This window comes from Marmota monax, unplaced genomic scaffold (assembly GCF_021218885.2).
Source record: "Marmota monax isolate L192 unplaced genomic scaffold, Marmota_monax_Labrador192_F-V1.1 WCK01_AAM20220418_F8-fsc00105, whole genome shotgun sequence".
Classification (NCBI taxonomy): domain Eukaryota; kingdom Metazoa; phylum Chordata; class Mammalia; order Rodentia; family Sciuridae; genus Marmota; species Marmota monax.
Window position 1 is genome coordinate 553252 of NW_026692947.1, and position 66612 is coordinate 619863.

General features: G+C 48.2%; 2 protein-coding genes across 6 annotated transcripts; both read right to left on the reverse strand.

Moving 5' to 3' along the window:
* Positions 1–264: 264 nt before the first annotated feature.
* Nuak2 (NUAK family kinase 2) lies at positions 265–18901 on the reverse strand. The gene is made up of 7 exons (XM_046452214.2): positions 18497–18901; positions 8977–9097; positions 5528–5679; positions 5129–5194; positions 3543–3662; positions 3016–3148; positions 265–2360 (listed from the first exon to the last, which is right to left on the reverse strand). Exons 1-7 carry the CDS (start codon positions 18740–18742, stop codon positions 1288–1290), a joined length of 1911 nt encoding a protein of 636 aa, XP_046308170.1. The 5' UTR covers positions 18743–18901; the 3' UTR covers positions 265–1287.
* Positions 18902–32534: 13633 nt separating this feature from the next.
* On the reverse strand, positions 32535–59780 carry Klhdc8a (kelch domain containing 8A). 5 transcript variants are annotated; one of them, XM_046452216.2, is made up of 8 exons: positions 59606–59780; positions 51439–51471; positions 49020–49162; positions 38756–39335; positions 35992–36156; positions 35557–35772; positions 34616–34717; positions 32535–33568 (listed from the first exon to the last, which is right to left on the reverse strand). In XM_046452216.2, exons 4-8 carry the CDS (start codon positions 39129–39131, stop codon positions 33375–33377), a joined length of 1053 nt encoding a protein of 350 aa, XP_046308172.1. In that variant the 5' UTR covers positions 39132–39335; positions 49020–49162; positions 51439–51471; positions 59606–59780; the 3' UTR covers positions 32535–33374. The 5 variants fall into 5 exon arrangements, with proteins under 5 accessions (XP_046308172.1, XP_046308171.1, XP_058437893.1 ...); XM_046452215.2 differs by lacking the exon at positions 49020–49162; XM_058581910.1 differs by lacking the exons at positions 49020–49162; positions 59606–59780 and having other exon boundaries at positions 51439–51764.
* Between the last annotated feature and the right edge of the window lie 6832 nt (positions 59781–66612).

Sequence of the window (66612 nt, forward strand, 5' to 3'; positions counted from 1 at the left end):
TGAGCTGCTGGGATTATAGGCATGTGTGTCACCACACCCAGCTATTCTGTTTATTATTATCATTATTTTGTGGTGCTGAGGATCTTGTGTGCATGCTAAGGCAAGTACTGGGACACTGAGTCAAACCCCCAGCCCTTTGGTTCTATTTGGATCAAGCAGTTTCTCTATGTCCTACCCCTCGCAACCCAGGGAGTATTTGTATTAAGAGAAGGCTGGGAGACCTGTTCCTCATCCCCATGTCTCCAAAAAGAACAACAGGGGCTGTTTTCCATTCATCATCTTGGTTTTAATGGAGTGTTTTTTTCTGGCCACAGAGGAGGGGAGACAGCATGGGGTGTGGAGTGAAGGGACTCATCTCCAGACAGTGCAAGCAACAGAACATGTGGGTGTATCAAAGGACCCCCTCCCCTGATCTGTGGGGCATCATTGCAAACACACCTCTCAGTACCGGAAGTTTAGATGGCATGATGGATTTCCCCAGAACATGGCATTCACATTATTGTAAAAAGCAAAATTCACTTAAAAAAAATACAGAGTTGAGAACAGAAAAATAAATAAGGACATTCTAGGTCCCGAAAGTCCAGAGAAACAGAGGCATCCATAACCTAGACTTCCAGAGCAGCTTGGAGGCAGAAGTTCCAGTCTGTGAGGTCTCAGGTGGGGTCCAGAGGAGTCTGGGCCCCTTGAGATGAAGTTAAGCAGTGGCCTGAGCCTTTTCAAGTCTTTTAAGATTCATAGCAGCGACTCTGGGAGGCTCAGGCCAGGTTTGGAGGATGGAAAAGGGAAGAGAACCTTTGAGGAACCATTTAGGAAACAGAGGCTGTGTTCTCTTACTCCTAGATAAATAAGGGAGGGTTACTCCAGATCACTCCCAGGATGCCCCGGGTACTTTAGAGGTACCACATTCTAGCCCCAGAGGTCGATGGGGATTCAAATTTGTGTGAGGATGGTCCATCCCCACCTTGACAGGTGAAAGGCACCACACCTCAAGCTTCCTCATGGCAACGAAGAGGACAGAAGCTGTTGAAGGATTCTTTCCAGGTCTCTGCAGCCCCATCATGGGCACAAGATGCAGGTAACCCAGACTCGGACTCAGTCCTTCCCTCTCTGCTTCTCTACTCTTCCCCGGCTATTATGTGCCCACTTCTCCCATCTAGCCCTCCCAACCACCTCAGTCTTCTGAGCTGGGGTGCTGGCCCTGGGAGGCAGGGAGAAGGCGCTCCCTGCTCAGGGTGCAGCCAGCTGTATCTTAGCGCCTGCCCGGGCTGGGGCAATGCACACTGCCCCTCAGCTGAGCTTTGAGCAGACCCCCAGTGACTGTGGGTAGGTCTGTGTCACCTCCTGGCAGTCTGACAGGGAAAAGCAGCTATCGCCCAAGGAGTCCTGCCGCCAGCGCCTCAGGCAGCTGCCAGGCCCCTCTGAGCGAGACTCAAGTCCCATGAGGTTGTCCACAGACACACATCCCCGCAGCGGGGGCTCGGGGAGTCGATCAGGCAGGTCTAGTTGGTCAAAAGACTCAGAGGACAGGATGCTGTCTTCACTCACAGCACCCAAGGGGCGGCTGGCCCGGGCTGGCGGTGGAGGGGCGGCCAGTTCATCCAGAGAGCCAAAGGCAGTGGGGGGCTTAAGTTCTGAGGCCATGCGGGAGAACTTTCCGTTGAGTTTGAGGATGCCCTTGCGATGGAGGAGCAGCCCTGAGGCTTCAGAGGACTTTTGCTCCACGGGGTCCCCACTCATGAACACATCACCTGCATCCAAGAGCTCTCCAGACTCACTGGGCTCTGGGGAGGAGTAGTAGCCAGACTCACGCTGCCGAGGCTTCTTGAGGATGCCCCTCCTGGGCAGTAGGGGTGCCGCGTGCCCTGGGCCATCCGCGTGCCCTGGGCCATCCGCCACTGAGCTGAACTCCTGAGGGTCCTCCCTGGCCCCCTCTGAGGCCGACGCCTTCTTCTTGAGAATGCCCTTGGGCAGCTTGAGGTTACTCTTGCCAGGGCGAGGGGAAGTGTCATCGGCAGGGTCCCCCTGGAGAGACTGGGCCATGTCATTCTCCTTGCGGGACTTCTTGAGTGAATGCTGGCGCTCCAGGTTTGGTGTGGCGCTGCCGCCAGGAGCGTGCTGCTTGAAGAAGCTGCACACCTTGGCCCCATTCTCCAGGAAGGGGCGGGAGGATCGGCGGAGCCAGTCAGCCATGGAGGCCCGGGCGGAGTCGCTGCTTGTGTGCCCACCTTCACGCAGTGCCTCCTGCTCCCCCACACGGGTGGCATAGCCCCAGTTGACCCACCAGTGACTGGCCACATCCTCCAGGGTAGCTCGGCGGAGAGGGTTCACCATTAACAGCCACCTGATCAGGCCGCAGGCATCTGGGGGACAAAAGACAGAGGTTTGGGTTTAGCAGCTGAGATAGCCACCCCACAGCCCCCCTCTGCTTGCCCCCATTGGTGCTCAGACATAGCTTATACCCAGGCCAGATCCGCACATTCTCACCGAGGACCCCATACACACCCTAGGCCATGATGCTCCCTAGGCCAGCTTCCCCGGATGGGTTCTGCCTGTTGCCCCTCCCCTATGACCCCTCACCAGCCCTTGTTTGTATTAGTGTGTCTTTTTCTTCTTTCCTCTGAAATTCAACTGTCTGAGCTTAAGGACTGTGTTCAAGGGTAAGCTAGGGCTCTCAGATACTTCTTCCTGCCTCTACACCCTATGCACAAGGACAGATTTCTGAAGATGAGGACAAAAGCAACAAGATATGAGACAACTGTAGTAAAGAGGATTGAAGTTGGACCTGAGGAAGGACTTCCCAAGTTATGATCAATCATTCGACAAGGAAGGAAAAACTATCCCTCCCTTCCTCAGAGGCCTTAGACACTGCAGAGAGACAACACAGGTCACCAAAATCTACCATGGGTCATGATGGATGTTTGGCCTCTTTACATCAGTGCCGATGTTTAATCCCTGCATTAGGACTGGGTGATGCACACCCAAGTCTGTGTTAGAACACCTATGGCTTTCACTCACCAGAGGGCTGAGGTGGCTCCCGATAGGCCCCGTTGCTGATCTGCTTCACCAGCGTCTTGTGATCCTGCCCATCAAAGGGCATGGTGCCATGCACCAGGATATAGAGGAGGACACCCAGGGACCAGCTGTCCACCTGAGAGAGGGGGGAATCAGGAAGGATGTAGGCATGCCACTGTCCAGAGGACCATAAGCCTCACTCCCAGTACCAGAGAGGAAAAGGGTACATGCTAGAGAACTTGGATGACCTGAGGATGACCTCTTAGACCTGGGAGGATACTGAAGAAGGGGTTGAGGCTCATAGGGACAGTGGTGACACCACTCTTGGGAGCAGTATTCAGACCATCCCTTCTGGGTCAGGATGGGGCACCAGATCACTCCAGGGAGGCTGGATTGGGTGCCAGAAGGTAACAAAATAACAGAAATGAGGAAGGTGAGGGGGCACAGAAATAGAACACTAGCCCATCTATCCCACAGGATTGAAAGTCAGTGTAAATGACAGGAGGGTGGGCGGAGGAGGCGTCACTTACCTCTGGGCCCATGTAGGGCTTCCCGTTGACTATCTCAGGTGAGGCATAAAGGGGGCTCCCACAGAATGTCTGCAGGAACTTGCCTTGGTGATAGAGGTTGGACAGGCCAAAGTCAGCGATCTGCAAGGTTAGGTCAAACATTGGACATGGGTCGTGCCAAGGCCTATGTTGCTCTACAGCTCTCAGCTGGCATCTGTCCAGGCCCTGAGAAAACCCGGGCCACAGCAGAAGGAAAGGGTCCCTTGATTCTTGCCTCACACTGGGCACAGTCAACACAGCTCAGGCCCTGAGCATCTGTGTCCATAAAGAGCACCTAGGCAGAGGTATGTGGGGCTCCAGGACACTCAGTGTTCCCCAGGTGGCTTTGCTTGGGCTGTGTTCCAGCCAGGGATGCCCTCTTCTGCCTGGGCATCCTCCTGATTCTGGACCCCTCTCCGGGGAAGGTTTCCGTGGCCTCGGATCCTCCCCTAGGAAGCCCCACAGTTTCCAATGGGCTCCCTGCAAACCTTGTTCATCCGTTCTCCCACCAAGTCAGATGGAAGACCCCCATGCTGATCTCCTTATCTCTACCTGTGGCTCCTAGTACAAGTGAGACCCTCGTGATGCTCAATGAGCACTTACTGACCATGAGGAGGGTCAGCCAGATGGAGAGGGAGGCCTAGCTTCTTACGCCATTGCAGAGCCCTCTGAGGCAAGCAAGGCCCCTTACCCATTAATCATGGAAGACCTGAGTTGCTCTTCCCATCAAGGGCTGGCCTCTCTGCCCATACCTGGGCAGGAATCTGAGGTCAGCTCAAGATAACTAGAGGTCAATGGTAAGAGTAGAGCAAAGATCAGGGCTGTGGTATTATTCCAGGAGAAAGAATCTTCTTGTAAGACTTCCTGAGCCAACCAACCCCGAGGCTGGAGAGGACCCAAACTCATCCTCTCACTCTCTAGAAACCCTCTCCCAGATAACATCAGCTAGGGGCAGAGGTCAATGCCCTGCTGTTCCTAACTCTTCACCCCATCAGAGGGTCATGTGTGCCCAGGGTGGAGAGGGGCTGTTTATGAAACCCTGGCTCCTTTGTTTATGGTTTTATTGGCCTCTTATCAAACAGTTACCAGGTGAAGCCCATAACGAGGCATATTATTGGTACAGATAGGAAAGTATGTGCCTGTCCAGATTATGTGAATTTACTGCCTCTGGCTTCCCTCCCTCTGGTCAGCATCAAAGAAAGCCCCACCTTCTCCAGGAATTGGCTGGTTAAGGGGAATGGACTCAGCACCAGGGCACTTCAGGGCACAGGTCAGGAATTCCTGGAGGAGACTAAGCCCTGGGTCAGGAAGTACTGCAGAGGTCACTCTCCTGGAGCCTATAGGGCTGGTCTCCCTGCCTCAGTCTCCCCTTTCCAGTCCTGAGGTCTGAGTTTATCCTATCAATATGAACTTCTCCTGACTCACCTAAATTTAACTACTTTGGCATAGAGATCTAGCAGCTGCTGGAAACAGGAAGTTGGCACTGAGGTGCTTGGTTGACGGGGAAAGGTGCCAAAGAGCTAGCTAATTGCAGGTTGAATTGTGTGGAAACAAGAAGTGAGGCTCACCTTGATATTTCCATTGGCATCTAACAGAATATTCTCCAGCTTGAGATCCCGGTGGACGATCCCATTCTGAAGGAGGAAGGAGCTGAGTTAGGGCAAGGTCACCAAGGAAGGGAAAGGGACAGGGGCCTAATCTGGAATGCACAGTAAACACAAAGGAAGCCAAGTATGGGGTAGGCGGGGTGCTCCTTTTGATTGCCATATGGTACAAGATATCACAGACCCTTCCCTCCATCCCTGACCAAGAGGACTCAAAGCCAGATACCAACATTCCCTCATCTGAGAGTCCAGAGTCCCTGCTGTTAAACCCATGTGATCCTGGACGTGCCATGGAAATCTCTCTGGTCCGTTCAGATCCAGGGACCACCCCTTTGGGGCATGGTCAGGGCAGGTGGCGCTCACCTGGTGGCAGTAGTGCACGGCAGACACAATCTGCCGGAAGAAATGCCGGGCATCCCGCTCATTCAGCCGCTGCCGCTCACTAATGTAGTCATACAGGTCACCTCGGCTGGCGTATTCCATGACAATCACGATCTTACTGCTATTCTCAAACACTGGGCAGAACAAGGTGGAGATGTCAGGCCCTCCCAGAGTGCACTGCGTCCCACCAGGGGCCACAATCCCTCCCTGGCCCTGAACCAGATGGGGCCTTCTTTTAGGGTATCTACTGATGGGGGCCCAGGGCTGCAGGCAAAGGCAGCAAAAGGCCTTTGAAGCACTCAGCATCTTCCTGGTACAGCAAGTGAAGAAGGGAAAGGGGCTTACCCTAAATTCAGGCTTTTGAGGATTCTGAAAAGCACCCCAGGAAGGCAGAACCCTTGCTGGATGAGAATGAAGGGCCAAGTTTATTGGCTCCAAATCTGATATTTTCTACCTTGTGAGTTTGGTCAAAGCTCTTCTGGATAGTTCAATAAGAATGCAGTTGGGGGCTGGGGATGTGGCTCAAGCGGTAGCGCGCTCGCCTGGCATGCGTGCTGCCCGGGTTCAATCCTCAGCACCACATACAAACAAAGATGTTGTGTCCACCGAAAACTAAAAAATAAATATTAAAAAATTCTCTCTCTCTTCTCTCTCTCTCTCTCTCTCTCTTTAAAAAAAAAAGAATGCAGTTGGATGGATTATCTCAGACAAGTCAACCAACCATTGTTCCTCAGTTTCCTCATATGAAAAGTGGGATAATAATGGTGATCTCACAGGACCAAGAAACATAAACATCACTGACTCTCCAAGTCTGACTGAGCCGGCTGGCAGAGAGTCTAACACCAAAGCATGTACTACAGAAATGGTACCTACTCTTATTATATTTATACTCAGTGTCCTCATGCATAATTTTGTTATTTTGTTTTTGGGTTGTTGTTTTGTTTTGTTTGTTTAATGTGGTGCTGGGGATTGAACCCAGGGCCTCATGCCTATAGGCACTCTACCACTGAGCCACAACCCCAGCTCTCCTCATGCCTAATTTTAATTTTTAAATTTTATTTTATTTTATTTTTGCAGTGATGGGGACTGAAACCAGGACCCTGTGCATGCAGGGTAAGTGCTCTACCACAGGGTTATATCACCAGCCCCTCATGCATAAATTTGAAAAATAATGCCAATAACAATGCCACGTTGAGGATCAGAAGAGGGATGAAAGTATATGAAACTATACAATATGGTGGAGAATGAAGACATTCATCCCTCCCACCACCTTTGACTTCTCATCCAGAATATTAAGGCCAGGCTTCCATGCATAATGCCTCATACAGAGAAGCAATCAATAAATATGTGGTAATTAATTGACTGGCTGGCCTCCTGGCAGTCAGCCTACCCCAGCTGGCCCATCTCCATGTATATATAGCAGGAATCATCTTGCCATCAATTGGGCCTTGTCCTGACATTTTTTTTTTTTTTTTTTTAAAGACAGGTGACTAAACCCTGAGGTTCTCTATTTCTGAGCCATATACTCGGTCTTTTTCATTTTTTATTTTGAGACAGGGTCTTGCTAGGTTGCTGAGCCTCAAGCTTGAGATCCTCCTGCCTGATCCTCCTCAGTAGCTGGATTTCACACAGGCACCACCACACATGGACGTAAGGTTGACATTGCATCTTTGTGTCAAATGGGTCTTATGAGTTTGGCTTGCGTGGCCAGCCCCAGAACTATTATTGCTGTCTAGCCTCTGAGAAGGAGCTGAGGGACGAGGCTTCTCCTAAGGAGTCCCAGCTCCCAGGCCACTGGATACAAGGCCAGGAAGACTATGCTTTTTTTCCAGGGGAACATGGTGGCTCAGCTTCTTGGAAGGTACCTGGCTGGGACTATACTCCTGGGGTTTTCCTTATCTTGGCAGGTGTAAGCTTTGTGCCATGAAATCAGAGATCAAGAGCCAGCCAGGAGCTGGGCATGGTGGTGTGCGCCTGTCATCCCAGCAGCTCGGGAGGCTGAGGCAGGAGGATCATGAGTTCCAAGCCAGCCTCAGCAACTTAGTGAGGCCCTAGGCAACTTAGCAAGATCCTACCTCGAAATACAAATTAAAAAGGTCTGGGGATGTGGCTCAGTGGTTAAATGCCTCTGGGTTCAACTCCTGGTACCAAAAAAAAAAAAAAAAAAAATATATATATATATATATATATATATATATATATATATATATATGTCAGAGCACATTTTGGAGAGTAGCTAGGTTAGAGGTCAGGTTCCCAAACTGGAGCTTCCTTCCAACCCTGAGGCCTGAAGCCGGGTGGAATGAATCGGAATCTGGAGGAGCCCTTCTGTCACTCAGCAACTGCGATGCCCTTGTGTCTGCTGCATCTGCAGATGCAGGAGAGGCCACACCCTGAGCTTTAGAGCTCAGTTCCCAGACCCAGCTGGAGATATGGATAGTGGGGAGAACACACATGCAAGTGTGCTTACACACACACACACACACACACAGTGCCCAATCACCAAGCTCAGTCTAGCTTAACCAATGCTTTGTAGTCTGCCCACTCTTCCCTTGGGGAAGTACACCAAGATACAATTAGCCCTCTCTACCACTTGCCCGGACTCTTCATGGAACAGGCTCAGGCCCCAGTCCCATGTCTTCCTATGAACCTGAGAATGGAGACTTCTCTATTTTTTCCCACCAGGAATCTTCAGACAGAGGGCGGAACATGGGCTCCCTTTCCTCCCACCTGCTACTGCTGTTACCCCTGGTTTCCCATCTAACTGATATTATATAAAGGCTCGAAGCAGACAGGCATGTGTGGGAGGGTGCTCCCCCTCTTTCCTCTTTTCTTGGTCACTTTGTTGTCTGGGTCACAGGGAGGAGGGCAGCACTGATGTCAGAGGAGAGGAGGCTGAGAGAGACAAGGAGAGGTAGGAGCCAGCCCCATGGCAGGGGTGATTCAGCAGCACAGGTCAGACTCTAGGAGGCCTGGCTCTTGAGACACCTGAAGAACAGTACCCACGCTCCTGGACAGGTGCAGGTCTAGGTATGTTTCAGCCTCCCCCGGATTGCTAAGGATCTGGCTGGGCTGGGTAGGTAGTGTTCAAGCAGGGAGAACCTTACAGCAACACCGACAGACCTGCAATTCCTTGAGTACCTCTCAAGAGCAGAGCACTTGCTGACATTATCCAGTTGGATCTTTACACTCTATAATGCAGATGGAATATCCCATCTTATAGGGAGGAACTGAGGCCCAGACACTAGGCGAAATGAATTGCCCTAAATCATACATTTGGGTTTCAAATCCAGCTTTTGCCTGGCTCTAGAGCCCATACCATTTTTACTTCTTTGCATCATAAGTTCTGACTCCTCCTACACACACACACACACACACACACACACACTCACACACACCCGACTCCCAGCTCCAAGTGCCCTGCACTATACCTTCATGGATGGCAATGATGTGGGGGTGGTTGAGGGATGACATGATCTCAATCTCCCGGCGTATGTGCATCAGATCTTGCTCATCTTTAATTTTGTCTTTCCGGATTGACTTGATGGCCACCTGGGAACAGTGAAGGCAGGAGATTGAAGAGAAAGGTCCGGCAGGTAGAGGCATCCCTGAGGATGCTCCAGTGGCCCTGGGGGTCTGCCTGCAGCTGTTACACAGGCCTCGGGGTATAGGCAGGGAAGCCACGCCACCCTGGAGCAGGGTAGGTGGCAGAGAGACTGAACAGTACCTTCCCTAGAAAAGGTCCTTATCTGGGTGTGGTGTAAGCAGATGCGGGTCCATGCAGCAGGAAGGAGCATAGATCAATGGTCTCCTTATTCAGACTACAGGTGAACAAGGAAGGTCAAAATCTGCATCTCTATATCTGGTGCTTTATGATTTACAGAGCAAATTCACTACACTGAACCCAGATGGGGACTCTTGCTCACCATTGGATCGTTGATGCCAAGAACTGTGCCTGGCACACAGGAAGCACCGAATAATTATTCATCATATTAGAAAACGAATTGGCCCCCACAACTACCCTGGGAAATAGGTCCAGAAAGCATTGTCCTTCCCACTCACAGGGAAGGAAACTGGAACACAGAGAGGCTAAATGATTTGCTCAAAGTCGAACAGTCACTAACCAGCACAAACTAGGGTAAGACTATTGGCCATCTGACTCCAAGTTAATTCCTGTCTGCCCCAGCACTTTAACTTGCTATAAACAGCAAAAGGTAGAAACAACCCAAATGTCCATCAGTAGATGAATGGATAAACAAAATGTGGTATATATAATGAATACTATTCAGCCATAAAAAGGAATGCAATGAAAACACAAGCTGAACCTTGAGAATATTACACTAAGTAAAATAAGTCAGTCATAGAGGAGTAGTGTATGATTCTACTTCTGCGAGGTGTTTGGAGTAGGCAAACATATAAAGACAAAGTAGAGCAGAGGTTGCCAGGGACATGGGGGTGGAGGGTGGAATGGGGAATTATTATTTAATAGGTACAGAGCTTCTGTTTGGGATGATGAAAATGTTTTAGAGATGGATAGTGATGATGATTTATAATATTGTGAATGTACTTAATATGCCATTGAACCGTACATTTAAAATGGAAAGTGCATGCCTGTAATCCCAGCCTCTCAGGAGGCTGCGGTAGAGGATCGCAAGTTGGAGGTCAGCCTCAGAAACTTGGGGAGACTCTAAGAAAATTAGCAAGACCCTGTCTCAAAGTAAAAAATAAAAAAGGGCTGGGGATATGGCTCAGTGTTTAAGTGTCCCTGGGTTCAGTCCCCAGTATCAAAAAAATAAAATAAATAAAATGGTAAAAAATGGCAAATTTTATATATTTACCACATTAAAACAAAAACAAAAACAAAAAACTATGAAAAAAGCCTCCAAACACCAGTCTCTTTAGGTAAAGAATGTCCCCTCCCTAGCAACAAGTAAACAAACAACCAGACAAAGTCCTTCAAGACTTCTATCTTGTCCATAAAGGTGAAAATACCATATAGGTATTTTCCCCTGTGGCTGGTGTGTGGTGGTTCAGGAAGGGTGGAGGGAGGTGAGAAGAAATGAGAAAGTTGCCAAGATGCATCTGAGTAGAGCCCGGGAGTCAGTGTCTCCCTCTGCACCATCCCAGTCAGCACAGGTTCCTGGACCATGCGCTCCCCCCCCCTCCCCTGCCATTGTGACTGACTGCAAAGTTGGCTGGGAGCACATGGTGTGTGAGAGACATGCTGCCTAGAGACCCAGGGGACCCAGGGTTCTCCAGGTTCTGTTCCTGTCCCTGTGGGAAGGTCCCACTCCCTTTCCAAGCCTTGGTTTTCTTTTCTGAGATAAACAGGTTGAACTTAGCTGTGTGTGTGTGTGTGTGTGTGTGTGTGTGTGTGTGGAGGGGGGCTTTCCCTCTCTGGTTCTATGGAGTGAGCTGTCCAGAAGCCACAGGTCCTCTGAGGCTCCATCTGGGGCTGGGTGGGGGTGGGGTGCGGTGGGGTGGGGTGTTCCAGGGCCGTCAGTTCCTGGCAAGTCCTGTCCAGGGACACAGTGGTAAATACAGAGACTTCCTCTTCATGGCAGGTTAGGAGAGATCTGAAGGCGCAGACTGAGGTAAACAGCTCCTCATTCAATTTCCCAGGAGGGTTTGCCCCCGCCTCAAGATTCAAAAGGAGACAGAGAAAAGGAAACTCTGGCTGGAGGGGAGGGGCCTCTAATCCACCCTTTCACAGGCTCTGGTGGCAGACAATGGCTTCTGCTCACAGGGACAGTGGGTCCTGTTGGCCTGTGTCCCCCCCATCGGACAAGAATGCAGAACGGCCCTAATCCAGTAAGAGGAGTTGCTCACAAAGCCCATGGCCCGGTCACCCCAGCAACGGGCCAGGGATGGCGTGCCCCCCGCCCCGCTCCTCCCCTGAAGCTGCATGGGTGAAAGAGGGCCCTCCCTGCCCTGTGCAGGGAGGACAATGGCAGGCGGGATGGATGGTCACCATGGAGCCTCCTCCCCAAGATGCTAGAGAGGCCCAGGCTGCAGCTGCAGGGGTAGGGCTGCCCCGCCTTAGTTCCAACCCCCCACCTCTTCCCAGGGAACCAACAGAAAAATCCCTGGGCTTGGAAATCGGGGAGGGGGTTGGGGATAGGAGGCACCTCTCCTGAATTTGACCCATTATTTCCACACACTTCTCTTTCCACACCCCTTTTCTCTCCCTTCAGGAAAGATTTTATGGGCTAGTTCGTTTCTAAGTCTTTGTGTCTAAAATCAGTTAATGGGTGAAGTGCAGTGAACTCTTCAGAAACAGAAGCCCAGGGAAATATATAAATAGATTGTAAAAACAATCACATAGAGACACAAATCACTAGCTAGATGAAAATATTTGAGAGCTCAAGACGTACACATATGCAAAGATTATGCCCATTTCTGATGTTCGACTGTTTATACACACAAATGTATGATAAACCATCCTAGGCTTAGGGGCAGAGCTCTAAAGATAACAAGGCTTAAAAGCGAGATTCTAAAAAAAAAAAAAAAAAGGGGGGGGTGGATTTTGGGTACTAGAAGGAGTTTCTGTGTAACTACTACACAGTAGAACTCTGAGATCCTTCTCTTTCAACTTTGGAAGCCTGGAATTCTAAATCAGATTTTTTTTGGGGGGGGCGGGTACTAGGAATTGAACCCAGGGGCACTTAACCACTGAGCCACATGCCCAGCCCTTTTTATTTTTTTTATTTTGAGACAGGGTCTTTCTGACTTGCTTAGGGCCTCGCTAAATTGCTGAGGCTGCTTTGAACTAGCGATCCTCCTGCCTCAGCCTCCCGGGTTGCTGGGATTACAGGCACGCCATGGCCAGAATTATTATTATTTTTCCTGGTGCTGGGAATTGTAGCCATGCTAGGCGAGTGCCTATCACTGCACCATACTTCCAGCCCTTTAAATTAAATTTATTAATCTTCAATGAACAGTTCCACCCTCCTCCAAGCTCAGGTTCTGGCTTCAGAGAGTAGGTTGAGGACCCTCCAGTTATCCCCATTAGGTCCCAGAAGATCACAGAAGATGAGACGAAGGAAACAAGTATGTCATCAGGCCTCCGTTAGTCCCCATGTAAGTAACACAGATAAGAAGAGCTATATGTCACTGCCCTGGGCCAGTTCCCCAAGGAGAGGCCTCCAGCTATCTACTGGTCAGCCTGTCAAAATAAATTAGACACAGCACCAGCTCAAACCTAGACAGAGTTCAGCATACAGAGAACATTCAACAATTATTTACTAGTGAACCCAAATCATAATAATAAATATTTATTGGTTAAGTCACCAGATTGAGCTTTGACTGATAGGACCAGTGCCCAGATAAGATTTTCTCCTCTTCTTCTCAGGCCTGGTTGGAGTCAATTTTTAGAGACCTTTGTTCTCACCTGCAAGATAGTTGGTCGACTATGTTCTAGAATAAAAACAAGCTGACGGAAGCCAAGGAAAGGTTGTTAACTGGATCACCCAGAGATCAGAAGGCTACGTGCCTCAAGACATTCCTGGTTTACCCTGGTATAACTCTTAATATTGCCCCCTTTACTCTCCAAAGCATCCAAGTTCAGATAATATAGTACATGGCCACCATACTGCGAGGGGGAAGGAAAACCAGCCCCAATGACGACAACGTAAATGTAAATATCTGACCAGTGGACTTTAAAAGCCCGGTGTCTAATTCTTATTTGTCCCATTGAGCTATGCAACTCAATGGGACTTGCCTTAAGTCACTTGGATGATCTGGTTAACTGGTCTGGCTAGTTTTCATGTCATGTCATACAAAAAAATGAAAGGATTAATTTTCTTTCTTTCTTTTTTTTAATTATGGTACTGGAGATTGAACTCAGGGGCACTCAACCACTGAGCCAGATCCCCAGCCTTATTTTGTAACTCTCACTGAGTTGCTAAGCACCTTGCCATTGCTGAGGCTGGCTTTGAACTCACGATCTTTCTGTTTCAGACTCCAGAGCCACTGGGATTACAGGCGTGTGCCACTGTGCCCAGATAAAGGATTAATTTTTCTAAATAGCTGCTGGATGCCTACTATGTGCTTGGTATATTGTGCTAGGTGTTGGGGAGTCAGACAATAATTAGACATCCTCACCCCCCTACCCCAAATAAATTAGACAGTCCCTGTGTCAAGGTCTCTGTACTCCAGTGGAAGGACTGGCAATTAAATTAACTTCAGTCTAGTGTGATGAATGTGGCAGCGGAGGTCCCGGCCTGCCGGGGACTCCAGGAAACACTGCAGAGAGCTTCCTTTTCCCTGGAGGATCAGGGAAAACCACCCCTGGGAGAAAACTGTTTTAGATCATGAGGAACAGGTGAGGTTTGCTAGGCCATGGGAGGTAGACTAGAGAGGACAGCAAGGGCCTTCCAGGTAGAAAGAAGGGAGCTAGTCATGAGTGTGCACATCTGAATGAATCTTGAAGCTCCCTTCCACATTCTAGCACTTGAGCAGAGCTTTGGAAAGGGGCCATCCGCGTTACTAGGCCAGGAAGAAGCCGACCAAGGACTGCTGCAGGCCTCCCTGCCGTGGCACATTAACCTGCCTGAGCATCGTTCCTGCTGATCTCATCCCAGAGCTTTTCTTGCCCCCTCAGCCTTGCACGTTAGAAAGGTGGCAGGGCACATTTTTTATCCAGTTTTGCAAAAAGAGAACAGTGAAGTCCAGAAGGCTGCATTGCCTTTTCCAAAGTTCCTTAGTGCATCAAGACAAAATCAGGATCCAAGATGGAGGGTTGCCTGGCTAACACTTCAGTAGATACAAGTTCCTTGGAGATGGCCAGCTCTGCCTCCCATTCTAGGAAGGGAATGCCCCACATCTTGCTGTGGGCCAGGCTGGATAGCGAGTGCCCCTATTCCACTTACAGATATTCAAACATGCCTGCTCCTTTGCCAGTACCCTGGGGACATGATGCTGGGCTCAATTGGTAAACATTGCCTCGCTCCCAGGAACTCAGATCAGGAATAATATGTACTCAGGATAAGATTGTAGAAAGTTCTTAGGAAAAAAAGAAGAAGAAAGATAAGGAGGAGGAGGAGGAAAAGAAGGAAGAGGAGGAGGAGGAGGAAGAAGAGGAGGAGGAGGAGATGATTTAGAGATGCTGTTCCAGGTGCTAGAGAGAGGGTACAAGCTGGGCATTTCTGGTCACAGTTATCGCCTGGAACTGGAACCAAGATCCTTGATTCCTTGTTGGCCTTTCACAGAGTAGCAGCTGTCTGAGAGGCGGGCAAGGAACTGAAGGATGATAGCAGAGGAGAAGTTGGGCTAGGCCAGTCTAGGCTCAGAAGAGGGGATGGACCTGGGGGTGGTTCACTATCCTACCCAAGAACCAGGCAGAAGCTGGCCTAAGAATCAGGCAAGGAGCAGGAATGGGATCTAAGGGGAGTCTGCGCCACCTCCCCTAAGTCCCATACTATGCTACTCCCCTGCCACCTTCTCGCCCACTCTGCCAGGTTCCTGGGCGAGGAGCTTCCCTGCCCAGCCCTCCTGTGTGGTTTGGCTGGGGCCCAAGAACAAGAGTTGCCTGCAGCTTCCCTCCGTGCTGCTGAGCAGGCAGGTGCAGGAGGAGCTAGTAGGGCAGTGTCTCGCTGAACAAGCCTTTGGCAGCTGGCCAGGCAGAGTCCTTTTCTGAAGCTGGTGCTGAAGGAGACACTCCGGCTTTGAACAAAGCAGACAACACAGTGGTGTGTCTCAAGGAAGGCTGAGCACAATCCACAATCTTTCTTGGGGCAGGACTGTCCCAGGATAGAGGGGTCTCCAGGAAAGGGAAGGTAGGGACCAGCCTTGCTGGAACAATCACACTGTGTTAGACTGTGCTAAGCACTTTACATATACATTCTCATTTAATCCTAGAATCCCATGAGGCTGGATTATAATTCCACTTCACAGATTAGGAAACTGAGGTAGAGAGGTCCCACAGCTGATAAGCAATGTAACCACAATACGAACCCTTATAGCCTTGACTCTGAGCTAGGCAGCCTCCTGGATGAGGTTTAAAAATCAGGAATGTAACATAGCTTCCCCACCCAAGATCCCTCAACATAGTCAAGTAGGCTAAGGGGGGTTGGTTCCCAGTGACTTTCTACCCTAAGCACTCACTTCCTGGAGCACTGGGGAAGACATGAAAAGCTAGCTGCTGGGGTGACAAAGCACAGAGACAAGCCTGGGCTCATTGTGAGGCCAACTTCCAGACCAAGACTCAGTACTGGGTCATCTAGGGCCTGGGGTACACCATCCTAGAGCCCGTTGCAGGCCTTCAACTCACCAGCCAGAGGACAAGTCACTTTCCTCTCTGGGCCTTAGTTTTCCCATCTTTCAATGAAAGAATCAGATTATCTTCATTTTCAAACACTTTGAAGGTTTGCTTGGAAATTTAATATATAATGGAGACAGAAGCACCCCCACCCCACAGCGCTACCCATTTGGACGCTCCTCACAGTAACTTTGGAGGGTATGACTTCTTATTGATAATCTCAAAGGCTTTGGTGGCCTCCACTATTCCAAAGACCCCAGCAAATGTTTTTTCTCTTTAAGGGAAGGAATCGACAGGGGAGCTAAGAGACTCACAGGAGGAAATGTCATTTGGATACCAGGAATGTGTCCAAGATCCAGAGCAAATATTTGTTTTTCCTCTCATGCCCTCCTGGAGCAGCCATTAGTCCCACCCACCTGCCCCTCCCTCTGGACAATCCCATCTGGCCCCCCACTAATTCCATCTAGGCAGGTTGAGAATGGAAAGTGTGCTAGAAAGAAAAATTAGGGATGGGAGTCACCACCCAGCAGGCTTTCCTCGGAATCTAGGCCCCATCAACAATCTCAGTTCACTTGGGGGAAGGTTTTAGAGCAGCTCCATGCTCTTCTCCTCCACTGCAGGATCCTGAGACATCAGGTCCTTCTCTCTTCAGGGAGGACAAAGTGCAAGGGATGAGTGTGGGGGGGAGACAGCAATGCTCCAGAATGGAGAAATCACCAGCACAGCAGAAAGCTGCTCCCCAAGAAAGAGGGGGATCCTGAGCAAGTTCCCAGCAACTGTACTGGGTGGTCTATGGATCAGGGAGGTTCAGAACAGGTCCCAGCTACGGATCTTGGCTCCCTATATAGAGAAAGAGGGAAGAGGCCGAAGAGTTTCTTCTGAATTCTCTGTGCTGATGCAATAAGAGCTGGAATCCCTGCCCAGAATCACTGAGGTTTGAAAACTGAAAACTCGTTTATCTCACTCTGCAATCAAATGAGATTCCTCTCTGTGTGAGTCTGTCTCTGTCTGTCTGTCTCTTTCTCTGGCGCACACACACACCCACAGTGATTCCAGTCCAAAGCCTGATGGGATCTCAATCTCAATCTCAGTTTCTCAATTTCTGGACCTGCCCACTATCAGAGACCCAGTCTTCCCCCCAACAAGAGGCAGGGGGCACAAGCCACGAGCAACTGTTTTTCAGCTAAGCCCCTGACAAAGCCTGGGCCCAGCAGTCTCAAGCCTGGAGCCTCACCAGGCCCTCACTCTGTATAGAAAGAGAAAGAAAAGGAAAGCCAGAAAGTACATGATTGCCCAATAGCTGTAACCTGGCAGCGGGAACCAGGGACTGTGCCAGGCGTTAACAGGAAAAACATACTTGGACCTACTGATGGGGCCATAATCCACCCCTTTCTTCAATATCTATTCTCCTTCACCAATGAAATGACTTCTTGAATTTCAAGCCAGTTACTGGCTGCAAAAGCAAACACAATCATAGCCAATAAGGCAAACCATGGCCACACATACGCACACACAACTCACAAGCAGCACCACTAAATTCAGCAAACCATAATTCCTAAACCATGTACTCTGAAAGGCTTATTAAAACACAAATTATAGAGCATCACGAGAAATTCCCCTCAATATGGAAGCAGAGAATAAGTATTTTAAAGAAGCACTTCAGCTGATTCTCATGCATGCTAAACTCAAGTTTGAGAACCATTGTTAGCTAATTTTGGACACATTTGCCATCTTGACAGGGCTAGCCTTTCTGGATACAACTATCAGTTCTTACTGTATTTTTTCCTATGCATTAGGAAGAAAATTATCATTTGTTATCTTATTCAATCTTCCTACAAGTTTGTGAGGCAGCCTGTTTTCTCCATTTTTGCAGAAGGGGAAACTGAGAATACAGATAAAGGAAATTGCTCAAGGTCACAAATTACTATGACTACCAACACACAGCCCAAATCAACAGTACGAGTTCCTGAAAATGCCACAAACACAAAACTACCTTCTTGGGACATTGTGAACTTGCACCAGAGTCTGGTGTTATATTTCCCAACATCAAAAACACATCATAATTAAATTTTGACTCAATTGCAGAGCTTGAAAGGGCCTAAGTGTCAACCCCAACCTGTGCAGATCTCCAGACTATCAGAGTGGAGAATCTCCACACTTCAATGATCACCTCAACCACACACCTACCTACTTCTCAAACCCCTGCTAAGATCAGTTGCCTTCTTCTTCCTCTTCCCAATTCCACTCTGTTGAACAGTCTGTTTCTTTCTTCTTCTTTTTTTTTTTTTTGAGAGAGAATTTTTTAATATTTATTTTTTAGTTGGCGGACACAACATCTTTGTTTTGTATGTGGTGCTGAGGATCGAACCCGGGCTGCACGCATGCCAGGTGAGCGCGCTACCGCTTGAGCCACATCCCCAGCCCGAACAGTCTGTTTCAAGCAAAATTTAACTTAAGTCCCATCTTCTCTAAGGACATGCAGGCTAGTGTGGTTGAGGTTCTCAGGTCCACAAACTTAGTCCCTACAATCGCGGACAGCCATCTACAAACCTCAGCGTAAGTAGACTGCATGCTGCCAACTCCACCGAGCAAGGCACTAGTCCCTGGATCCATCCTCCACTCCCCGCGGGCGGCCCAGCCCCATGCCCGCCCTCCCGCCTACCCACACGGCCAGCGCAGCGAGAGGCACTTACCAGGCGCCCTGAGTTCTCCCGCGCCTTCTTCACCTTCCCGTAGGTGCCTTTACCTAGGGTCTCCAGGAACTCGTAGCGGTGCCGCAGGTTGTGCTTGTGGTGATGCCGCTTCACCGCCTGCTTCTTCATCAGGGGCTTGGGAGACTTGATGAGCCCGTCTGCCAGTGGCCGGGCGAGCTCCGCCGTCAGGGTGGCGGTGGCAGAGGCAGCCGGGCCCGGGCGCCGAGGGAAAGCCAACGACTCCATGGCGGGTTAGAGGTAAGCGAGAGCGGAGCGTCAATCGTCTGGCTGTGCGGGACAGCTAGGTTCTCTGGCACATGACCCGCACCGGGACAGCGAAGTCACTGCCGCAGCCGAGCGCGCTCCAAAGAGCCGCATTCCAAGTTATTATAATGGCCCGATGCCAGAGGCTCTGGTCACGCCCCCCAAAGTTCATTGGTCTGCTTGCCGACAGCGCGTGACCAGGGCCTCTCCCATTGGCTCTCCCAGGCCCCCGACACCGCCTTCTCCCTTCTGCGCAGCCAGGAAAGGTGTCAATGGAGCCCCGCCCACCTGGGCCCGGAGGGACAGGAATGGAACTAGGGAATGCCTGCGGAGGCTGCTTGACCAGTTGGTACTACTGAAATCTGGAACTCGACTTTGAAGGCCCTCGAAACGGCCCTTGCCTCTGAGCAGTGCTTGGTTTTGGTTATAACCACCTGTTCTATTATGCTGTGTTCCCAGTTGGCGAGGCGGCAATCTGAGGGCGCTAGAGGTCACCAAAGTATTTCTTTATCCTGAGTAATTTGCTTCTCCCAAGCCAAAGTCGCTTGACCACTTATGTCCAAAAGAAGAAAGGGGGATGGGATGGAAGGGTAGAGGACTCTAGCCAAGTGGGAGGACTGGTGGAGGGCTTATCTTCAGTTAGGTCAGCCTTAATTAGATCCTGGAATCCAACCCTCCTGGAAAGTTCTTACCTCTTCATCAAAGAGAACGCGTAGTGTTGCGTGGATCCCTCAAGATACGGTGGAATTTATGGAGACCTGGCAGGAGGTGGAGAAAACCAAAAGGGAAACATTCATGAAAACTATATTACACTCCTATTTCTTATTTAACCTGTATCCCTAAGTCTATGAAGCTGCCTCATCCAAGGTTTTCTTTCTTTTCTTTTCCTTCCTTGCTTCCTTTCTTTTTTCTTTTCCTTCCTTCCTTCCTTTCTTAATTTCTTTCTTTCTATTTTTTACCCCTTCCTTTCTTTCTTTTCGTTTTCCTTTTGATACCAGGAATTGAACTTAGGGGCACTTAACCACTGAGCCACATCTCCAGCCCTTTTTATATTTTATTTTGAGAGAGAGTCATGACAAGTTGCTCAGGACATCATTAAGTTGCTAAGGCTGGCTTTGAACTGTGATTGTCCTGCCTCAGCCTTCCCAACTATTAGGATTACAGGTGTGTGCCAACAAGACTAGGCTCATTTATTTTCTGTGATTTTAAAATTAGGAGGACTGTCAGGTGTGGTGGCACATGCCTGTAATCCCAATGGCTCTGGAGGCTGAGGCAGGAGGATCAAGAGTTCAAAAGTCAGCCTCAGCAACTTAGAGAGGCCCTAAGCAACTCAGTGAAACCCTGTCTCTAAATAAAATACAAAATAGGGATGGGGATATGGCTCAGTGGTTGAATGCCCTTGAGTTCAATTCCCAGTACCAAAAAATAAACAAATAAATAAATAAATAAGTAAAATAAATCAGGGGGCTGGGGTTGTGGCTCAGTGGTAGAGCTCTTGCCTAGCACGTGTGAGGCCCTGGGTTCAGTCCTCAGTGCCACATAAAAATAAATTAAAAAGAAGGTATTGTGTCCAACTACAACTAAAAAAAATATTTTAAAAAAATCAGGAGGTCGAGGCTTAGCTTCTTTTGTGTGTGTGTGTGTGTGGTGTGGTGCTGGGGATTGAACCTAGGGCCTTGTGCATGCTAGGCAAGCACTTTACCAACTGAGCTATATCCCCAGCCTCATCTTTTTGAGGCCTGGAGGGCTAGCTAACTCCAGCTTCTCCAATTTACCTCTTTTTTTTTTCCTCCCCGGTGTTGGGCTTTGAACCCAGTCCCTCATGCATGCCAGGCAATCACTCTACCACCAAGCTACAACCCAGCCTTCAGCATCTCCATTTATAGTGAAATGAGAACATCCACAGGCTTTCCTCCTCCTTCTCTAAGTGAGGGATAAGGGAGGCTTCTTGATAACCCAGTTCTGTAAAGTATTATTATGTCAAAGGCCATACAACTGGTGAGAAAGCAGCAGAACTGGGATTTGGACCCTGGACTGTGGGAGAAGAAAGGAGGCCAAGGGGTCCTTGGTCCCCTTCTCTGCAAGCAGTCAGAAGCCTGACCGGATTCCAACTGTGCTGAGAAGATAGCATACCCCTCATTTCTCCAGGAGGGTGATGTCTCCAGCTGCATATTCAGGGCACCAAGGACCAAGAGGAACTAAATCCCCAGTTGCTGAATTTTGTATTTACTGTCTGCCCACTTTCTTGCTTCCACTGACGTTTTGTAGTGCAAGTTATGATCGTCTCTATTCCTTCCTGGAGTTCATGGTCTCTCTCTGTGGCTGGACAAAATCCACCTTATGCAAACAACCTCCTTCCCCTAAACCTGAAGAGTCACAGGAGGTGGTAGCTGACTTGGCACCTTCCCTCTACAAGCATCTGGTTTGCTCTGGATTATCTGTGAAAATAGAATGAGTCTAAAAGAGTTTCTCTAGCCTGCTGTTTCCTTTCCCCAGTGAGGTCTGTGTGCATTCCTGGGGACCCATCTGGACAAATTAGGACTCTGAAGATCCAGCATAGGTAACATAAGAGCAAGCACAGGGCTGAGTGCTGGGCGACCTGAGTTCTAGTTCTGACCAACATGAGCCAGTTCTGTGACCTTCTACCACTCATTTCGCTCATTCTATGAACTTTGGGCCCACTAGGTGCTGACCTGGGATATCATGGTGACAAGATACATACAGCTTCTTCCTTCAGAGAATTTTCAGTCCAGTGAGAGATAAGCACATCCTTTACAGAGGGAGACATGTCCATAATGGGGGAAGAGCAGAATGACCTTGGAATGTATAACAGGAGTCCCTAGCCCAGATGGGAGGAGACTAGTCAGGAGGTACTTCCTGAAAACAGAGCTTTTCAAGCAGAGGCATTAAGGACATGTAGTAATTGGCCAACTGCATCAACATTTCCTCATTAAAAAAATTTTTTTTTGTTTTCTTCCTCATAAGAAAAATAAAGAATCATGCAAATAACCCAAGATTCTCTTTCAGACTTAAAGTATCCCAACATCTCATGCATGGCTGAGCATACAAAAGATACTCAATCATAGACGCTTATGGACCAAAGGAATGGATGAGCAATGGAATCAAAAGACTAAAGTGAGAATACCTACAAATAGCGGATCTCCTGTACCAGCTAAACTGGTGATAGCAGAGGGGACATATCATTTGCTACCTCTCCAACCCTCCCCACCCCTACTTTAGTTTCCTTTGCTACAATCTGAATCCCCATTTAGGAGGCAAACCAGGGATGACCAAAGACCCCAGAGAAAAGAGATCTCCCTGGCTCAAGCCAAGGTGCAGCTTGGTGGCCCACAGGAGCCAACAGACTAGGCTTTAGATGAGTCTTGGCTGCAGACTGTTCACAGCAGGTAGCAAGGGAAGCAAACAAACAGATGCAGTTCCGGAACAGCGTGCAGCTCGGAAATGATCCTAGCTGCTGGAATTCGGCTCTCACATTCCTTATGGGGAGACCTGTTTGATGGCAGAGTAAGAATGCCAGACAGGGACGGCTACTGGCAAGGCTTTCCGGGAATTCCTGCGTCATGTGCTGGGATGTCTGGGCTGAGCTGAGCCCCTCTCAATCCTGTCTGCCTCATTGGGCTTACTATGCACACACTGGGAAGATAATCAAGAACAAGCCTCTGTCTTGTCCTTACACACTTCACAACTTGTATGTGTGTGCTGTATGTGTGTGTGTTGGGGGTGTGTGTGTCCAGGGTTGTAAAAGGGGATCTAAAAGCAGCTCAGAGTGAAAACTGCTATCATGTGTCCTGCTGGGTGCAGAGTATAGGCAGGAGCACAGATGAGGAGCGCAAGGACACGCCAGGGTGAGGCAGGTCTCAGACACATCTAAGATGAATCCTGAGGTACGATTAAGAATGCACTTCCTGCTTCCAGGAAGTTTACAGCTTAATTAGAGAAATAATATGATAAATATACAATTTAACGGTATAATCACAGGCAGAAAGTGGGAGGACCTTAAAAGAGACATAAATGACTACATGGGTTTGAAACACCTACTACTTTGGCTCAGGAGTAGGAGGCCCAGTGGACCTTGAAAGGTTGGTGGGATTTGAATTATCCTTCAGGGATGAAATGGGGAGGTGGGGGTGAGGGAGAAGGAAGGGCTGACAAAGAGCATGCTCTGTATGCAGTGGCTGTAGGGGGTCACCAGGACCCTGGAGTATCCTCTCCCTTGGAGTTATGTTAATAAGATGTCCTCACTTCTCTCCCCTTTTCTCTGGGAAAAGAGCAGGCCAGAGGGTTCAGTTCATCACCCACGTCCAGCCTGAGACCTCACTGTCGTTGTCAAATCACCTTTCCCCAGAGCTGGAGGATGTTACAGCCCTCAGTCACCACCCCCCACCTCTGTGGTGGGCAATATGGCGCGCAAGATGTCGAACTTCCCCTGGAAGTTGGAACGGCCTGGATAAGAACCAACCTATTAAAACTGGCCTTCCAAGACAGGGAGGTATAAATTCAAAGAGGTCTGTAATTCCAGATAGCTTTTAGTAAATTGAGATGCCTGGTTCAAAGCCGCCCTCTTCTGACAGAACTAAGCCTAGCAAGTTTCATGGGATGCCCAAATCTGTCACTATGCAGGTAGTCTGCTTAGGCAATCTGATGGACTACTCACTTGTTCATTTATTCAAATATGTACAAAGCAACTGCAATAATAGTCTAATTATATCTAATTAGATCTTATATCTGTTTCTAAGCATCTTAGATATAGTGTCCCATCTACCAAGCTAGGTAGTATCAGAGCCAGGAGGTAAATCACATCAGTCCAATATCCTATCTTGTGTGCCTAACTATGTATTTCCTTATGGACTCTGGAAATCCAAGACGGAGCTAGTCAGGGCTGGGAGAGGATGTAATGAAAGAAGTCAACCAGAGAGCTATCCCTATTTCTGGCCTGGAAAGGTGGGGATGGCACACAGAGAGGGGTAGGGGCCAGCAGCGCTGGGATCAAGCTCAATTTCTACCCCCATCCCACAAAGAGGCCATGGTCAAGGATTTTCTCTTTTGCATGTGGTTGCTTATTGATAAAAAGGGATTTGGGTAAATGAACTCTGGTTTCCATTTCAATCTGCCTTATCTAAACAGGGACAAATTAGAAATCTCAGTCACTCTTCTTTTGCCCACTTAGGACTTGGACATGCAGGAATCTCACCCTTCTCCTACCCATGGGTTGACATGACATTTTGGCTCAAAAGTCTGGCAACCTGGACTGCAAATTCTGCTCTGCTTCTGATTGACTATGACTCCATCTCATCTCTCTGCAGCTCTATGAAAAAGAATGATGCACTTTCATATAACAGTGTGCCAGTCACTTTCCTTAGATGACTTCCATTACTGAATTCAATCCTCACCATGACTTTGTAAAAAGCAGGTTATAGCATATGATTATCCCCATTGCACAGATGAGGAAATTGAGACACAAGAGAAATCAACTACCTGCCCTTGTGGGGTCACAAAGCTTACAAGTGATTCCAGAAATGGAGCTCTTCACCATCATGCTTTGGCTTGGAGAGGATTCCTGGTTTGCACAGAGTCTTCAGTAGACTCAACTGCTCTGTGTCTTAGTTTACTCATCTGAAGTGTCTCATGAATCCCTCGTAGGGTTTGCTGTGAGATAGAGTGAGATGTCAAGTTGCCAGACAGATGGTTTCCTAGCAGTCTGCATGGGGCTTTGCTGGGCTCAGTTCCTCCCAAGTTCCCTCCCTGGATTCTGCCAGAGAACCCGTGTGTGTGTGTGTGTGTGTGTGTGTGTGTGTGTGGTGTGTCTGTGTGTGTGTGTGTCCAACAGTAATGGGTTTCTCAGATACCTGAGCTTCAGCTGATCTGACCCAGGAATGAGAACAGTGAAGACAAAGTTCTGAGCTATCAAATAGTCATTGAAACTGTCAAACTCAGCTGGGTGCAGTGGCGCACATCTGTAATCTAGAAGCTCAGGAGGCTGAGGCAGAAGGATTGTAAGTTCAAAGTCAGCTTTAGCAATTTAGCAAGGCCCTAAGCAACTTATTGAGACCCTGTCTCAAAATAAAATATAAAAAGAGCTTGAGGGGCTGGGAATGTGGCTTAAGCGGTAGCGTGCTCGCCTGGCATGCGTGCGGCCTGGCTTCGATCCTCAGCACCACATACAAACAAAGATGTTGTGTCCGCCGAAAACTAAAAAATAAATATTAAAAAAATTCTCTCTCTCTCAAAAAAAAAAAAAAGAGCTTGGGATGTGGCTCAGTAGTTAATTGCCCCTGGGTTCCATTCCTGGTACCCCCCCCCCACAAAAAAAGTTCTTCCTTCTTGGTCCCTCATCCTGTGTCCTTTTTCTGATCTCTGAGGTTTGTAACTCCCACTGCTATGTCATTGGGAAATGTGTGGGTGGGAGTCTATGCTTATGATTGGGCCTTGACCCACGAGTCTCCATGTACTTTCCACTAATTATCCTTGTGGTATCATTACCACAAATATATTAAAATATCCCCATCTCTTTAGTTGTCAACATTCTCATTTCCATAGTTTTGTTGATCCTTCGCTGTCCCTGTGACATCATGGCTTGGATTAGGTTGTAGTTCAAGGGTTGTTGATGGAGGTGTGGCAAGAGTACAATGACCCTAAGTACAGAAGCCAGGCTTGGGGTTCTGCTACACCTAGCTCTGCCACTTGCTGGCATTTGACCTGGGGCAGGTGACTCAGTGTCCCTAGGCCTTGGTTCCTGATTAATCAAAGGGGCACCTGAACTTAGAGGAGCTTTGCAGACAGAGGGATTCGCGGCCGAGGCTGGTGTGGCTTACAGTCTGGTGGCTTCTCACTCTGTGTAGATGCTGCTCCTCATGAAGAGTCGGTGTCTTCTTCCTGCTGGCCTTGCCTCCTTTCAGGGAGGCCCAGGAGTGACTGGGCAGGGCTGAGCAGGGCAGGACAGGACAGAGGAATTGTGCCCAGAAGGGAGGAAGGAGGAAGGCCTGCCCAGTGCCGCCTCCTTGCCCCGTGCCTGGCTCTCGCTGGCAACCCGAGCCCTTGGCCTCCCAGGCTGATCCTGGAATGTAAACCCCAAGCAAAGCACATTCTTCAGCAGGGTCACCAGCTCCTGGCCCTTGGTAAGGGAAGGAGGGAGCCAGCATTTCTCTTGGCCCTGAATGACACCTGCGTGGTCTGCTGCTGAGGGCCGTGATTACAAGGCTGGCTTGCTTGGTTGTCATCCACAGCTCATAAAAAGCCCAATTCTGACCTGTCACTCCTATTAGAGCCCATGGGAAAGGGAAGAGGAAATCCCATCCCTAAATGGGGGCATTTGAAATACTGCTTATTTCCCGGATTCTGTCCCTTGCATTAGCCACAGGCTGGAGAGGAGCTTAGAGGCAAAGGGGGCATTGTAAAGACTCCTGTCACAGCTGGCACTGTCTCTGGGCTCTTTGATTTCTGACTTTCATTCAACTCAGGGGCCTGCTATGCACTTAGTGCTGCCCACCAGGCACTCTGTGTTGCTCTGGGCCTTGAGGCTTAGTGATAGCATCGCACTCCTGAGGAGCACCTCAAAGGCTGTGTGTGTCTGGGGGGAGGTGGGCTGAGGAGACAGTGGGTCCTATTCACCAGGTACACAATGGAGGGGGCATTCAGGGCCGAGGGGACAGGCCACACAGGGAGGGTGTTGAGGAGGGGCCAGGTGCACTCAGGGAACACAGCCGAGTATGAAGGGGAGGCTGGGAAGGTAAAGAGCCTTAGAGGCCACGCTGAGGCATGGAATCGCCCACAGGGCCAAGGGAAGCCGAGGAAGGATGTCTAAGCTTCATAAGGATTAGTCAGATCTACAGATGAGAAGGGTTTCTGAAAGGGCAGAGGGAATCCAGTAAGGAAGCTGCTGAAGGTCACCTTGTGTGAGGCCACGAGGGTCAGGATGAAACTCAGGGCTGTGTGAGGGAGAAAAGAGGTGAGGCCACTTTCCAGCCAGAAAGCAGAAGTCTGAGTGGAGTAAGACCAGGCTGGAAGGGCAGCGCCCATTTAGCTCCATTCTACAAAGGAGAACACTGTCTCCAGAGCAGAGGACCCTGGGAAAGGGATTTGCGCCTCACTGTTCACTTATAAATTTTGCTTTTGAGACTTAGATTGCTGAGATTAGGACCGGGGTCCATTTTCTGATGAGTGGCAGGCAGGGTACCCCAAAGTCCTTGTTTCAGCCAGTTGGGAGGGCGGGATGAGCCACCAGCTGCCAGGCTGAAGTGCCTTCACTCCCTCAGCTCTCCATAGTGCAGGCAGATTGCAGGAAGGACTGATTTCTCTTTGAACTTCCCAGAAAATCTAACAACTCTGACGTGGTGCCCAGGCCCCAAGTATTTAGGCAATTCTTTGGCCTCCAGCCCTTTACCTCACAGAGCCTCTGAGACTGTGGATGTGTGAGCGTGAGAACAAAAATGTGTGCACAAATCGGTGCGTATAACGGGGTGCGAATGTGTAGGTGCATTTGTAAAAATGAGGCATGTGTGCAGTATGTGAGAGTGTGAGCGTGAGACATGAGTGTGAGGTGTGTGAATGGTCACATGCACGGAGGTATGAGCGTGCATGTGGGTGTGTAAGAATGAGGGATAGGCGGGTGTATGAGTGTGACAGAGAGGGAGAGTACAGGGTGTGAGCATGTGGGTGCCAGGGCACCTGATGGAGTTGTCCCTGCCCCTTGGGCTGCAGATGGGGGGTTCTTGGCACTCTGCTCACGGATGTAGGAATAAGGGCTCTGGGGCTTCTTTGAACCAGGTACACAACTGCCTGCAGAGCTCAAATGAGTCAGAGTGCTTGGAAAAGTGGCTCACAGTTTAAACCTTAAAACAAAGGGAGTCATAGCCCATGTGGAGTTAATATGGGACACTAAAGACATTTTGTCCTTACAGCTAGCTGGCTGTTCCCATCTTCCCAGGGACCTTTTCTCCCCGTCACTAGTTTCTCTGTGGATGGGGAGATTTGGGGGTTGAGCAGCATTGCCAAAACAACCTAATGACACCTAGGTTGGTCTGTCCCTATGAAGCTTCTGCTGTCATTCAAGACCAACCCAGAGTCCAGCAAGCCTTCTGATCTCTCTTCTCCCCTTACTGGGTTTAGGCTCCCTGTCTCCCTTCCCCTGAGGCCCAGTTGTAACCCCAAGCCCCTCCTGGGAGCTCAGTCCTTCTGGACTCTTTCTCTTACCAAGGGTGGTTTGGGTTTATTGCATCCTTCAAAAATGACATGTGAGGTCCTGACCTCTGGTCCCTATGACTGACTTTATTTGGAAACAGGATCCCTGCAGAACAACTGGCCTAAAATGAGATCATACTGGATTAGGGTGGGCCTCAATCCAAAGATTAATGTTCTGGCCAGCCTTGGTGGAACATGTCTGTAATCTCAGTGACTTGGGAGGCTGAGGCAGGAGGATCACATGTTCAAAGCCAGCCTCAGGCTTTAAGCAACTTGGCAAGACCCTGTCTCAAAATAAAAAAAATAAAAAGGGCTGGGGAAGTGGCTCAGTGGTCAAGCGCTCCTGGGTTCAATCCCTGATACTCAAAATAAAACAAACTAGTATCCTTATAAGATGAAGAAAACCTGGGGCTGGGGATGTGGCTCAAGCGGTAGCGCGCTCGCCTGGCATGCGTGCGGCCCGGGTTTGATCCTCAGCACCACATACAAACAAAGATGTTGTGTCTGCCGGAAACTAAAAAATAAATATTAAAAAAAAAAAAGATGAAGAAAACCTGAACACAGACACACGGGGACAAGCCCAGAAACACCAAGAATTGCCAGCCTCTGCCAGGAGCTAGGGAGAGGCAAGGAGAGATGTGTCCCTCTCTAGCTCTACCCCACCTTCCCCAAAGAGCCTTTAGAGGGAACTTGGTCCTTCTGACACCTTGACTTCAGACTTCTAGATTCTAGAAGTGTGACACAATAAGTTTCTGGGTTTTTTTGTTTTGTGTTTTTTAAGCAGAAAACTTATTTCTGTGGTATTGTGGTATTTTGTTAGGGAAGCCCCAGGAAATGAATATCTCTGGTACAGTTATCTGCCCAAAGTGCCAGAGTCCTTCCGTGTGCTCCCCACTTTGATTCTTGCCTGAGACTTGCCTTGTGCCATCAGTCTCTTCTGCCCATGCTAATGTTTGGGCTCACTGAGGTCACAGCTCAAGTCCTCTGAGCCTTTGGCTCAGGCCTTGGCCTGTTCTGCAGTCACATGTGTGGACACATACACTGACCTCCTTTGCTGTTCTCCATACAGCAGAGCTCAGAGAAAGCAGTGTTCTGGTGCTGGAGGAGGTGATTGGGGAGTTTCTCACTGAGCTGGGTTGGATTTTCATTCCTAGTACTTATTAGCTGTGTCATCTAGCTTAGGTATTCAGTGTTCCTAGTTCTCTTTCTTCTTCTGTAAAGTGGGGGTTGGGAAAGACCAGCCATACCCCACTTCCTGTGCAGGAGCTCTGGGGGCCAATGCCAATGCAAAACATTGTTAGAAAGAAAACCTTGGAGGAAATAAAGGGCTGGAGGGCATGGGCTAGTCTACTCCCTCACGGGACTCTCTGATTGCTCAGTGGAATGGACCTTGCTCAGGAGAAGGCCTGGAGGGCTGGCCTGCATATTGTACCAGGACTATAACCAAGTGGGGCTCCTTCTGACCCTAGATGGTGTCTTAGTGATGTCACCTACTTCATTTTGCTCAGAAGAGGAGTTCGGAATACCCCATGCTACATGGTACAAATCTGATGGTGCTGCCTCTCACTTAAACCTTAATTTTGGACTGGGGATGTGGTTCAAGCGGTAGCACGCTCGCCTGGCATGTGTGCGGCCCGGGTTCGATCCTCAGCACCACATACAAACAAAGATGTTGTGTCCGCCGAAAACTAAAAAAAAAAAAAAATATTAAATTCTCTCTCTCTCTCTAAAAAAATAAAGGCATTGTGTTGTGTCCATCTACATCTAAAAAAATAAATATTAAAAAAATAGCAAGGTACTAAAATTAGAATTCAAATTCATATCTGTATAATTTAAAAAAAAAAAAAAACCTTAATTTGCCCTTAACTTTCCCTATGTATAAAGTCCAGTGGCCTCAGCAAGGCACAAAGTAAGGCCTTTCTTGATTTTCTTACCTGTGCTTGCACCCCCATCTCCCCACAGCCTCTCTACATTGTCCACTGTGTACTGTCACCAAGATAAGGCAAGCTCTTTCCCTTGTTGGTCTTGATTTCTTTTACCTATTTTTATTTTTGAGATGTTGCCCAGGTGGGCATTAAATGCCTGGGCTCAAGTGATCCTCCTGCCTCAGCCTCCGAAGTAGCTGGGAATATTAGTGCATGCCACCCCACGGGGACTTGGTGGCCTTGAGAAAACCTCTACCTGTCCTTCAACAACAAAATAACAATGCAACGCTCACCTAACAGAGCAAATCATTATATGTGTGTGTGTGTGTGTGTGTGTGTGTGAGCGTGAGCTCTTAGCCTCGTAACAAGGTCTTATTTGGCCCAATTTACAAATAAGGAAAAAGACTCAGGTTAAACAAGGTACCTGAGGCCAATTTGTGCATCATAATCATACCGTGAACCTTGCTCTTGCTACAAAGCCTATGATCTGCCTCTTCTACCTGGCTGGCCTCCCTCTTCTTTCAAAGGTTATTGTCCAGTAACTGGCCCTGGCTCTCTGCAGCTGCTCAGGGTGCCTCTAGTTACACTAGCAAAGGTTGACACCAGCAAATAGTCTCTGCAGCCTTGGTTCCCTGTCTCCCTCCCAAGACTAGGTTTGAGATCTCAAACCTAGCACCATGCCAAGCTGGAAACAGGTATTACTGGTCAATGATGGTTTGGAACAGCCAATGGAACAAAAAAGGTAGACAGGAACTTTCCCAGGGATAAAAATTTAGGAATATTCTATGGTCTTTTCACATTACAGAGCCCTTTCCAACCTTTCCTAGCTAACCCTCACCCTCATTCCTTCCTGGTTGACTGGAGCTCCTTACCAAGGTACAGCATGATCTTGTCTTCCCAAGGATTAGTGCTCATCTGAAGCAATCAGTGCGTTGGCCACAAGGTTTGGAATCAGACCTAGTTCAGACACTTACTAGCTTGTGACCCTGGACAATTTAAATAATCTCTTTAATTCCTGGTTTTCTCATCTGTGAAATGGGAGGATTCTATCTGCCTCCGAGCTAATCTGAGGATCGAGACAGGTGCCTTACCTCGTTGTGGGACAGCATCACCATTGCTCTTGTTTTATAGACTGGTAACTAAAGACAAGAAAGCTGAATGACCTTTCCATAGTGTGGAGGTGCTGGGAAAGCCTGCAGGGGTTGGGCAAATTAGACCTGGACAAAGCCATCAGCCCCAGATCCCGTGCTGCCTCTGTGGTGCCCCCAGGTACAGACCCACCTGGCCGAACACTGATGTTCTGTATTTCCCTCACTCTTCAGTGAGGTATCCTCACAGTCTCCCCACAATGGACTTCTGAGAGGTGAGTCCTTAGCAGGTAACATCTCTGACTTTCAGCTGCCCTTTCAAGTTTCAGTGGCTAATTCAATCTTTTCGAGCTGGCTGTAGCCCTGAGTTTCTAACTATTCTAAAACACTTCTGCCCCATCCACGGACATGGGGTCATTTTGTACACTAGGAAAGAGCTTTTCATATAAGGCTTGGCCTCCTCTTGAAAAGGGTGGAAGCACCCATTTGAGAACACCTTTCCTGGGTAGGGGATTGGGGAGGGTGTGAGGCACAAGGCAGAAACGGAAAGGGAATGGAGAGGCTGTATCAGGGCTGGCCTTTGGGGCAGCTTCTCCTTAGGTACTGTCCCTTCCTTTGTAGTATCTGCAGCTTCTCCAGGACCTTTTGCTAATGGTTAATTCAGGGGAAATATGGGAGTCAGAGCAACCAGAGAAGGCCTCTCTGCAGTCTGCTCACTAGGGGGCACCCACAGCCACAGGATGCCGCCCATCCTGGGTGGGAAGGAAATGCTGGGCCAGCAGGTGGCAGTACCCTTAAATCCTGGTAAGAATCCCTATCCCTCAAAGACCCGGGTTCACTAACCCTATCCAGTTGAAGTTGTTACCCTGACACAAGGAGGCTGCCTCTGACCTCTCAGATCCATATAGATGAAACTCCTCTGTCCTTGCCTCCAAGAGATGATTATTTCATCAGGGGAGGAGTGTTACCTGACTCTTCCACAGCCCTTAGGGATTCATATTCATTTTTGCATCCCCAGTGCCAGCTCAGGCCTTCCTCACCCCACCCCCATCCCCGGATGGAACCCAGGACATTGCACATGCTAGGCAAGCACCTTACCACTGAGCTACATCTCAAATCAGCACAGCTTTTTAAAAAGAATTGGGAATCACAAAGAGGTGCTATGCAAGCTAAAAGGAGGCATGCTCTTCAAGTCTTTCTCCTTCCTTCCTTCCTTCCTTCAAATCAGTAAGCAGTTCCCTCTCTACACTGGATAAGACCAAAAAAATAGAGCTTCAGCTAAATAAAGTGAAGTGAGACCCAAGAAGGAGAAACCTGACAAACAGAACTTTTGCCCAACACATGCATGACGTTTCAGTACAAGAAGAGAACAATCTGCTGTTTTTCTGGGAGTGGGGCAGCTGGTGGCGCTTATGGGAAGGTGGAATTCTTCAGAGGGAAAAGTCAAGAATAGGTGGCCCCTTGGGACCCTATTCAGCCCGAGAACACCAGTGGATTGGTCTCATGGGATCTTCTCCACCCATCAGGATTCCCTTTCCCCAAACTCTGTAGCAGGGTACCAAAGAAGATAGGAATATAGATTTTAATCATTGTGCTGCTGTGATTAATCAGAGTGCAAGAAATCCATCTTTTGTGGATTTTGATGCCACAGTGTAAATGAGAAAGTTTCACACAGAAACACTCTGGGGGCATCAGGGAGAAAAGAGCCAGGCCTCTGGAGGGAGGAGGGCAGAAGGAAAAATGCAGAGAGGAGATGGGGGCTCAGAGCAGACACAGGGCTCAGTGTTTTCTCCTTCCCCATCATCACACCTGCAGCAAGGATCCTGAGAGGAAGGATCCTTCCTGCAGGGGCTGCTGGCCTGGACTGGGAATATGAGCCCCCACCCTCCTTTCCCGAGCTTTGAGGCCAATTCTTGCTGATCTAATGAGGTCCAGGGAAGGTCAAATTGATGAACAAATAAGGAAAGGATGTAAACCAAAGGAGAAATAAGAGGTTTGAGGCTGGGCATGGTGGCCCATGTCTGTCACCCCAGCAGCCTCGGAGATGAAGACAGGAGAGCTGAAAGTTCAAAACCAGCTTCAGCAACTTAGCGAGGCCCTAAGCAACTTAGGGAGACCCTGTCTCAAAATAAACATAAAAAGGGACTGGAGATTTGTCTCAGTGGGTAAGTGCCCCTGAGTTCAATTCCTGGTCAAAAAAAAAAAAAAAAAGGTTTGAGACCCCCACCCCCATCCTTCTCCATCTTTTATCCTAAGAGACCCTCAAAACTAGTCCAGAGCTGGGGAAAGAACAATAGCTGGCATCCTGGGAAGTAGCCCAAACGGCTCTGACAAGACCTTTCCTCTCCTCGTGTAGACAGTGGAGTGATACAATCCCAGGCAAAGCTGTTGGGCCCAGGACAGCTAGGAGTCAGAGACACACAGGGCTTCCACTGCGTCACTCAGACCCTGGTTGACACCCCCTACAGCCAGGAGGCAATTCTTGATGGTGATGCTGGAGCAGGCACAGCGGGGCGTGGGCATGGGAGGGAGGACCTCCCACTTGTTCTTCCCTGGGTGGAATGCTTCTGCGGTCTCCAGGACAGTGGGTTGGTTTCCTGAAAACACCAAGGGAATCAGATCTTACAAAAGAGTCCGGCTGCCAAGAGTCCATGCCCCGAGGTTACTCGCCTCTTCTTCCCTCCCTTGGGAACCCAAAAGCAAAAGCCAAGCAACTTCAACTTTCCTGGCTATGGGATGCTTCCCTCTTCCCTGTCCTGGGCCAGTAGCTCCCTACCTACCGTCTCCCTATCTTTTAAGGTCTTTAAGGGTAAACTTTCTTTTCCACCTCTGGTTTTTTTTTTTTTTTTTTTTTTTGTGTGTGTGTGTGTGTGTGTTAGGGATTGAACCCAGGACCTTGTGCATGCAAGGCAAGCACTCTACCAACTGAGCTATATCCCCAGCCCTCCAAACTCTGGTTTTTACAACAAGTTTCTAGAGCACTACTGACTCCCTCCTGCTCGTCACTAAAAAAGCTACCCCATGGCCTAGCTTATACTGTCTTTCATGCGTGAGTAAAGTGTGAGTATGTCCACACTAAGTAAACGTGGGGTACCTGGAACCCCCCTGCCTGTGTCTCTCTGCCCTGACGACCCTGGACTTTCTCCTCTTGGAGTCCCTCCTTCAAAATATCAATAATCTCTGGGAGGGAAACACACCAAATTCACAATTCATTAGAAGAATTTATTTGATCGGATTCTTTCCTAATGGAGCTCTATCTGATCTTTTTCAATAGAGCTGGGTATTCCAGGAATGCCTTGAATATCTGGTGCTAGTCCAGAGAAGGATGAAGGCTGATTCCCCCTGGACTTTGTCTCTAGTCATTCCCAGATAGGGCCCCAGGGATTTGTGCTTCAGCAAGCCTAGGTTACATAGTGATCAGTGTGTTCCTTATACTCTCTGGGCCTGTTTCCCTGGTGCAAGGCAGAATGACCACATTGATAAGTGAAGTCTAGGCCAGGAGGCGGGGAGTGTTTTGAATCATTTAGAATAAAGTGGCGGGCGGGTACAGTGCGAGGGCCAGACCCTTTGCTACTTATGCAAAGTGCCAAGGATCCAGGAGTACCAGAACCACAGTGCCTTCCATCCTAGAACTCCATCCTTACCAAGTCCCCCAGCCACTATGACCCGTCCACTCAGAGAACCAGCCACGAAGTCTGCCCGTCGTTTCTTAAGAAAGAATGACCGTTCCATCTTCAGCCATCCCCCTACAGGCAGGATAGAGGGAGGGAATCAGATGCTGACCAAATACAGAGAAATCCCAAATGGCTCTTACCCTGGGCAGTGAGTCCCTTCCATTACCCTTATACTCAGGGTGTGCATGGCACCCCTTGCTGTTTGAAATGACATCTTCTGACCTCTGCCCTCTCCTGATCTTGCTGCAAGCTAAGGGACCACGATCCCCACCATGAATCCTCTGCTCTACTTCAGTTTTCCCAGGCTTTATGCTGGAGAGGAGGCTGATAAAGGTGGTGAGCATTGGGACCCCTGTTTCTCCACCAGTTAAAAATAGGTGAGATCCAGCCAGACACAGTGGTGCACATCTGTAATCCCAGCAGCTCAGGAGGCTGAGGTAGAAGGATCCTGAATTCAAAGCCAGCCTCACGAAAAGCGAGGTGCTAAGCAACTCAGTGAGACCCTGTCTCTAAATAAAATACAAAATTGGGCTGAGGGTGTGGCTCAGTGTTGAGTGCCCCTGGTGCCCAAAATGTAGGTGAAATCCCTCCCTGGCCTGGTCCTGCATGGATAATGTTCAAAGAAGAAATAACAAGTAGAACAGGCTTTGATGAAAACAACCAACCAGGCAAAAGGGAGCCCTGCACAGATCAAAGAATCTGACCCCAAGAGTAGCCATTAGTGGTTCTGGGTAAGGGCTGGGCACTGGGTAAGGGCCGGGTGCTGGGTGCTGGGTGCTGCGTTAAGGGCTCACCCTGCTGGGTAAGTGACCTGGAAAGAAGGGTGGGATGTGGGCAGTAGGGGTCAGTTGGAAGGGAGGAAAGCAGCCAGAGTCCTGCAAGAGCAAGGAGCAGGCTGGCGCTCAGCTCACCCTGTTCCATGTCAAACACATCCATTGTCCGCAGGAACTTGGGCTGCCGATAGAGCCGACCCTGCCGAAGGCCTCCCAGGCTGTACAAGTGACTGTCCAGGGTCACAAAGCTGGAGAAAGCCCGCTTACAGGGAATGTTGGGGAACTTGGTCCAGGAGCGAGTCTCGATGTCGAAGACCTCGAAGGCATTGACTGCATACTTGGACTGTCGTCCCCCTGGAGGCCATATGGGGTGGTAGATGGGGGTGGGCAGAAGAGTAGTCCCTGAGGACAGGGGCTGGGGTCTTCTTCTGACTGTCACCCATTCATCCAAGAGGCTAGCTAAGGCCTGGGGCAACATGATTACCCCCCCACACACCCAGTGCCAAGGAGCTGCTCAGCCCATGGGCACAGTTTCCCAGGAGAACCAACCCAAGGGAGATGACCCATCCTTACCCAGCACGTAGATCTTGGAGCCTCGGAGGAAAGAGGTGGCAGCATATCTCGGGGTAGGCATGGGTGCGAGTGACACCCACATGTCCTTGAGCATGTCATAGTGCTGGAGGTGGTTGTGTGGACGGAGGTCCAGGCCCATCCCGCCTGCTGCGTACACTCGGTAATCTAAGAAGAAAGGTCACACACACTTCTGGCTTAGTTCACAGACACCAGGAGACAGAGCCAGGCTGTTTCCAACCAATGCTCTGCCAGAGTGAACCACATCTGTCATTGTGGTTGATGGCACCATTCAACCACCCTGTCACAGCTGAGCCTGGGTTTTCCTGAAGCCAAAGTGGGACTGCATGCCTTAGCCCTTCTTGGTGCCCAGCCCTTGGCTAAGCTCCAAACTCTAGGTCTTCCACAGAGAGACTGCGGTGAGGTCTACAGCACTTTACAGGTCTTGGCCCTCTGCTGCCTTTCTTCTTGGGCAACCAGAGGGGAAGCCAAAGGGAAGAGGAATTCTTCTTATGTCCTCCAGCTGCAGCCTGTGCTCAAGCCACCCCTACCTGGAACTCTCTAGATAGAGCAGGGCCTTTAGAAACAAGGGTAGCCCCACTGTCACTGGCCTTATGGGACACTGGACTGTCTCGTTTTTGCTTTCTTTGCCACCCTTATGCGCGAATGCCATCCTTCTTCACCAATTGAGGATGCCAAGGGATCCAGGAGGCACCCTGCATTAATGGGACAGGGCCAGAACTGAATGAGGGGGGACAGGGCCAGAACTGAATGAGGGTGACACTTGAGGAGAGAGACTTGGCCTCTTTAAGAAACCGCCTGGCAAGGATCTGGGCGTTCTGAGAAGGAGTCCCCTCCCTCTCTCCACTGCTCTTGGCTATAGGTGACCTTTCAGGGACCTCCCTGACAGACTGCACCACAGATGGCAAAGCATTTGTGTTTTCTTGGGATTCAATGGGGCCTGATAAGGAATAACTAACCTATTGCATGCTCCACCCCTCCCCTCTTACCTGAAACTCCTCCTCTTGGGAATCCTCCCATTCATTCCATACTCCCACCATTCTGTTTTCAATTCTGACTCCTCCTTTCAGATTCACCTGGGTCTCTTGAATTGCAAGGCTGGGCTGAGGGCACCACTTAGTGCCTCCATCACCCTCCTTGCCATATATCACTGAAATCATCTTTGGATCTTTGTTCTTCCAATAGACTGTAGGTCCTTGAGAATCTGTTAATCTGTAGTCCCAGAATCTGTTACAGTGCCTGACACCCATGCATGTAAATGCTTCTTAACTGCTGAATCCATTCAATGCCAGAGACATGACATCACCTACTAGCTGTGAAAACTTGGGCCAGTGACTTAACCTTTCTGGACCTCACACTGCTCCTCTCTAAAACGAGGATGAAGGTCTGAGGATGTAACTCAGTGGTAGATGCTTACCTACCATACATAAAGTCCTGGGTTTGATCCCTAGCACAGCAAAAATAAATAAGCAACTAAGGATAAAAATAGCACTTACCTCCTTGGACAGGTTGTGAGGATCAAAAGTGGATAAAACATCAGTGGTAAATGTTATTTCTTAACCTTTCAGCAGTTTATTGAGGACAGGGAATGAAGGGTACTCTTTCCCCCCTTTGGGTTCCCCATGGACCTCGGTATCTTCCATTATCTTTACTGGGATGTCATAGAAACCCCACTAGCCACCCCATCCTAGGGGACTCTGGGCTAGAGCTATACCCTGGTACCTTCAGTGTGTCAGACCTCAGCTTCTGAAGGCAGGGACCAGATCTTCCGTCTCTTTCCTTCCACCTTCCATCCTGAGGCCTACGACTGTGCCAGGGACTGGGCAGGTTTTAAGGAAATAGTGGTTTCTGACCTATGGTGGGCCTCACAGGCAGGTGGGGTGGTTTAAGCAAGGGAGGCAGGGGTAGTGCCTGGTGGTGGGGGTGGATTTCACATCCCTCTGCATGCCTATGCTGCCCACGCACGTGTGTATGAATTTGGAATCTCCTAACTCCTTATTTGACCATTTCTTCTAAAACTCTGTGTTTTAGCAAAAGAGCTTTTGGACTCTGCTCCCACCCCATGCTCTGAGCTATAGTAGGCCAAAAAGGAACAAAACAAGGGACTTTGAGAAAGTGAAATGAGAATCTTAGAACCATATAGTCAGCATGTGCATGCTTGAAAACTTGGTGAACTTGGAGAACACAACCCTCAGGGACATTCTGGTCTCTACTTGGCACCGCTGAGACTGGGAGACAGAAGGGAAGGGGAGAAAAAAATCCTTGAATCAGTCCCAAGGGCCCCTAGTGGGGCTTTGGTGATGGTGCAAGGACGGAGTGAACATCCTCAGCACCCCAAATAGGAATTTAGAGGTAGTGACAGGTAGGGCAGGTTTCAGGGCAAGGAGTGTGGCCAGTGGGAGGGATGGTAATTTAGCTGAATGTCTGCGGGGACAATGCACCTAACCCCACAGACTACACTTTGACTCTCCCCTCTGGCAGAGGCCTGTCCCGCTTGTTGGGAGGAAGCTGCCAAAGTGGACTTTTGCCATCAGTTGGAATTCCTAGACACTTGCTGAGCCTCATTTTTCCCATTTGTAAATAAGGGCAGTGGATCTCCTATTTTGACGTCCACTGTGAGGATCAATAACGTGAAGTGGAATCAGGAATGTGATCGTGCATTCCCAAATCAGTGTTGGTTTCTCTCCATTTCCCCAGGCCCCCTACTCTCTTCAATCCACCCACCCTCAGCCCTGGCCTCACTTGCCTTTTGCTGTGACAGAAATGCCCATGGCAGCCTCACGCAGCATGCTCCTCTTCTTCCACTTGCCCTCATCAATATTGTACATCTCCACGACCTTCAGGGGCAGCTGATTGGTGCCCACACCCCCGATCACCATGATCCGCTTCCCCAGGGCGATGACTGCCACCCCTGCCCGGGCTGTGGGCAGAGGGGGCAGGGCGGTCCACTGGTCGGCCTCAGGGGAGTAGACCTCAAAGCAGTCCATAGGGACACCATTGTCATCACATCCCCCGATGGCATAGACTTGTCCCCCGGTCTCCAGCAGGGAGCAGTAGACCCGGCGGCTAGGAAGTGGCGCCAGGCGCTTCCACTGAAAGTCCTTGACATTAGGCACCTCCATAGCAGCCCCGGGGACCCTGCCCGCCCCGTCCCAGCGCAGCGCTAAAGGAAGTTCAAGCCCGGGATTTGCGGACTACTCCGCGCCTGATCCCTCTTGCCTGTCCCCTCTTGCCGCCTCCATCTCGCTGGCTTGCTCCAGCCCGACGCCGGTCAGCACCTCACCGTCCCTCAATTCTCAGCGGTCCGGTGGCGTCCAAGCCTGGTCCTGCGGGAGGAATCGGGCAAATCAAGGGCAGCTGGGGCCACACGCCCTTGCGGCTGGCGGGCGCAAGGGCGACCTCCACAGCTTCTCGCCAACTTTAAAGGGAGACACAGTGGCACCCCGCCCCACCCTGCTTTGTCCCCCTGCCCCCGTCCCCGCGCGTCTGGGAATCCGCCTGAGCGCGCGCAGGTTCCGGGGCTCTCAAGGGTTCCCGGCGCTGGACCACCCCTGGGAAGGAAGGAGTGACATCCGTCAGCGTAGAAGCCTCCCGCCTGGCCATCTCGGTGCTCACACCCCCGCGCCACTTACACTGCCAGGCCGGAGCAGCGCGGCGGCGAGTAGACAGTGCATCCCCCGGGCGCCCGGAGCCCCAGCCCGGCGGCGCGGGGAACGGGGGAGAGGGCGCTCTGTCCTTCCCCAGTCCGCACGCCGCTGTCGCACAAGCAGACGAGAACAAATGAGCTGCAGGAAGGAGCAGCGGAGCTGCGGGCGGGGAGGAGGCCGGCGAGCCGGCTCGGCTCGCAGCTTCACCCGCAGGCGCCACACCTGTGCAGGAATCGCGCGCAGCGGCGGAGCGAGCCCCGGCCTCTTTACATAAGCCCAGCCTGCGCCGGGCGGCGGGGGAGGGAAGGGCTCTGGCGGCCCGAGGCGCTCACCTGGTCTACAGGGCCAAGGGAAGCGGGGGGGGGGGGGGGGGACGACGGGGGGGCTAGAGCCATGTACCAAGATGACAGGACCAGACTCCCTCCAGCGAGGGGGCGGGCATTTGCGAGTGTTTGTTTTGGATGAGGAGGCGGAGAGTCCAATTACCCAGTTTGTCTACAGTACACAGACCCAGTTCGTGACAGGCTGGCTTTGCTTTGGGGGAGGTATTAGCATATGGTTTAACCTCATGGAAACAAATTCCGTGGGAGTGACACGAAGATCTAACACAGGTACATCTGAACACAACCTGCACGCATATACATAACTACGCATTGCCCTCCCCGAAATGGACACATCCACGATCTACAGAGCAACTGACAAATGCACAGATAGGCGACACAGCACCAGAGACACCAACATAGGCACACACACTGGAGGTCCCTTTCTGTCTTTCTCTCATATAGCACCTGGGACACACCCACGTCACAGAAAGGGGAAACCTGATTATCATATCTTGGTCCTTGGAACAAACCCACAGAGCTGTACAGGTAATCCTTTCAAACCTCTCAAATACACTTTTCAGGACTATGGTCTCCAGCCATAAAGGTGCCAATTACACAGTGGACCACCAGGTCTGGTGGACTGTTATGTTTACCTCCAGTACAGCTGTATTTCCAAACACCCAGGCTTGGGAGCCTGATGGACCTGGGATGGAATCCTGGCTCTGAAAGTTTTGAACTACTCTGAGTCTTGGTTTCCTTACATATATTCTCAGTTAGACTTTTTATTTTGAAATAATTATACTTTCACATTTGGTTGTTAGAAAAAAGACTCTTTACCCAGTTTCCCTCATTTGAAACTCAAAACACTATAGTATGACATTACCACAACCAGGCGATTGAAATTGACCAGTGAAGGTACAGAATATTTCCGTCACCAAAAGGATCCCTCATATCATCCTTTTATGCCAGACCTACTTGCCTCCCACTTCCCCAGTCCCTGGTAACTAGAAAGAAATCTGCTCTCCATTTCCATAAACTTGTCATTTCAAGAATATTATACAAATAGAATGGGACATATGTACCATTACATATGTAACTCCCTGGAGATCCATGCCAGTTGTTGAATGCATCAATATAGTTCATTCTTTTCTGTTTCTTTGTAGCATTTCATTGTATGGCTGTATCCTTGCAGGTTTTTGTGAAGATTAAATAAGATAACATTTAGGAAGTGTTCACTATACCTCTAGACACATCAAAGGGCCTACCTAGTAAATTTCTATTAATATCATTACTGTTTCTATGACTTCTTGAAATGAAAATATCAACACAAGAGTATTTTGAACTCTTAACAATTCCACTATTTTTAAAATTTAAATTCTCGTACTTAATAAAATGAACACCCTTAGACCTTCTCCAGAAGAAGATTGTGTTCTGTTTTTTCTGTTCAATAAGAATTTATACCTTCTGGGGGGGTGTGTAGCTCAGCAGTAGAGCACTTGCCTAGCATGTGCAAGGCCCTGGATTTGATCCTCAGCACCACATAAAAATAAGTAAAATAAAGGCATTGTGTCCAACTACACCTAAAAATTAAATGAAAAATTTATACCTTCTGAATTAATGAAGTTTTCTAGGAATCATCAAACATTTCCTTCCTCCCTTTCCTAGTCTACCCAAAGGAATAGGGAACAAACCCCTTACCTCAACCTGACCATTCTTTACAAAATCAGCCTGGGGTGACCAGGAAGGCTGAAAGCCACAGGTCCTTCTCAAAGGGGCTTTTTTGGGGGTCTGTGTTCAGCCTTGCTGGTCCGCTGAGCCTTCTGCACAATTAGTGAGGCCAGGCTTCTTGTATCTCCACACAGCTGGAACAGATTAACAAGTAGATATACAGACTTCCATACTTTATATTTATGTCACTCAAAGAGATAAGCTAAGCCATCAGCCATCTACTTTCTCACAATCTTGAAACAACCCTGGGAGAGGCTGCTAGAGCAGGTTTCAGTATCCACACTTTACAGATGAGGACTCTGAGACTTAGTGAAGTGGCTTATTTATGACAATGCAAATCATTAGGGGTGGGCTAGGTTGTAAATTCAAATCCAGTGCCTGTCCACTTTATCACAGTTAAACCACAAATGAAAAAAAAATGTGCATTATTAAAGGAAAATGGTTTTTCCACTCTCATCTGGCTCCTGGACTTTTGTCCAACTGCAGAGAAGGAAGGAGCCCAGACCCCCAAGGGGATTCTAGCCACTGCCTGTACTGTACTGTCTGTACTGGGTGACACAGCTAGGGAAGCACCTAGATCAGCCCCTGGACAGGTTCCCATTCTCGACTAATGTTCATATCCTACAGGCACTGCCCACTACACAGACCATGGGGTCTAGAGACTTGGGCCTTTGGAAAAGTACTAAGGACAGGGAGACTTCTAGGCCATGGCCTAATTGTCTATTCTGGAAGTCTTGGCTTGTTTCCACCTCCCCCAACACTTCCCCCATGGCTCGTCCTCCTAGCCAGGTGACATCCTTTAGTACTTACATTGAGTGCACATTAAAGAAGCTTGTAACCTAGCAACCACCACTTAAGATTCCCTGAGTCACCTGCAGTTTCCATGCCGGGGCTGAGTGAACCAAGCTGTGGCCTTCAGGAGTGCTAAGCAGAAGGGGAGACCAGTGGTCCCTTTGTTCTCTCACCATCCCATTCCAGTGTATAACCACCTTCCCAATTAGGAAGTTCTTCCTCATCCAAATTTGCATCCTTCTTGCTCTAAGATCTTGTGTAGTACCAGGCCTGAGTTTCTCTTGTTCCTTGAAAAGTGTTTGATGGGGCTGGGTGTGGTGGTGCACACCTGTAATCCCGGAGACTCGGAAGGCTGAGGCAGGAGGATTGCAAGTTCAAAGCCAGCCTCAGCAACTTAGTGAGGTCCTGTCTCAATATAAAAAATTTAAAAAGAAAGGGGGGCGGGTAGGGGTTGTGGTTCAGTGGCAGAATGCTTACCTCGCACATGTGAGGCACTGCGTTCGATCCTCAGCACCACATAAAAAATGAACAAACAAAATAAAGATATTGTGTCCATGTATAACTAAAAAATATTTTAAAAAAAGAAAGGAGGGCTGGGATATAGCTCAGTGGTTAAGCACCCCTAGATTCAATGCCCAGTCTCCCCCCAGACCCCCCCAAAAAATGTTTGATGGGGCTGGAAGCGTAGCTGAGTGGTAGACTGTGTGCTTAGCGTGCATGAGCCCTAAAACAAAACACCAAAAACAAACAAGGAAAGTATTGGACTTTTTACTGTGGTGGGAGGGGAAGAGGGTGAGGAAGGAAAGAGGGGCTACATAGGAAAAGAAAGATCAAAAAAGTCCCTAAAGATTAGGGACTTTGGAATTGGGTTTGGTGGCACACACCTATAATCCCCGCTGCTCAGAGAGGCTGAGGCAGGATGATCACAAGTTCAAAGTCAGCCTCAGCAGCTTAGTGAGATCCTGTCTTAAAAAAAGTAATTTAAAAAGGGGCTGGGGATGTAGCTCAGTGGTAGAGAATCCTTGGGATCAATGGAATATACATATATGTACACATACACACACATATATATATTTGTTTATTTATTTTTGGTACCACTTAACAACCGAGCCACATCCCCAGCCCTTTTTTTTCCATTTTTTTATTTTGAGACAGAGTCTCTAAGTTGCTTAGGACCTTGCTAAGTTGTTGAGACTGGCTTTTAATTCATGATCCTCCTGCCTCAGCCTCCCAAGTCACTTGGAGTACAGGTGTGTGCAAGCACGCCCTGCTTATTACTGTGATATTGACGCATCAATCCAACTTGGACATGCTCAGCTCCAGAAAGTCACAGTTTTTTTTTTTTAGTCATATCTTGAATTTGTTGAGGTCTGATTTACATACAATAAAATGAATCTTTACTCAGTGTCTATGGAGCAGCTGTTAGGTATTCAGCAGGATCCTGTCTTCATGAGTCCTGAGGTAGGTTATGGGGAAGCTGGAGTGCGGAAAACACAGAGGCAGCTTCTCCCTGCAGCCTATTGATGGAGCATCTGAGGGTGGGTTTGGAGGGCCAAGAAGAGGACACATTTGAGAGGATGGGAGAAAGAGGAGTTAAGTATTAGTTACCACAGAATCTCCTTCTCCCTCCCTAGAAATAGGCCTGACCCTTGTCAGTAAGCACCTCCTGAGTGCCCCTGCAAGGTGCCATGCTGGCTAGAGGGACACTGGGGTAAGTGTCCAAGCCAAAACCACCTTCTCTATGGTTGTCTTTCTGCAGTGCCCTGCATATTATAAGGTAGTGGGAAATTTCGTGGACTTTGGAATTAGACTCAGTCTAAATCCTGGCTTCGCCCCTTCTGTGACCATGAACAAGTTACTTACTTCTGTCCCTGAGTCAGTTTCCTAGTCTGCAACAAGGAAATTAAAAAAAAAAATCTTCTTTCTGCAGAGTGGGAGGAAGGCAATGCCCTGCAGAGCTCCTGGGTACATCCTAGGTACTCCCAAAAGGTTGGTTTTCTTTCTTCCCCTTGGGATGGCAAGTTTCTGTACCTCCAACTTGCTGCCTATTGGAGCCAGTGTGCTCTAAGGAGTAGGAGCCAATTTTACAAATTAGGCAGCCTTCCCAGGATATGTTCCCTCCTGCTAACTGAGATCTCTTCCACTGCAGCCTAACTTGTAGTCTGATGTGCAGAACATCTGGATAATTACCTCATTCCTAATCAAAAGCCTGGATGTATGCAGGGATGGGAAGAAAGATGACGACTCCAATTAGGATCCAGGGAGCCCTGGAGCTGTCCAGGGGAAGGGGTGGGTCCTCCCCTCAAGCCTGGACAAGCCCCCTTATGGGCTTCTCTTGCCCAGAACAAACATCAGCCCAGAAAAAGGATTTAGGGTTCAAGGGCACTTGATGGGAGATAGTGTGGCACAGCTGCAGGTCAGAGCCATAATCTGCATCTGCATAAGCTGTTCTGGTGGGACAGCTGCCCCAGGGGTGGAATCCAGCAGAATGGCTGTGCTATTAGGGCTCCCCCTCCTGACCAGCAGCCTTTATTAGAGAGTTGAGTTAGCCCATTCCTTCAAGAACCTTCTCTGCTCCTTCCCTGCCTATGCACAGGTATTGTATCATAGGGGGACTTAATGGATTTCAGTTAAGAACTGTCTCTATCTGTGAGCAATTGCCTATTGCTCACTGATTTAGGTGAAATGGGATTGAGGTAAGGGGTGATGGAGTGGGGAAAGGGGTCCCCTTGGTTTTCAGACTCAGAAGCTGCCCAATTTGGGAAATAAAGGGTTGGAAAAGCTGCACACTCTGGCTACTTAGTGCACACAATAAAATTGACAGTGGGAAGGGGACTCTCTGAAAGACTTCGGCTTCTGCCCTGTACTTCACGAGAAAATTATAGAGAAAACCTGGCTCATACAAAGCTTGGGGACCAGGTTAGAAACAAGGAAGAATTTCCTGATCAGCTGCGTCAGAAACTTAAAAAACAGTGTGAAGTGAGGTGGGAGGCCATGGCATCACTTCCTTTACTGTCACCTCTGCGAGATACTAGAACTAGGATGGACACAGGGCGGAGAGTCAGGAGACCTCTGCTCTAGCCCATGTTTGTCATAACCCAGCAGTGTCACCCTGGGCGCGTCCTATTCGTTCAATATCTGCAGTGTTGGAAGGAACTTGATGAAGAGAGCAGCTGGGGGTGTCTCCTAGGATCAGCATCCCATGTTTACTCCCAGAGACAGAATTGTCTGGCCATAGTCACAAAGCAGAATATTCTAGAATGGACATCTTCACATTCTTCTAGGAACTAAGAATTCATACTGACCTGACCCCAAGTGCTCTCACAAGCATTGACAGCTACCCAGGGTGCAGTCACTAGAGGGGGCTTGGCCAGGGGCTTTCCCCTGGTCCTGGTGCTGCCACTACACACATTTCCCTCCAGTCAGCCCAGGATAAGGGGAGTCTTGTGGTAGCTGCAGCCGTGGTTAACGGGCTGCCTGCATTAGACCTTCGGTACCCATCTGGAAGTCTAATCATGCTTCCTGTTGGGGTTTGACATTTCTGGGGTGCCTCTTGTCTCCCACAGCTGTTGGCACAGTAGGCAGAGGACTCAAGGACTCAAATCACATGGCAATCTAGCCTTTTCTCTTAGAAGGAAAATGTGCCCATTTGTCCCAGCTCATCAGGCAAGGGCCTGACTGGGCGCTGGGGCCACTAGGGGGCCTTATCCTTCTCCCTTCTAGCTCGGAGAGCAGCAGAGGCTTCCCTGGGATCCAGGCAGCTCTGCAGAGCAGCAGAGGCTGCAGGCAGGATGGCTGGGGGTGGGACGGCCCACTCAAACATAGCTCTTTAAATGCTGTTAATATTGCCATTTCCAGAGCCAGCAATGTCCTCCATTCTTCTTAATTAAAAAGAGCTCTGTGTCTGGCAGAGCTGAAAGAGGGCCCTGAATGATTTACACACCAACCCTGCTGCTTCCGGCTGGGGAAATCAACAAGGAAGATTGATTGGCAGATGGGCCAGTCTGCCTGTCATGGATGGTGTGTGTGTGTGTGTGTGTGTGTGTGTATACTGTGCATACCGGAGGAGGGGGCAGTCTCAGAGTGAGCGGGGCCACAAACCCACAGCCCAGCTCCATGGAGCTCAACTATGCGAGTCCAGATCAGGCCTGTTTTGGAATCAAGGCCTAACCAAAAGTCTGGCCTGCTCACCTCTCACTGGGGTTCATCTTCTGAGCAAAATTACTTTATCTGGGGAACAAAACTCAGGTTACAAGGCTGGTGTGTCCACTCAGAAGACACAGAGGCCACTTGCTGGAACTGCCTCTTATTTCCAGATGGGCACCATATATTGGGCTTCAGTTTGTTCATTGCTACTCACTTTAAGAGGAGGAGAGTTGACAGCCAACTCTCTGGGAACTTTATGGGGCTGGGAAGGAAATAATGGGGGCCCACAGATTGGACTGGTGTGAGATGACACTCAGCCTGGGCCCTCTAAGGAGCCAGGAAATGAGAACAGTTACCCTTGGAGGCTCTAGCCCTCTTCTGCCTCTTCTAGTCTTGGCCTTGGGGCAGTCTCGTTCCTCACCCCAAGCCTCTATTATCCTCCAAGAGCCCATCATCCTACATGGGCACCAGAGAGGTAGGTCGAGCTCTCCCTCCTGTCTGTCCGCCTGGAGGGGTCTGTATGCTCTCTTCTTCTGAGCAAAACTACTTTATCTGGGGAACAAGATCCTTTCCCTTAAGTGCTTCACATTACACAACACACACACACACACACACACACACACACACCCCCTCCTCCCCAGAGTCCCAAAGAAGGACCAAGCAGAGTCATGTTGAGGGGAGTGGGTGGTTGGAGAGTAGCAGCATCCAGCACCCTGCTTTGAAGCCCACTCCAATGGGAGATGGGCAATCTGCTGTGGCAGCCAGGTTGCCCTCTGGTGTGCTGACCTGCGTCACCTCTGTGCTATGGACAGAGAGGAGGAGGGGAGGTGTAATGGATGGCTGCGAGAGGGTTGTGTAGGTCTAAGAGATGAGAGACCAGAAAGGTGAGAACCAGGCCAAGCTGTGTGTTGGGGGGTGTCTCAAGGTCTTCTTATCATTGACAGCCACTCCCAGACCTGGCAGGTGTGGAGTTGAGGTTTGAGGAACCCAGGGAACCTGCATGGCTACCTTGGTTGAGGAAAGAGAAGCAGGGCCTGAGCCCTTAGGAACCCATCTGTAGCCTGTTATCAACAGAATGTGGCTTCCTGAATATTGCCCAGGAGTCACCAGGCCTTCCCTGGGCATCACCTGGTAAGGAGCAGAGTAACCCCTATTCATTCCATGACCTAATGGCTGGCGCCCCAGGAGGAACCACCACCAGCAATCCTCTGTGTCCTTTGTTCCTCCCGAGTTCTGGTCCAAAAAGGGCTAGTTATTTATTTTTTATTAGGTGCCATCCTTTCCCTGCAGCCTGCAAGGTTCCTCAGAACAGGTTCTTCCAAATTATAGGCACAGTACTCCCCTAGCACAGAGGTTGATAATGACTCTATGACCCAATCCGGCCCACTGCCTGGTTTTATATGACCTGTGTCATCTTAGAATGGCCCTTCCATCTTTAAATGGCTGGGGGAAAATACGTCAGGATACAAGAATATGCTGTGAAACTCACTTCTCAGTGTCTATAAATAAAGTCTCTAGGAACGCAGCCTCCCTCGCTCACGTGTCGTCCGTGTGGCCTTCCCGTTGGTGTAGAGTAGTCGCAGCACCGTGTGGCCCACACAGCATGCAATACTTACTATCTGGCCTTTTATAGACCATGTTTATGCCTTCTACCCACCGTTGGCTATTTTAAGGTAACAAGAGGATGACACCCTTTTCTTGACCACTTGTGCCACACATACTGTGTCATGTTGACACAGCAGGATCTGGGGACAATGGAGGGGAACTAACAGTTGTGGAGTACTTACTGTGTGCCAGGCACCTTTTCTCTGCTCATCACACAATCTCCCCAACAATCTCAAGGGGAATGAGCACTAGTAGCTTCATTTCCATTGCAAAGGCACCGAAGGAGATCAGGAGCTCAGCTACTTCCTACAGATGTCAAAAGAGGATCCTGGGGCTGAGATGTAGCTCAGTGGTAGATCAAGTGCTTAGCAGCCCTGAGTTCAACCCCAGTACCCGCCAAAAGAAGATGATCCTAGATTCAGACCCAGTTTGGCCTGACTTCAATTCTCATATGTTTTTCAGGCTACCATGATTTTTTTTTTTTTTGTACTGATGGGAACCCAGGGATGCTCTACCCCTGAGCTACATCCCTGGACCCTATTTTCAGACAGGGTCTTGCTAAATTGCTGGGCTAACCTTGAACTTGTGATTCTCCTGCCTCAGCCTCCTGAGTTGTGAGTTGCAGGGATTATGGGCATGCACCACCACACCCAGCTCAGGATGCCATGATTCTAAAATGATCTCCAGCAGCTCCCATGGCTGCTGGTTTGGGCATTGCCATCAACAGATAGGGAAATCGGGGCTTAGGTTTTAGGGACCCAGGCCTCACCTCAGGCTTTCTTAGCCTCAGAGACTGGTCCTCAGGTGAGGGAAGTGTGGGTCACAGGCAGTGAATCAACAGTGGTGACAGGGGCAAATGTCCATCTCAAGCCTCATTCAATGGCGGCAGATCTCCCTCCCTCCAGGGTGGGGCTGTGGGTAAAAGTGACAACTGCACATCAGTGCCACCTCCCTCCTCCTTCCTGCTTCCTCATCCTTTGCTATCTATTTTCATCACTTACCAACTTTCCTTTGGGAAGATTCAATTTGCATTTAAATAGAAAACCTCCGGAATGGCTCTGATACAACGCTAAGGTGCTAATTACAAATTCATTTCTCTTTAAATATTAAGGCACTTCAGTTCATCTCCGGGGTGGTGGAAGGCAGCGGAAAGCTTGGTATTTATGAGTAATGAATTTTGAGCTGTTTACTGCAAAGCGCTTACAACTCCCCATCACCAGAGGGCAGAGAGGAGGTGTTTGCAAGATCTATGCCAGGACCAGGGGCACGTCTTGGGAGCTGAACATCAACTAAAATCAATCAATGTCTAACAGCAATAATCCTTGAGGAACACTGGAGAGTGGTCAGCGGGGTAGAAGCAGTTAGGGCAGGGCACCGGAGGTCCTCAGGTTGGCAGTTTCTCAAATTGCTGATAAGTGTTTCGGGGCAGGGCTCCGCCTGTCTTATTCACCGCTCTTTCCTATCACTGGGTCTAGTGCCTGGCATTCAGTGGGGACTCCAGGAACACTGGGTGTATGAATGCATGCATGAATAAAGGGAGTCAATTAATCAGTTATGGGAGAGATCATTCATTCAGCTACTGCTATGAGTCAGACATTGCTCTAAACGATTTATAAGAGTCTCCCTGTTAAATGGTTTATTCCTTCGAATTTCCCCCAATGGTGTGTAGACAATGCACTAATTCTCCTTGATCTTGAAGAATAGTACTTGGCATTTTACAAAACGATTTATAATTTCATATTCACATGCAGTCCCTCTCGTCCCAGGGAAACTAGGACACTTAACCACTGAGCTACACCCCAAATTCTTCACATTTTTATTTTGAGATAGCGTCTCACTAAGTTGCCCAGCTGGCCTTCAATGTGGGATCCTCCTGTCTCAGTCTCCTGGGTCACTGGGATTTGCGGGTATATGCCACTGCGCCAGATTCAAATGTAGTATTTTAATAATTGTAGTTAAAGCTAGGAGATAAGTCAGGTTGTATTGTTTCCCCTGCATAAAGGAAAAAACAAACTCAAAGAGGTGAGAAATAGTCCCAGAGCACCCAGTTCAACCTAAAGCTCAGCCAGAACCTAGCTCTGATCTCAGGCTCCCAGTCTGGCTCTCTTGAGTGCCATCTTCCTCTTGTCCCTGTGCTGGCATGTTTGTGCTAGTATTCACAGTGTTCTGCCCTAAAAGTGACCCTGTTTTCAAAAATGCTGGGAGCCCAAAGTCCAGCCCCGTGCCTGGGCTCCAGGTGACCATGATACTTTCCAATTCTTTTGTGCTCTGTGTCTCCTGCCCTCATCCTTACTTGTCGAAAAGCTTTGCTTCCTCTGGTGCTCAGCCTGGGTGCTACCTTCTCCAGGCTGGCAGGATACCTACAGACAAGAGCAACCGTCCCCGTCTTCTATGGAACCGATCTGTAACTGTGCACGTGGGATAATAACTGCAGTGGCCTTGCATGATAATAACCACCACGGATATGTGGAGCACCAGGCCCAATTCCTTACATCTTTTACATAATTTGAACCTCATAAGAACCCAAGAATAATAGTGAGCATAGTTAAGAAGTATGCCATGCTGATTTGTGGCATGAGCTGACCTAAGTTTTGGGTGTGTGTATAATTGAGCCTATAAAGTAGATACTATTATTACTGCCATTTTACGGATGCAGAAACTGAGACTCAGGGCCAACGACTTGCCCAAGGTCACACAGCCAGAACGGAGGTGTGAAACCCAGTTTGCCTGGCCCCAGAGTCTGCACACCCATCTATGTAGGTATTCTATTTTTCTTACCAGATGGTAAGCATTTTGAAGGTATGGGAACCATGTGATGAGTCATTCTTGCCAAGCACAACCCATTCAGAGCCAAGCACAACTGCTACATAGTACATACTCCTTAAGTTGAGCTGAATGGGACCAGAAGCCAGAAGTTCAGGTATTGGCTGTCTGAAGGTCAGTCTGTGGCTTGGGCAGTGATCTTTGAACTTAATTAGCTGGTTTAAAACCAGATGGGAAGGAACCTTTAACTTCAAAGCCAGACAGGTTTACCGAGCAGGAGAGGCCCCTGGAAGACCCTGTTCCTGCCTTCCCTTGTGCCAGCCCGTCTGGCTTGGGCCACCCTCCTCTCACTAAAACCATTCCCCCAGCAGGCCCTCGGGGGGCCAAGACGTCCCTCTGCATAGTTAGATTGAAATAAAGCTTACCTGACCAGGGAGCAAAGGACAGCGGGTGATCATCTGCAAAAGACAAAGGAGGGGGGAGGCTGGAGAGGGTCTGGCAGGTGTTGGCTCAGAGACTGGCTCCTGGGGGCAGTGTCGGCAACGTCCCCTGCGGTCCCAAGGGCTTCCTCCAGGACTGATGAGCCCACTGCATCTGTCTGGGCTGATGAACTGGGAAACAGCCAGGTCCCTATGTGGGGGGCATGCAGCCAGCCTCCCCCAAATGCTCTGAAGCCTGGGGGGGTCCCTGAGCACCCGGAGCTGTGTCCCCCACCAGGAGGACCTCAGCTGGCCAGCAGAGCCCAGCGCCTCGGCTTGTCTCGGGGCGGGCGCCTCTCCCTCTGAGTCTCAGCTGCAAGGGCCTGCTCTGTGAGGAGAGGGTGAGGGGGCGGATGCGCTCACACACAGACAATAACTGCCATGGAAACTAACCAACAAAAAGAAGATTTAGGGAGCTGGACTCCTCTGGCAGATGAGAGAGAATGGAGGGAAGAGAAAAGGGGGCTGTCCGTTGCAAGGCTGCCCATTTGTGCCAGGGGCAAATGTCCATCTCAAGCCTCATTCAATGGCGGCCAATCTCCCTCCCTCCAGGGTGGGGCTGTGGGTTAAGCTTTTTGTATTAGGGTTCCAAATAGCCACCCATATCTTTGCTTTTCTGTGCCTAGATGGGTCATCAGCAATTCAGAGAGGGTGAGCAGTTCCCCAGTAAAAGCTCAGCACTGATTGCAAAGCTGGTTTCATTCAATGAAGTGGCGTGTTTCACCAGGTTGAGCTGCGCCCCACTTTGTTGCAGGCAGGAGTTTCTTAGACCAGGAGGCCAGCATTTTAGCCACTTTTCTAGACAGGAAGTTAGAACAGGCTGCCCTGGGGTTTGAGAAAGTGGGCAAGGGCTAACATAGATGTGGGACATGCGGTGTCTTCCCACCGTATCCCCAACACCATGCAGGGGATTGAATCCAAAGATGCTCTACCACTGAGCTACATTCCCAGTCCCCCCACCCCTGATGCTGGGGATTGAATCCGGGGGTGTTCTTCTCGACACCCCCAGTGCTTTTTATTTTACGATAGAGTATCACTTAGTTGCCCAAGTGCACCTTGCAATCCTCCTGCCTCCTGCCTGAATCTCTGGGATCACAGGCAGGGGCCACCAAGGCTTCTTTTTTTTTGGACTTTAAGCTCCATTTAGGGGTATTTTCTTTTTGGAGCAAAAAAAAAAAAAATCTAACCATGGAGAATCTTTTTCTTCTTCAAGAAGTTACTGGTGGGGAAAGAATGTAAACTGAGTGCCAGAAATTCTACTCCAACTACTCAACTGTGTGACCTTGGGAAAGTCTCTTCATCTGAAAAATGGGGCTAATGAGGTGGCGTGGAGGATGAAACAAGGTGACATGGTAAGGAACTTAAGAGCAGGGCTGCGCTCAGCATGTTGGCCATTTTTATTACCGTGGTTAATCCTTCTGATCCTTCATTTCCTCAGCTATAGAATTAAGCCAGTTATGCCAGTCTCTCATGGAGATTAAATATGAGGATTAATTATGCAATTATACTTGACAGAGGGGTGGTTACCCACCAAACAATGCATTTTATTATATGCAAATTACCCCCCTCTCTTTTTTGGGGCAATGCTGAGATTCAAACCCAGGGCTAGGCAAGTGCTCTACCCCTGAGCTTTACCCCCACCACTATGTCCCAATTTAAAAGAATATGAGTTTGCATAAGCAGATAAATCAGCTGTGAGTATCTACCACATAGGAAACATTCATTGCCTTTGAAATCCCTGGCCCTCTGCCTAGGAAGAGAGGAAAAGGGAAGTGAGTGCTGGAAGCGGAGGAGGAGGCTGAGGGAGGAGGTGTTTATGTGCAGGCCATATTGATTTTGTAGGTAATGGGCCTCCTATAGAGATCCAGATATTCTGGATGTTTCCTGAGGCTCGAACATCAATCTGTCAGCTGCAGAGGCAGCACCCGGGTAACTGAGTTGCCTGTGCTAACCCAGCTCCTAATTTCATAACCTGATATAAGAAAGTGAACTGCACTCGGCTGCGCTTCCTCCGTCTCCTCCGGTAGCCATTTTATCACTATTATGTCTCCACCACAACCATCCCTTTGTCTCCCCGACTTCCTACTAAGCTGCACCTTGGTCCCTGAACAGGGTAGCATGGTGACCATTGGCTGCAGGCTGTCACTCCTAATGAAGCGCTGGCCCAGGGAGACAACCGCCCATCAGAACAGCCCAGGGATGAGCTGTGTACCACATTAGAAATGCCTGAAAGAGATCGCTCCAATCCAATTAAGGAAGAGTGTGTGTGTGTGTGTGTGTGTGTGCATGCGCGTGCGGGGACTGGAGTAGAATATAATTAAGAATCAAGTAAAAGTGATCCCTGCAGATGGAGGATAAACCGTGAGCTAACAGCCAGCCTGAATGACAGCTGCCCGGAGGAGGCTAGAGATTGGAGCTTTGCTGCCAAATGGCCCAAACAAAGGGGAGGCTTTCTGTTTGCTTCTGTTTGTTCTATGGGGCAATGTCAGTAAATAGATAAATTCCATAATCCGTACCTGAGAATTATTTCAAGCTCACTTTAGGTCTGTTCATTCTAAGAAAACCTGTGGGGCTACTGGCTCTTCTTTCCAGTTTCATTGGAGGTTCCAAGATTGGGTAAGAGGCTGGTGCCAAGGCTCATGCCTGTCATCCCAGCAACATGGGATGCAGAGGCCTGAGGATGCAAAGTTTGAGGTCAGCCTCAGCAACTTAGTGAGACCCTGAGCAACTTATCGAGAACTTGTCTCAAAAATAAAAAAAAGGAGCTGGGTGTGGTGGCACACGCCTGTGATCCCAGCAGCTCAGGAGGCTGAGGCAGGAGGATTGAGAGTTCAAAGCCAGCCTCAGCAAAAGCAAGACACTAAGCAACTCAGTGAGACCCTGTCTCTAAATAAAATACAAAATGGGGCTGGGGATGTGGCTCAGTGGTTGAGTGCCTCAGAGTTCAATCCCTGGTACCCCCCCCAAAATAAAAATAAATAAATACAATTTAAAAAGGGCTAAGGACATGGCTCAGGGGTTAAGCACCTCTAGGTTCAATCTCCAGTACCAAAAATAAAAAATAGAAATAAAAAAATAAAAGTGGCAAATGTCAAGATGTTTGATGAAGACACTTCAAACGTGAAATTCTTTCAGGATCACTTTCCTCTTCCCAAAGATATTCATATCCAGGGATAGAGAAGAGAAGATGTGTTGAGATTGTGACAACTGAGCCACTAAGGTAATTGCAGGCCTAGATCAGTTCCCTACATGAAATCCTGGGGGTGAGGCCGCCTAATGCTCAGCCCAGAACCTTTGCAATGATGAAAACAAGCAGTAGCTCTATGGGCAGAGCCTGATATTCCGTGACAAAGTTAGTTCCAGCTGAAATTAGCAGGCTGGGGTCCAGGTTAAAAAGCAAACAAAGGAAAAGTGGCCCAGAGTCAGCTGGGATTCTGTGTCACAGATAAAGTCACAAAGCCGGGCTTATCTGCAGGGGTCAGGATTGATCAGCTCAGGATATATTTCCAAGGCTCTCCTCTGCTCGGCACCCCCTCCCTATCCAAAAAACAAGAGGCCCAAGCTGAATTATAAAAAGGTGCCAGATCTGAATCCTACCTAATTTAAGCTCTGCTCACAAAGGAGGCCAGAGAGCAGAGGGAGGGGTGGAAATCAAGGAAGTAAATGTCAGCCCTGCAGTTGGGTAGAAGCCATTAGCCAGGCAGAGCATCCAATTAGAAGCCATTGAATTAGAGCAGGAGAAGAGGGGCTGAACATCAGAGGGCACTGCGGGGAGGGATGCGTAAGTGGGCAGGAAGGCAAGCGAGGCAGCGATCAATAGAGGATTACCGTAAGATGTGCAAATGGCAGGAGCAGATGCCTTCCACATGACAGGGCACCCAGTCCAGACACCCTTCATAAAGTGCCCACATGGTTCCTTTGTCCGCCCCTAAATCCTGTCTCAGGGAGCCCAGCCATCTCGGAGGCTATTTTGGAAGATTTCTCCCTTTTGCCTGAACCCAGAGACAAAATGGGCAGCTTCCAGCCACTCTACGATTAATTGGAACAGACAAAGAAGGAGAGCAAATCCCCTGGCAAACAGTGCCTGGGAGATTTCATTTTTCTGCTTTCCAGTACAAAGCTACTCAAACAGATGCTGAGACACTTCTGTCTGCCTGTGCATGCAAGAAAAGCTAGGTTGGGTCACATGGAGATGGTCTCATTTAAAGCTATAATAATGATTGGATTTTGTAGCCAGTGGTTGTCGAGGCTGAATCTTTTCTTTTTCCTTCTTAATAAACTCTCATTTCTTTGGCCAGAGAAGGAAAAGGATAAACATTTCTTCCTTTTCTCCTAAATTGAAAGATTTCAGGTTAAGTCTCTTAAAAGCCATATAATTTGCCTGTGATTCTCATGTGCTGTGCATCCCAGGATATTTGAGGGGGAAAAATACAGTCTGAAAATGGAAATAGAAAGTAGCTCTGATTTAGGATGATCGAGTCTTATTTTGTCATTTAACAAATATCTAATGGGCACCTCCTGAAAGCAGAGAGGGGATGACATTGCCGCTATGCCTGGGTGCTCTGGGAGCTTCCAAGCTCAAGGGTGGATGAGACACGGGGACTACATCTTCAGAGTGGAAGGAAGCACACGGGAAGACACGTGGTTGGTTGGTCTTCTCCTTGCACTTGGGGAGGGAACGGGAAGAAGCAAGTGTAACTATGTGCGGAGGCCAGAAGGCCCTGTGAGAGGGGTGATCTTTGAGCCAGACCTTCGAAGAAGCCTCAAACTCATGTGTATGGACTGGGGTGTATTTGAGACTCTGTCTTGCCAGATAAAATACAGAATTTCCAGTTAAAGTTTGGATATTTACACTAAAAAATTATTTGTAGATTAAAATTCAGATTGAAGTAGGTGTTCTCTATTTTTATTTACTAAACATGAAGGACCCATAACAAGAGGAAATGACCACTCTCATGATAACAGCAAGTCCCTACAATATTCCAGAAACTTAAATATGTTATTTGTAACCTCTGCAAGTATCTTTGTAAAGTTAATATTAGCACGCCCATTTTACAGTTGAGAATACTGTGGATTATACCGTTTAAGCAACTGTGATTCAGAGTCAAACAGTAAGTGGCAGTGACAAGATTTCATCCAAGACTTGACCACCTCCAAAGATGTCTTGTGATTACTGAGAAGTCAAGTGAAGGGAGACTGTGAGGGCTACAAGGAGCCCTGGCTTGAATGGCAGGTTAAGATCTAGGCCTTTTAAGTTGGGCACAGGTGGCTTGGGAAGTTGAGTCAGGAAGATCACAAGTTCAAAACCAGCTTCAGCAATGGCGAGGCACTTAGCAACTCAGTGAGACTCTGTCTCTAAATAAAATACAAAATAGGGCTGGGGATATGGCTCAGTGGTTGAGTGCCCCTGAGTTCAATCCCCCAGTACCAAAAAGAAAATAAGGAGGAGGAGGAGGAGGAGGAGGAGGAGGAGGAGGAGGAGGAGGAGGAAAGATCTAGGCCTTTTAGAAAGCCAGATAAAGTACAGAATTTCAAGTTAAAATTTGGATGTTTACACATGGGGAGTCCTTGAGGGTTTTTAAAGCAAGGGAGTGAAATGGAGTAATTTGGATTTGGATTAATCTAGCAGTAGTCTGAAAAATGGGTTTGATCCAGGCTGGGAGTTGAGAGGTCAAGAGACCATGCAGTCTTCCTTTCCACAATATTTTGTAAGAACACCTACTATATATACTGAGCACAATGTCAAGCACCAAGGGCACAATGTGAAAAAGAAAGCCATAATCCGTGGTACCAATGGTGGATGCCTATAATCTCAGCAGCTCAGGAGGCTGAGGCAGGAGGATTGCAAGTTCAAAGCCAGCCTCAGCGACTTAGAGAGGCCCTAGCAACTCAGTGAGACAGACCTGTTGAAAAGGTCGGGCGAACGTCGGAGGGAAAGACCACCAAGAGACCGTCTCATGCAACAGCAAAGGGTTTATTGGGGGTCCAGCATGCTGGGGCTCAGAGCTCACTTCAGAAGAGCAGAAAACAAAGAGCCCCGAGAACAACTTAAGCAGAGTTTATATACATTCTTTGGAGAGGGCAGGGACTCTACATACATCGTAGCCTCCCTTAGCAAATCACTGTACACCACGGGAAAATCAAATAACAACTCTTAAACATGATTAGTACATTCACTGGAGGGAACAGGTTGGGCGGGGGTGATAGGTCAGTCCTAAGGAGGGGTATACATTCAAACTGATTGGTTTAAGCCCTAAGGTGTATACATGCTGAACTGCATGGTCTCGGGGAGGGGGTGGTTAAGCAACTAGGTGGTCAGGGGAGATTTCAACACACATCTAATGGGCAGTTCCGGGAATTGTTTTAACTGCCACAGGAATTTCAGGTTCTGAGTGCAGCTTAGAAACTTTACAAAACCTGGTCCTTTACATTTTAATTTCAATTTCTTTTATCCTTTCACTGTCTGTAAATTAAAACAAACAAACAACAACAACAAAAACTATCTGGGGATGTGGCTTGGTAGTTAAGTGCCCTTGGGTTCAATTCCTTGTACCAAAAAAGAAAGAAAAAAAGACATGGTTCTTGTTCTAGCAAAGTTCATACACTAACAAGTTAATAAGCAACTCGTTTTCAACAAAATCCAGTAAGTTTTTTGAGAGAGGAACTTGGCCTACTTAGAAGATTATCAAAACAGCCTATAGATGAGATGAGGACCCAAACTAGGGTCACAGACATGGGAAGTTATGGTACTTTGACAAACCAAGATTTTTCAGGACGTGACCAAGTGATTTGATTCTTAATTACAAGGAGAGCTGCAGCAGGAGAACACACAGATTATGAAAGACCAGAGATAAGTCAAAATTCCAATTACTCTGGCATTTCATATTCCTCCCTAATCTGTGGGTTATGATGTGTTTGTGTCTTTATTCCCAAATAACAAAGTAAAGGAGCAAAGTTAAGAGGAAAAGCTTCAAGACCTAAATGGAAGTGCAAAAATTAAAGAGAAGACATAAGCTTACGTTTTCATGACCTTGGAGTAGGCATTGGTTTCTTAGATATGATTGCAAAAGCACAAACAGCAAAATCAAAAAACAGATATGTTGAAGCATGTGTCAACCTGAATAACAATCACAGAGAGAGTCTTCAAAGCATGATGATATTTATATGAGAATGACAGAGCATTGAAATGGGACACACATGCCATTGTTAACTATGGGTGCATCCAAAGAGGTTGAAGCAGGGAAAGTTTTTAATACCGAAAAGAGAGATTTAGGGATGCGGTTGTGGCTCAGTGGTAAAGTGCTTGTCTAGCATGCGTGAGGCACTGGGTTCATGTTGAGGGCCACAGCCGAGTTGGAATGATGCCTGGCATTTTGCCAGAGGGAATGGTTGAAAGGTGACACCAGGGAGCCATTGAGATGATGATGGTTAGTTAAATTGTGTATTCAGTTGTATATTAGACCTTTGCTGTCAATAGGGCAATAGGGCGGCTCTTGCTGCCTGGGCGCCTGCTACTTTGGAGTTCCTGTTGAGTTTCGGTTCCCAGAGAGTTGGGGCGGAGCCTGGTGGAGAGCTGGGAGAGTTCCTGGGGAGTGTGCGTGGAGTGCTGGTGGAATTTGGGCAATAATGCTTCCTGTTTGAACATACAAGTGCTTTGTGGCGCCTCAGTGATTTGTGCCCAGCCAGACTGCGGCAGGTTCAATCCCCCCCACATAAAAATAAACAAAAGTGGCTCAAGCGGTAGTGCACTCGCCTGCCATGCGTGCGGCCCGGGTTTGATCCTCAGCACCACATATAAAGATGTTGTGTCTGCCGAAAAACTAAAAAAATAAATATTAAAATTCTCTCTCTCTAAAAAATAAATAAATAAACAAATAAAGTAAAGGTATTGTGTCCATCTACAACTAAAAAAAAATTAAAGAGAGAGAGAGAGAGAGAGAGAGAGAGATTTATATAAGCAACTTAGATACAAAGTTCATTAGTCCTGGAAGGCTGGGTCAGGAACTGACATCAGTTCATTGGTGGAGGGGCCTTGCAGGGCGTGTTCTGTCAAGAGCATTTTGGATTACTGTAATCTTAAAGAATGATAAAGATAGTAGGGCATTGTGCATACCTGTAATCTCAGTGACTTGGGAGGCTGAGGCAGGGTCTTGAAAGTTCAAGCGTAAGGGTCCGGCGAAGCGTCGGAGGAAGAGACCACCAAGACACTGACTCATGCAATTGCAGAAGGGGATTTATTGGGGATCCATTCCAGCGCGCTGGGGCTCCGTGCTCACTCAAGAAGGGAGAGCAGCCCAGAGCCCAGAGCAGGGGTTGAGCAATGCTTAAGTACACTTTTTGGGGAGGGCAGGACTTTACATACATCACAGTCTCCTTTAACAAATCATCATACACCGCGGGAAAATCAAACAACAATTCTGAGACATGATTAGTACATTCATTGGCAGGAACAGGTCGGGCAGGGGTGATAGGTCAGTTCTAAAGCAGGGTACACATTCAAACTGATTGGTTCAGGCCCTGCGATGTCTACGTGCAAGGTCACACAGAGTCCTAAGTTATTAAACAACCAGGCGGTCAGGGGAAATATTTACTGGGCGGTTCCAAGTATTGTCTTAACAGCTACAGGAATTTCAGATTTTACATGTAGCATAGGAACTTAACAATACCTGGTCCTTTACATTTTAACTCAGGCCTTGCAGCTTAGAAACTTTACAGTGCCCGGTCTTTTATACTTTAACTTTTACACTTTAACTTCAATTTCTTTTACCCTTACACAAGGTCAGTCTCAAAATGAAAAATAGAAAGTCCTGGGGATGTGGTTCAACTCGGAGATACCCCCCTCACAAGAGTGTTTAAAAATAAACTTTGTTATCAGGGTATGGTGGTGCATGCCTATAATCCCAGTGGCTTGGGAGGCTAAGGCAGGAGAATGGAGAGTTCAAAGCCAGGCTGAGCAATTTAGCAAGGCCCTAAGCAACTCAGGGAAAACTTCTCTGTAAACAAAATATAAAAAAAGGGCTGGGGATGTGGCTCAGTCTTTAAGCACCCCTGGGTTCAATCCCCAGTATGAATAAATAAAAAAATAAACTTTGTTATAGAAAATCTGTGCATACATGTGAGGTATGCAAAATATAGGGTTCATGTGTACATGTTACACTGAAGAAATTTCTCTGAGGTCTCTAGAAAGTCATTGAGAATGCACTTATCAGATAGGCAGGCACATGCTGTTTCCCTCATAACTTTCTCACCTAATTTTGTCTAGATTCACTGACAATAATGGATTCAACTTGGTATCATCAGGGTTTTTTTTGTTTGTTTGTTTGTTTGTTTTTTTTGGTGGTAGGGGGGTGGTACCAGGGATTGAACTCAGAGGCACTCAGCCACTGAGCCACATCTCCAGCCCTGTTTTATATTTTATTTAGAGACAGAGTTTCACTGAGCTGCTTAGCACTTTGCTGTTGCTGAGGCTGGCTTTGAACTCACAATCCTCCTGCCTCAACCTCCTGAGCCACTGGATTACAGGCATGCACCACCACATCCGGCAGTATCATCAGTTTTTACACTGTATTAATACTTTATTTCTTTTTTATTGAAATGTGGTTTAATATGTCATATTATGAATATGTTGCATTTTATTTATCCATCATCAGTTGGATAGTTTCTTTTGGGGGGTGATGATAAAGTTTAAAAATTAATTATGGGAGGGTTGTGAACTCTACCTCGTAAAAGCCATTGAATTGTACATTTCAAATGGTTGAGCTTTTTAATATATGAATTATATCCCCTTAAAGCCATCTTTAAAAAAAAAAAAAGAGCAAGCTGAGACTGGTGATGTGCACATGCAGTTCCAGCTGCTTGGGAGGCCAAGGAAGGAGGATGGTTTGAGCCCAGGAATTCAAGACCAAGTTGGGCAACAAGCAAGATCATCTGTTAAAAAATCAATCGACAAACCAATCAAAAAATTTAAAAAGAGCCAAGTCTTTAACATTAGGTAGATAGAGGTTTATATCCCAGTTCTTCACTTGACCTTGAGTAAGCCAACTCTCTGAGCCTTAGTGTCTTCCTGTGAAAAATCACTATTATTATAAGTACCTGTTTCACAGGATTGCTGAGAGGATTAAATGAAATAATGTGTGTAAAAGACTTAGCACAATTCCAAGCAGATTCTAAGCTTTTAATTAAGGTTAGTTATACTATTAAGCTTGGAAAAGTTCCAACTTCTATGTGATCTCAGACCACACATCTAGCACCTTCTAGTACCTTCGTCTTACAAGGGGACCTCTGAACACTTCACAGGGAAGTTACAACTGTGTACTCCCATGGAGCATTTCAGGAAATACACCTTTCAATTGTCCAAATACAGGCCCCAGAACTAAATATCTAACCCAGAAGGAACCCAGGGTTAAAATAATGCCATTTAAAGGCTTCACAGCTAAACTTGCCTGCTTACAGGGGGAAGGGCTTACAGGTACAGAGGAGAAGAGAAAGGGGGCCTAAATAATAATGCCTGTATTAATAACTAATACATTAATGATAACTGCTTATTAATAATAATAATACTAACATTTGAATATCTATGACATACAAAATAGTTTCCACCTATTATCCCCCCAAAAAAACCCATGCAAAGCAGATATTAAATGTAATTAATTAATTAATTATTTTTTTTTGTACTGGGGATTGAACTCAGGGTCACTTAATCACTGAGCCACATCCCCAGCCTTTTATTTATATTTTAGAGACAGATCTTGCTAAGTTGCTTAGGGCCTTGCTAAATTGCTGAGGCTGGCTTTGAACTTGCAATCCTCCTGTCATGGTCTCCCAAATTGCTGGGATTACAGGTGGGCACCACAGCAGCTGGCCAAAGGAGATTTTTTTTTTTAAATGTTTTTTTAGTTGTCAATGGACTTTATTTTGTTTATTTATAGTCAGTGCTGAGAATAGAACCCAGTGCCTCACTCATGCTAGGCAAGTGCTCTACCACTGAGCCACCACCCCACCCAAAGGAGATATTTTAATCTCCATTTTAAAGATGAGAATATGGAAGCTCAAAGAACACAGCAGCACCAGAACCCACACCTCCTGATTGTGATGTCAAATAGAAAGTTCTCCTCCTCTAGCACAGGGCCACATTCATTCTTGATCTGGTTACAAATGAAGAAGAAACCTAAAGTCACAGTCTCCCCTCTCCTCTGGGTCCAATCATTTGGAATCTTTTAAACTCCTCTAAAGTGGACTTTGCTGGGGTGTCCTTATCCTGGATGCCAATCCAATAATGAGGACGTGGTTTTGAGAAAAACGAAAAAGAAGTTTCATTGCTTTGCTAGCAAAGGAGGAAGCACAAGGGACTCCTGTCCCAGATGCTGTGATTCTTTCTGTCATGGGGGGGCGGAGGGCTTTTCCAGAGGTGATTCAAAGCCTAATTCCAGGTGTGTCAGGGGCCGAAACCTACATAGGACTCTGAGAGATGGTCATTTCTTAGATCTTCCGGTGACATTCCTAAAATCTAAATGACTTCATTCCTGTGGTATGTGTTTGTTCAAGGACAGATAACTTGGTCTAGGATGGGAAGAAGGGTAATTTTGTTTCCCCTAAGATTAGGGACAGGGAGAGAGGAAAGAGAAAGGAAAGAAAACCATGTCCATTTTTTAAAAAAAATCTTTATTTTATTTTTATGTGGTGCTAAGGATCGAACCCAGGGCCTTGCACATGCTAGGTGAGCACTCTACTGCTGAGCCACAACTACAGCCCCCCATGTCCATTTTAAAATAAGCTGCAGTGGCAGAGTAGCCAGGGTTATGTCCCAAGCATGAAGTGGACCCTTCATGTTATGCAGGCAGGTCATTTTCAGCATCAGTTGTGTACCACTGCCCATGGTCTTCCCCCAGGGAGCTGCTGCGTGTGCTCTTGGCTCCCACTTGGGCAATTGAGAGCATTGCCAAGGTCTTGTTGGGCAGCCAGGCTGAGAGCCACTGGATCAAGGGACGAATGTGGACATGTGTGTGAGCCTTCATCCAAACCTGCGTCAAAAAGGACTCAGAGGCAACGCCTCCATCTCCACTTGGCTTTGGCTAGATCTTCTCATGAGCAGCTGGGCCTTTAAGATAAAAAAAAAAAGAAAGAAAGAAAATATTCCCTTACTAGGCCTCAAGTGGCCCAGAAGAGACTTTTGTATTGTAGGTTCCTGTTAGACAGATAAGAAGACCAAACCTGGGCTCCAGGCCAGCAATCCCAGGGTCAGGCAGTTGTTAAACCAGTTCAATTGTTGTGAGCACAAAATGTACCAGTGCGGCAGTTTCTGGAGTTTGATCTCAGAGGGACCGGCTGTCCTCTCTATCTGCCTGGTGGCCTGAACAGTAAGAAGCTGACAAAGCATCTCTAGCTCTTTCTCATCTGGCTCCTGTCTGGTCTTCTGAGAGCAAAGGATGACTGAGCTCAAAGACAGCTCAGAATAATCTGTGTCATTTCAAGAAACAGACAAGAAAGACATCAAAGGATAATGACAGGAATGTGACTAGGAGCTACAAACACCCACATGGCTTTTCCTTTGGGATTCCTTATTGTTCGCAAGCTTCATACTATTAAGAGACTTTGCCCATTGTGGGGATCAAGGAAAGGAGAAGCAGAATCTTAATATTCTGAGACTTATTAACATGATTGAAAGGTAAAATTCATCTCCTTTCCCCTGCCAGTATGCACATATGTTTTAACCCCTTAAGTGGTACTGGAGATTGAACCCAAATATGCCCTACACTGAGCTATGACCCCAGTGCTTCTTAGTTTTTATTTCAAGACAGGGTCCCCCTAAATTGCCTAGGCTGGCCTCAAACTTGAGATCTTCCTGCCTCAGCCTCTTGAGTTGCTGGGATGACAGTATATGCCACCACACCTCACTGTTTTAATGCCAGCTTTTAATTTCAAAATAACTTGGCTCCACACTTGGACCACCCAGAACTAAAATTTATGGACTTTTGATTCATGCATCAGACTTTTTAGCCCTCATTTTGAGATTCTTTACTTACATTTCACGTTCAATCCTTATTAAAATTGTATTCCAAAAAAGCGTGTCCCAACTAGCATGTATTGGGTCCCCGCTGTCTGCCAGCACTGGTCTGGGTATTCAAGGTGATGGATGATGAAGACTGTCCTCGTGTTCTGAGTCCACACTCTAGTTGACAGCTACGCATTGACAACTTACCGTGTGCCAAGTCAGACTGGACCAAGAGAATTAACAACGGGAACAAGAAAACTCGATCGATTTCATTGTCTGGTGAGAAGGAGTCTCCAACCCATAAGAGATTAGAGCCAGCATATTTAAATGCTGGAGAAAACTGTTCAAGAGAGCCACCAGCCTGAAAGCAGAGAAAGAAACAAGACCACTGACTCAGAAAACACAGTGATCTGGGACCCTTTCATGTAGGGACAGCTATCTATAAGGCCTCTGCAGCTCCCTGAAGGCATCCCTATTGTAATATGGCAGTAAAATAATATTTTCAGCAGTAACAGCTATGACTTATCACTAGGAACCCTATTATATTTCTCAGTCTAGATTATTTCATTTAGTCCCCAGGGCTGCCATAGATCATCAACATTACTTCCTCACTCAGCAGATGAAGGGGTTGCAGCCTATCGAGACCAAGTAGCTCACAAGACCCTTAGCAGTTAGGTGTGGGTCTGAGTTTGAAACCAAATCATCTTTCTATTTCATCCCCAAATGATGCTTATGGTTTTAAAGTCCAAGATGCAGAAGAGTTGGTAGGAAGATCATCTAGTTCAATGTCATGTCAACAAGAAATAAATTAAAGGGGGAAATTTATTTAAAAGCATGCAAAATTATATTTGAGATGTTTTGATTAAAAAGACAAAGACGAGCTGGTACAGGGGCACACGCCTATAATACCAGTAGCTCAAGAGGCTGAGGCAGGAGGATTGCAGGTTCAAAGCCAGCCTCAGCAACTCGGCAACACCCTAAGCAACTCAGCAAGACCCTGTCTGTAAATAAAATATAAAAAAGGGCTGGGGATGCGGTTCAGTGGTTAAGTGTCCCTGGGTTCAATCACTGGTACCAAAAAAAAAAAAAAAAAAAAACCCAAAAAATACATAAAAAGGTAAAGATGGGTGCAACATTTCTGGAAGATTTCTGCCTAATTTTGTCCTTATAACATCATTATGGTCCAGGTTCCCTAGAAACAGGGTCTGAGGAAGAGTGGCTTAGAGTAGGGATGCTCTTAGGAAAGGCCGACTATGTCTGAAGCAGAAAAGGGGAAAGTACCCAGCCGAGCGTGGCTGCATGTGATATCTAGCCCTGGCCTGATCACAGTGGGTGTGTGGCTGTGGTCCTCTGAAGCATCAATAACATGACAAAATGTTCTCTCCCTACCTTGATGCCAAGGGGCTGGCCTCTCATTTTTTCTATACCAGTCCTGAGATGTGAGCTGCCCAGAGGTGGGTTAACTGACCAGAAGAGGCAGCCCCATCAGCTGAGAGCAATTCTTGTGAAACTAGCATCCCACCCACACAGCAGGTATGAAGGGACCAGCCCAGGGAAGGGAATCCAGGAAGCACACGAAAACAAAACCCCAACACTCCAACTACTCAGAATCAACTCTTCAGTCTCAGTTCCCCCAACTACTTCATGACGCTCTTGAGGGAGTGACGATGTCTTGTCATTATATCCCAACTCTTGGCACAAAGCCGGGCACTCAGTAAGCCCTCCATACATTTCAGTAAGATGCTACACAGTTAGGATCTCTACTGCTGCAGCTTTCAAAGAGGCAAACTGCATTTACCCCCAAAAAATCACCAGCTGAAGAGAACATCACTGGGCAAAAGACCACATTGGCCCACAGGTGTGGTCAGATGGGAAGACTAGCGGGACTCAGCCACAGCCTTCCTGTCACCAGTGGGGTTTGCTGGGAATGGCGATCTGCTCATCTAAGCAATCCTTCTGCTTCTCCACTTTGGGAGAGCATACATAACACATTCAAAAGGAACCTTTTGATGACTTCTCACAAGCAGGAGATGTGTGTGCTGTCACAGAGGATTAACTATAGAAAGCCCTGCCTCAGGAAATGCCCAGGCTTCTCCTTCCCACTCCCGGGTGGGGTCTGAGCAGGCAGC

What these genes read in the sequence shown, in the direction of transcription:
- Nuak2 (XM_046452214.2), bottom strand. Translation starts at nt 18,742, where the DNA reads ATGGAGTCGTTGGCTTTCCCTCGGCGCCCGGGCCCGGCTGCCTCTGCC. An exon ending in GGGAGAACTCAGGGCGCCTG is followed by an intron (nt 9,098 to 18,496) that starts GTAAGTGCCTCT and finishes CACTGTTCCCAG; the next exon opens with GTGGCCATCAAGTCAATCCG. An exon ending in CCGTGCACTACTGCCACCAG is followed by an intron (nt 5,195 to 5,527) that starts GTGAGCGCCACC and finishes TTCCTCCTTCAG; the next exon opens with AATGGGATCGTCCACCGGGA.
- Klhdc8a (XM_046452215.2), bottom strand. Translation starts at nt 39,131, where the DNA reads ATGGAGGTGCCTAATGTCAAGGACTTTCAGTGGAAGCGCCTGGCGCCA. An exon ending in CTCCAAGATCTACGTGCTGG is followed by an intron (nt 35,773 to 35,991) that starts GTAAGGATGGGT and finishes TATGGCCTCCAG; the next exon opens with GGGGACGACAGTCCAAGTAT. An exon ending in CATAGTGGCTGGGGGACTTG is followed by an intron (nt 33,569 to 34,615) that starts GTAAGGATGGAG and finishes TGGTGTTTTCAG; the next exon opens with GAAACCAACCCACTGTCCTG.